Source organism: Falco rusticolus, chromosome 4 (assembly GCF_015220075.1).
Source record: "Falco rusticolus isolate bFalRus1 chromosome 4, bFalRus1.pri, whole genome shotgun sequence".
NCBI classification, from domain to species: Eukaryota; Metazoa; Chordata; class Aves; order Falconiformes; family Falconidae; genus Falco; species Falco rusticolus.
In genome coordinates, this window is record NC_051190.1 from 112,039,654 (window position 1) to 112,111,742 (window position 72,089).

At 41.1% G+C, this 72,089-nt stretch overlaps 1 protein-coding gene across 3 annotated transcripts; it reads right to left on the reverse strand.

Moving 5' to 3' along the window:
• Window positions 1–8,989: 8,989 nt before the first annotated feature.
• SP4 (Sp4 transcription factor) lies at window positions 8,990–35,896 on the reverse strand. Of its 3 annotated transcripts, none has more exons than XM_037382521.1 (6): window positions 35,384–35,896; window positions 34,610–34,710; window positions 32,558–34,115; window positions 13,667–13,895; window positions 13,251–13,450; window positions 8,990–12,151 (listed from the first exon to the last, which is right to left on the reverse strand). In XM_037382521.1, exons 1-6 carry the CDS (start codon window positions 35,388–35,390, stop codon window positions 11,904–11,906), a joined length of 2,343 nt encoding a protein of 780 aa, XP_037238418.1. In that variant the 5' UTR covers window positions 35,391–35,896; the 3' UTR covers window positions 8,990–11,903. The 3 variants fall into 3 exon arrangements, with proteins under 3 accessions (XP_037238418.1, XP_037238419.1, XP_037238420.1); XM_037382522.1 differs by lacking the exon at window positions 35,384–35,896 and adding an exon at window positions 34,813–34,950; XM_037382523.1 differs by lacking the exons at window positions 34,610–34,710; window positions 35,384–35,896 and adding an exon at window positions 34,748–34,769.
• Between the last annotated feature and the right edge of the window lie 36,193 nt (window positions 35,897–72,089).

A 72,089-nucleotide genomic window follows, 5' to 3' on the forward strand; every position in this document is an offset into this window, starting at 1 on the left:
GGCTTCTGCCACTGCTCACCGGGGCGGGCACAGCAACCCCCCCCCAGCTCCCCGGAAAAAGCCCACCGCGAGCGCGGCGCGGTGCCCCGCGGGCCAGCAGGAGGCCCCCGCGGAACGGCGGCACCGGGGGCTCCGCGGCCGGGGAGGGGGGGGCTCCGCCACCCGCGCCAACCGGCCCCGCTCACCTGCCGCGCCCGGGGCCGCCTCGCGTAGCCGCGGCGAGGGGCACCGCCGTCGCTCCGCTGCCTCCGCCGCGGCGATGTATTGCCCCCCGGCGCACACACCCCCGCCGCCCCGGCCCCCCCGCCCGTACTTGCCGCCCGCCGCGTCCCGCCTCGCTGGGGATGGCGGCTCCCGGCCCCCGCCCGCTCCTGCCGCCCCTGCGCCGCCGAGCCCGGGGGCCGCGCTGCTCCGGCCCGGCTGAGCTGAGCGGGGGCGGCCCGGCTCGCACACCGCCTGCGGCAGCCGCGGGGGCGGGCGGCGGAGCCCCGGCGGGAGAGGGCGGAGGGCACCGGCCGGAGACGAAGGAATTCGTGATCGTTACAGCGCCGGGTCCTTACGGAGCAGCGCTTCTGCATCACCGCCCCGCCGCCGGGGAAGTGTGAAACACGGGACTCTGCCGCAGCATCCCCGCCCGCAAACGTTTGCAAAACTGCCGTACATGCACAGTTCGCCGCCTGCCCGTACCCGGTACCCGGAGCTGCCAGGGCCAGGCGGAAGCTGTTACAGAGAAACCCCACCGCGGGTGCGGGGCTCCCCGCCGGGACCAGCGCCGCCCCCTCCCGCCCGTGCGGGACCGCCGGGGGACGGGGCTCTGGGGGGAGGGGAGGGGGCGCTGCGGCTGCCGCGGTTTTGCTCGGGCAGCTCTTGGGTAAAACTTCGGGTCGTGAGAAGAGGAACATCCCGCGGCGCGGCAGTGCGAGGGCAGCCGCTCCCTGGAGCTGCCGCCGCGGCGCGGTGTTTCCTACCGGGAGTTACCGCCGCGCCTCGGCGGGCGTTCTGCAGCGGGAACGGGCACCAGCGTTTGCCTCCCCAGCCCGCCGCCGCCAGAACTGCCCATTGGTATGTGATCAAGCACTAACAAAATACAGATATTTGCGGAATGTGTTTTCAACCCAGTGAAAGCAAAAAAGCTGTAGGTATTTGAGGAAAACCATCCACTCTGTCAGCTGCGAAGGAAGCCGGTTCCATCTGGGGTGTGACAGGTTTCTGTCTGAGGTTTCTTCAGTTTGGCACTTGCCAGGCTGCTCTCGCCAGCCCGGGGTGCCGGGGTGTTCAACCCGCTTGCTGGTCTGCCAGGCTGCAGAGCACCTCTGTAGACGGCTACTCATCTCAGAACAAATTGGTTTTTCCCCCACCTGACTAATGCAACAACATCCTCATAAAGTACGTGCGTGCTCCTGGCACAGGCCACTGTGATCGTGAAGCTTTTTTCGAGAAAAACGGGTTGTGTCTAGGAAAAACAAAAGGGTTAACAAAATGGGTTAACAAAATGGTGACTGAGTTGAGCTCTGCTAGCAGTGTGCCCTAGGAACCAGTACCTGTAGGTGGGCAGAGCAGTGACTGCGCTGGCTCTGCTCTGCCCCGTGGGAAGCTCCCCCGAAAGCTGAGCACAGAGTGCAGCAGAGCCAGCGCAGTGATCCACCGTGGGCCAGGCTCCTGCCCAGCAGACCTTTGGGGCTGGCTTGCCTTCTCACTTCGTGCAAGAAACTGCAGTGCTCCTTGATGAATTTTCCTGTCGTTCTTCTGCAGCACAGGGGACATCTCATCTCTTCCCCTAGTTTATTTTCTGTGAGCACCTTTGTCCTTATACCCTTAGAAAGGGGGATCGCTTCCCCCTCTGCAGGGGCCAGCCAGAGCTCAGCACTGTTGCAAGGTCCTGGCGTTTGGCTCTTGCCAGTGACGTTTGCTGTTCATGCCTCATTTGGTTGACATTTAGCACATAACCGACTTGTAGAGCACTTGCCACCTCTCTCAAGAAAACAGCAAGAGAACTCTCTTCTTTCAACTTCTCTTGCTGTTTGGAGCCATCCATCTGTGCAATAGAGCTCCTCACTGCCAGGCTAGGTCTGCTTCTCTTTTCTGGGATCAGAGAATGGCAGAGAAAATAGCTGTCCTGGTCCAGGTGCCAGGGTTTTTCAAGGCTTCCCCACAGACAAACAAACCTGGCTCTTGGGTTAAATCGAAAGCGGTCTACAGAATTTAATGGGCTCTGGTGAAAAAGTCCTCCCGTCTGCCCTCCCTCCCTCCCTCCCTACCCACCTACCTCTCTACGTCCCTACCTACCCACCTACCCACCCACCTACCTACTTACCTACCTACCTACCTACCTACCAACCTACCTCTCTACGTCCCTACCTACCCACCTACCCACCTACCCACCCACCTACCTACTTACCTACCTACCTACCTACCTACCAACCTACCTCTCTACGTCCCTACCTACCCACCTACCCACCTACCCACCCACCTACCTACTTACCTACCTACCTACCTACCTACCAACCTACCTCTCTACGTCCCTACCTACCCACCTACCCACCTACCCACCCACCTACCTACTTACCTACCTACCTACCTACCTACCAACCTACCTCTCTACATCCCTACCTACCCACCTACCCACCTACCCACCTACCCACCTACCCACCTACCCACCCACCTACCTACCTACCTACCTACCTACCTACCTACCTACCTACCAACCTACCTCTCTACGTCCCTACCTACCTACCTGTTGAATGCAAGTAATTTCCCCATGTCCTTGGGGGGAAACCAGGTGCAATATTCTTTAAAGAAAAGAAAATAATTCTACCATTAAAGAAGGGCTAAAAATCCTAAACATTGACCCTAAGTATTTTACTGACTTCTGTGACCTTGGTGACTGATGTGAATTTTCCTCAAGTTTTGCCTTATGTTTTTCTGATAATCCTTTTGTTTCTTTAAATCATCTCAAATATTCAGCAAAGCAGGTCTTTTACCCGTGCAATTCAGCAAGAGTTTGATGGAACACTTCAGTGTAAATTTTGTAGTTAGCTGTTGCAGCTATAGCACAAGGAATAGACACTTTCAACAAGATACGTAGAGTGGATATTTGAATCTCTTAGTTGGCCAGCCAGAAGGACAATTAACAGATGTTTAACAGACAAATTCAATGGTAATTTGAGGTCATGATCTTAAATGTTGAAGGACATACGGTGAGAATTGACTAGATGTACATGAAATAGATATCAAACCCTAAGATCTCAGTGAAGTAGTTGAATAGAAGCTTTGCCTCTCTGAAATGAAAAGGGTTCCAAAGTCACTTTCTGACCCTTATTATAGACTCCTGTTTGTAGAATCTTTGTGGAAAGCTTTGGCTAGCTGGTTCACCTGAGGGATTACACGGGGCATTTTGTGAAGTCATTTAAATGAAGGGATTCATACAGATCACCGTGATACATGAAGTTTCATTTCCTCAATATGACAAAAATGTAATCCTCCAAAATTCCTTCTCTGAACCTGTGACACATTTGAAATCTGTTACCATTTTTCCCAATAAATTTCACTTTCGATTTTCTTCAGCATATTATTGCTGTCCAACTGGCAGGGGGCGGTTGCAATAAATATTTGTCTCAGCCAACTTTTTTCACTGCTTGTGTTCCTGTGTGTTTGCTAGACATCTTCTCAAGACCAAGGATAATGATTTTATTTTTCTGCAGGCCATGTGCAGAACTTGAAAGAATGGAAGAGATCAGATATAGACAGGATTAAATTTAGCATTTTTGCATGTAATGCTTCTTTATATATTGGCTTGTTACATACTCCATTGCTTTTCAGCTCTCAACTCTTCACGTGCATGCTACTGGGTGATCAGTCAGCTACCTCCAATTAATTAGATAACAATCTAATACAGGCTAGAGCTCTTAAAAGACTAAGAAATTTTATTGCAACTGTGGTTGGTAACAGACTGCTGTGCTAAAACAAATATAAGATAGAAGCTATTGAACAGTCATAACTAAAGGAAGAAGGTGCAATCACTGGCTCAATAGCAATAATAAATAGCAATCAGAGTGGTTTCAAAGTGATCCCCAAAGGCAAACTAGTTTTGAAACCTTAACGTGTAAAAAGAGAGGGCTACCCAAAGCTTTCAATATTAGTTTCAAAAGAGGCTTCGGGCATTTAGTTCAACAGAATTGAAATTTATAAACGTTCGTGTGGAAGTGTGGATTGTGTTTAATGTGAAAGCCATATTGACCATAATACATTTGAATTACCTAATTTGAACTTTTTCAGTAAATTGTTGTTGGAAGACAGTGAAATCAGTTTTGCCCATATGTAAGAGCAGGAGCTTAAATGTATTGCCATTTCACGTCTGAAGGTCTTAGCATTTAATCCAGAGTATTTTTATTCCATCAGGGTTATGGACTTGATTTCTGCATAGTTTCAAGCTGCTATAAAAGAGGAGGGGGGAAAAGCTGAGGGAAATTGAATTTTTTTCTATGTCAGTAGAAAAATCTTTCTGTTTTATGACAGCCTGTAAAAATTGATTGCTTGTCTTAATGTAAACAGATGGTAACAGATCCAGGATGATTGACATTTACTATGTCCATGCACAGCTCCCAGGGGACTCTACTTATAATGTATTTCCACTGTGCCTGCAAATCCAGCAGTTTAGAAAAATAAACACTAACAAGGATTTCCACTTTTAAACAACTTTTAGCAGTGAGTCTACTGAGTACTCAGTTACTGATGCTGCTCATCAAAATAGCAAGAAGCTGCCTGCATCATGTGCACGACCAGTCAAAAGCATTAAAAAAAAGTGTATTTGCAAAGGGACAATCCTATGTATTCTCCACCTCCTTCTAGCTCAAAATGGGAACTACTACTTTTCCTACTCCTCTGTTATCATTCTAGATCCCATTCAGGTTTGTTCCTGTTCTTTATTCTCCTGTTTTCTAATTTACTCTTTTATATCACCCTCTTTTCTGCTAATTAGATATTTTTTCATCCCTCTCATCCCACTCTCAAGTAACTCTTGCCTCCTTCAGTTATTTTGACCATTTTGCACTTCACCAGCAGCAGTAAGCTTTAACAGCAGCTGTCGATAGAAAGCTAAGACTGTAGGGGGAAAAGGTACACCAACCAGAATCCTGGCGAAGTTCTAGCTACCTTTTTTTCCTTTAAATAAACACTTCTTCCACATCTAGTTATGGAAGTTTCCTGTTAGGAACTGACAAAAGAAGGTGATGAAAACTTGGCATGCCTAAGTAAAAAATGTAACAAGATAAAAGTAAAATATGTGCCTAGAAAATGTTAATTCTCTCGGTTTGGCTTTCACTTTCTTGGCTTTGTTCCACCTACCTGTGTAATTCTATGTATTCCTTAGATTTTTAGAACTGTAAGCAGAGGATATGTATTTGTAAGACTGAAGTGGAACTGACTAAAAGGAGTTAGGAAGAAGGTAGTGTTTTATGTATGTGCTGATGGACAAACTCAAAAATCTTTCAAGTAACTCCTGAAAGGTGCGTATGCATCACTTGGCAGACACACGCCTCACCTACCCACAGGACTTTTAAGTCATCAAGTTGAGCTGTGAAAGTAAATCAATACCTCATTAATTTCATCACATTTTTTTAAGTTCTAAACGTGTCCAAGTCTATGGAGAGCATGCTTCTCTTAACGCTTGTTTTTAGTTGTTTTAAAAATCATCCAAAACTTTGACAAACATGTCAACACGAAAAGGTCAGCCAGCTTTGAGATGGGGCTTTTCCTGGAATTTGTCCCAAACTTTCCTTTAAAATACATGCAAGTGACACAGTGCTATGCATTGAACTTCAAACAGCTTAAAAATTAACACTTAACAGAATTTCAGACCAGAAATACAAACATTTTTTGAGAAACGTCCTCTGCCCTGCAAATTTATATTCCATTTTACACTCTACCCTGGCCTATGCTTCCATAATATGTGGGGATGGAACAGAGACCTCGCTCAAATACTTTCCAAAAGTGTTTTCCAAAATAAATATTTGAGACAAAGTACTTCTTTTGTCCAGTCTATGTGTTTCTGCAATAGTTTCAGCAAGAAATTAAAATAAAAAGCTATAGCGTCTGAGAATGCAGTAAGAGAGGTACTAATGGAAACCTAGGCTAGGATACAGCACTGGAGACAGATGCCAGAAAGTGAAAAATTCTAGAAATGCTGTAAAATGTATTGCTGGTAAAGGAACCTCTGAATACTCACGGTCTCCAATACACTTCATTTTAGAACAGAAAGGGTTTCTTCCTAGGGGAAAGTCTAAAGGTTGACATAATTTTTATTGTCTTAACAAAAAGTTGTGCTAAAAACATCACCGTAAGAAGTTTTTAAATGGTTCAAGGCTAGGCATTTTCCATACATGAAAGTATAAATGATAGGCAAAGCTTGGAATCTACACATTATAGATATACATATTATAGATATGTATTTGTCTTACATAGCACACTGCTGCTCAGGTAAGTCAAAGAAATGCCTACGTTCCTTAATCTGGCAATTTAGGAGCAGGCAGGTTTTGATCCTTGCTAAAAAGAACACCCAACAAGCCAAAAAAAAACCAAACCCTAGACAGAAAAAAATACCTCAGCAATACTAGTGGCACGATTTGAAGAAACGTTTCACTTGAACAATTCCCAAATATCAGAGCCTGTTAAAAATCCTTTGCAAGCTATACATCTTCTATCCCAAACACTTCTGGAGAAGAGACGGACAATTCCATGGCAAAACGAGGGACCTTACAACATTTCTGTTAATGGTAAACAGCTTGCATTATGGAGTGGCCGCAGGGAACCAAATCCCCCGGCTCACGGTGGGTTACCAAGTTGAAGAAAGCGCCTTTAGCGACAGTCGTATCGGTTAGTTACATCTCCAGTCTTGCTGCCGGTAATGATGTCTGGCCACTTCTAGAGTGAAGCACTTCTGCTAGAAGAGGTACCCTGCTGTCCTCTCCCTGCAACAGTTACTCTAGCAAAGGTGGTGTGTGCTGGCCGTTGGCCCCCACAGTATTTCTACGAGCATTTGGAAGTCTCAGGGTATCTGGAAACGATGCAAGTAGCTTTGGGGGAAGGAAAAGGAAAGGGACATGGGTAGCATAAGGAAGTGAAGGTGACAGCAGGAAGTTCAGTATGATTTAAATATGAACATTACATAGAGAAGAAACACCAAGCTATTTGCTATCTAGCTAGACACAAAATTAAGCTAGTGGAATAAATGTAAAATTTCAGAAAATTATAGCAATGGTACTGAATTTAAAGCTGCAGAAGAAATGAGTCAATTCGGTATTACACTTTGCTTCACAGAGTAGAATAATCACATTTAAAGGACTGAAAGGGTAAAATGCAACATGTATATTCATCCTTAACATCCTTAGATTTTGTTACGTTTTCTGATACTGTACAATGATGGCTGTGTTAAGTGGAAGACTACTCTTAACAATAACCTAGAAACTGCTTCAAAACCCCATGTATTTATTAACAATAAAAATGCCAGTGCCACAATACTGAAGGATTGGCCAACAGATGTATTAGTTGGCCAGATACAGTTACTTTGAATTATGACATCATTCAGCTTAAGTTTGTATGACATTAGAATCATTGCATTCAAATAGAGGTTAATGAGACAAAATTAAACAGGTATTTAATCAAACATACAATAAAGATAATTGATTTTAGGTCTCCATTAGGAAAGAAGAAAGATTATTCTGTCTTGCAGTACAAGGCTAGAAGCCAACTTTTAAAATTCAATCTTCTTTTGGAAGATGGAACAAGCAAGTGGTCTTCTTCAGTGTAGATGTGGCACTTGAGGACATGGTTTAATGGTGGACCTGGCAGTGCTAGGTGAACAGCTGGACTCAAGGATCTTAAGGGTCTTCCCAACCTAAACGATACGTGATTCTACATTTATTTCTTCGTTTGTGAAATACTACTGCTTGTTCACTGCAAAAGTATGGCAAGGCTTACCATAGAAATTATTAAGAAAAAAAGTAGTATAGCATTATAATTAGCAATGTAATATACCATCAGTTATTTTAATATAACACAACGCAGGAACCTGTTAACATTTCACTAAGAAAAGCTCAATGTATTTTCTACGAGTTGAAGTCAGTACTTTCAAATTTCTGTTTGTTTTATTCATTCCCTGTCTGCAACACAATCGTGCCACTTCATTTCTCTCACTCTCAAACGGAATTATCTTTCTTTTATTATTATTAATTATTTTTCTGTGTGCGCACGTGTGTGTGTACATACTCCTTACCTTAGAAAAGTTCTTCCTTTGGTACGTTCAGGAATAACCATTAACTTCCATTTGCAAGAGCTGAACAAACCCCACAGAATTCATGCTGAGCTAGAATCTGCTGGTTTAATTCCCTGCTGGGAGTCTGCCAGTTGGGAAACGCTGACCAGCAAGTACAGGTCTTAATTACACAAATCCAGAAGCTGCTGCCAACCTTTCCCCATTGAGAAGCATTTGCTTTCTAGTGTTCTTCTTGATAAACAGATTATCACCCAAACATAATTTATTGCTGCTTTATATTGAAAGTAATTAAATGAAGAAACCTTTTAAACTCAAGGGAATTTTAATAGGTTACTTGCAAAATGTTATTGCAGGCAACAACTTGTACATGATTTTAGTTCCAAACCCACCAAAAAATTATACAAATCAGCATTGTAAAAGTGTCAAATTAATGCCTTACAGGCTTTGCTGGCAGAATTAATTTCTAAATTCTAGATGTGGGGAAATGTTACTCTCATTTTTTCCTTTTCTTTTTTTTTTTTTTTTTTTAGAAAAATTTACAAGTGAATATTACTACAAAACTTTTTTTATAAGGAATTTTTGCAAAACATTTACATTTTTACCATCAACTATTTTTCTGTTTCAAAATCATTATGTAGATTTAATACCCTATGCTGCACATCAATTCTTGCAGGATGACAATTCAGTGACATGCATAAAAAACACCACAAGGCATTAAAATGAAGACTTAAATACAAATATTGTTGCAATAAAACAGTTATAAAATTGAAAAATAGGACCTAAACATCATGCTTACTTAACTTTGACAAATTAACTTTTTCTCCTAGATTACACACTTTTATTACTGCTCTCGTGAAAGAATGTGATAAATAATGACTTAACACCAATTTCTAATGTAATCGGCAACACATACACAAACCTAACCAAAGAAAGTATATTGTAAGAAAAAAACTATTCTAACACTGGAGTTCTACCATGGTAAATACACTTTGCACTGATAATTACAATAAAGCAAAAATTTTAATGGTGGCAAAGGGAATGAACAGTGAAATGCCATTAAACAAGATACTACTGCACATCTGTGCCCTATTACTTACAACAGCTATATCCCACTGAGTCAAATAAAGGACATTGAAATTTACGATCCTTTTAAGACAGAAAAGTGGATTCAGAATGGTATGCAGAACAGACTGTCAAAATGTTTCTAATTCCAGCGGTAAAATGTGCACCTGCTAACACAAGTTAATGTACTTGAGATGCTATGAAGCCAACCAGATTTAGATTTTGATACATCTATAATAGGGATTCATTGCAGATTAAAAATGACTTGTTTCCTATCTGCATACATAAGTATGCATGAAAAAATTATATATGAAATGGCTGTGCAGAATGCTCGTAACTTCAGTTTACAAAAATTGTTAACTTCTAGGAAACATGATATTAATATTAGGAAACTTCTTCTTTAGAAGAATTTATAGCACTGATTGTGAAGCATAATGATAAAATATATATTTGACGTTTCATTTCCTATATAATAAAATTAACAGTTAATACTACCTAATGTTCATCTGTATTAAATGTAACATCTAATTGATTCTGATGTTTTAAATCCAGATACATCAGTTAAGAGTACTTTAAATAAAATATACAAAATAATGTACAAAACCCAACTAAAATTTAAAGACTCTGTTACAAGTCTACAAAAGCTTTAAGAAACTTGAAATTTTTAACCACAGTGTAAAATTGTTTTTCTTTAATCTCAAAGCTTTTTATGTAAACTGAAAGTATAAAATACCTTCAGCTTAGTATTTTGCTACAAAGGGCTGGCCTAAAGTGTACACAGTGTAAACAATGATTGGTATTTCTCTTGCTTCAAAAATACAGAAAACACCACAAGATTGATAAAGTATTCAGATGAGAAGTATATGTTTTGTGAGGGAATGCACAAGGTAGCTGTTATGTCTCTCAAACCAACAGCTACCAAACACATTCTTCCTTTTGTGATTTGCAGGGAAAAAAAAACCAACTTATCCTTTTTGCACTGTACTTCCTTTAGTTACATCAAAAATATTTTGGTATAGAAATCTTTTTAAAAACTGGTCATGAGAATTATTACCAAATGACTGCATGTGTAAAAGGTTACATTTATGTCTATGGGAAGTAATTAAAAATCCTGAGTATGAAATATTTGGCCATCTTTCCTCCTTGTACATACTGGAGTTGTCACATAGAAAATGCAGTTTGTTTTTGTTGTTTTTCATTTCCTCTATATTCCTATCAAACTGGCACATCTGAGAATGTAATCAAGCTTTGAAGTCAAAAATTGTGTGGTAAAAAGATAACTAAATTCCTCTTTCCCCAGTCTGCTTTGTGGTTGGAGGCTCAATGTACAATTTGATAGGTAACAGATATTTATTACCAGCCCACATATTAACTTTGAAGAGAAAATAAAGACAGTAATATTTAGGGGAAAAGAGAGAAAACATTTACTTTAAGTATTTTTTTTTGGTTAAAATGTGATAATTAATTCTTTTCTTTGGCTATTAAGTCAAAGCATAAAGAACCCAGCACATCAACCACAATATAATAAACTAGTATTTACAGAGAGAAGATACTGGAGAATGAGCTACAACACTCAATTGTCTGATTAATTTCCATGAATTCTAGCAAAATTTAAAAACATTTAAATTAAAAAAAACATTTAAATATTTAAAATCGAGGTTTTATCATTCATGTTACCTATGAGTTAGAAATGGACCACAGATGTTTTAAAATATATGAAATGAAATTCCAAAAATTGACACAAAAATTGCCATATTAATTTTTCATCCTACATAAAGATACCATTACTTTTGTAAAATCTTACATTAATATCTTTCTATGCTTTGTCTTTCCTACTGTATACACTATTCTACATAACCTTAGCTCTCCAAACAAAGAGAGGAATTAGAACTCACTGATTGTCATTTATAACACACTACTATAATGTAGTGGTCAAAATTAATCTGAGGTCCACCTCAGAACCACTTTGCAGCATGCATCATCCAGCTGCTATTTGAGTAATTCCAAAACTTGAGAAAAGACGGCCAAAATCAACTGATGTGTTCTACGGACTGAGCAAAAACCTAAAATATTTCCACTATTGTTCAATCTGTATTAGTTTTGCTATGCCTTATGGGAAAAGGATGCTCTCATGAAAATATAACAAATTTATTTTAAAAACAAAGTACCTTCATCAAATGATATTAATCCTAGTCAAGGTCCACCCTGTTTTACATTGATATTATCTTGATTTTATAAACACGTTAACATACAATGCTAAAATAGCAGGGGAAAGTTCATTTAAAATCATTACATGATATACAGACATATAACTAAAAAAGTACAGTATGGAAATAATATTCCCCCATCTGTTTATCTAGTACATCAATTTGCGCTGTTTGTATTTTTGAAATTTTTGTCTTGTTGCACCGGTGTACACTTCCCATGCTGACCCTCCAACCTGGAACACTTACAGAAGTCATGACTGAAAACATGATTTCCTGCTCTGTAATCCACTTTACCAGCCCACTCCCATATCCTGAAAGGTATGTAAACTTAAGTGCAGCACTAGGCGTCCATAGAAATGATCCTTTCAGAATTCTTCCATGTTTGTTGAAACATTAGGGGTTGCTGGGTTTGAATCTTGAGAAATGGCAGCAACAGTGACAATTCTTGGAGAACCAAGAACCTCAGTAACTGAAGAGTCCAGTTCTCCTGAGGTAACAATAGCTAGGGCTGTTCCACCACCCTTCTTGTTCTGATGAGTCTTGACGTGTTTTGAGAGATGGTCACTTCGCATAAACCTTTTAGAACATTCTGGGCATTCAAATCTCTTTTCACCTTTTTTAAAAGAAGAACAAAACCAAAATGTTACTGAAGGAGAGCACTGAACACTGCTTAATCATTTGAATCTGACCCTTTTCTATTCAACATATGAAGTCTCGTTAAAATAATATATTTTCTTCTCTACCTGTCTAATCTCCAGGTGTGATCAGTTTAGTCATAGGCTTTTTGCAATCTACGCTTCACTACTGAAATATTTGCAACAAATATTTGCTATGCTATGATTATCTGGCGAGATGTTTGAATTTCAGGTCACCAGAGAATTTTCATAGACTTCCAAAAACCTGGCAGAGAAGGAGAGGTAAAAGCCCTGAAAGAACGACTTGATAACAAAGTATAGCAAAACTGCTATTTAGATTACAGTGATGAGAAGGGAATTTGGAAACATGAATCCCAAAGTTCCATGAGGATGCATGAAATCTATGTCAAAATAGAAATTCAGCCTACTAATGTATACATTACATTACATGCATACATTACATACAAATGTAATTAGCACTTATGCTTCAAGTGCTCTCTGCTGATGCTGTAAAGTTGGGAGGGGAGGAATGACAGGTAGACACCTTCTGGGGGCTAAAAATATGAAGGCTGATAAAATTTTGGTTTCTAAGAGGTCCATCTTTCCAATATGAACAGTTAAGAGAACTTGCTTTATCAGTTCTCACTTGAAACTTTATGAAACTTCATGAGAACACAAACTCAGATGTACGGACGAGGTCAGTAAGTTTCTTAAGGATTGAGCTAGTCCAAGTGAGGAAATGATGACCCTGGTCCACGGCCAATTCTGCATGCCTGATCTAAATTTGTCAAATTTTGATCAGACACTAGCTACTGCGCATCACCTATCTGTGAAGAAAGTCATCTTTTTCTAGCATAGGTACAGAAGAACAGTTTGAACAGATCTGATTTATTTGATTTCACAGTTTGAATTGATCAAAACTGACATCTACCACTTCCTCTCTCTCAAAATTAATTTATTTAGGTTTAAAAGTAGTTTTCAGAGATCCTAATAAGTGAGAACTTTGACATCAGTGTGTAACCATGGCCACTATGATTCAGACTTGCTGTACTATGCATACAGAGAGGGCTGACCAACCTGTGTGGGTTCTTCGATGTCTTTGTAACTCATCACTCCTTGTAAATCGCTTGCCACAAAAAATCCAGTTGCATACAAATGGTCTTTCACCAGTATGCCAGCGCAGGTGTGCTCGAAGATGAGATGTCTTGCCATAAACTTTTCCACATCCTTCAATATGGCAGATATGTTGCTTCTTTTTTCCTGGCTCATTGCTGCCTCTAAAAAGATCAATTTAAACAGGTTTTTTTGCTAGGTATTAGAAAATATATTTCATGCTAACAGAGGCAATTATAATCCTCTGTCTAAAAAGAAATACACAAACATACTTTTTAATAGAATCATTAAAAATGTAGGCAATATAAGAAAATCTCATGCCCAAATGAGGCAAGTGGTGATAAGGTGCCCAAATACATACTGGTAAAATTTACATTTACCTTCCTTCTCCCTCTCTGCAATTAGGACACGAGCAGGCAACTCTTCTCAGTCTCTTGCCAGGCTGCACTTCCTGGTCAGAAGCCTGCTGAGCTTGCTGCAGCTGCACTTGTGTGATCTGATCAGGACTAACAGCACCAATTGCTGCATTAGCAATGCCACCTACTGCTACAGTAACAGGAGCTATTGTGGCTTGTTGTACTTTCATTCCATCCTGTCCTTGCTGCTGACCTGTAAAATAAGAAAGTGTTTGTACCTTTCATTTGTCATTTCAACAAGTGGAATGCAGAAATAAACTTGACATGTTTTATAGAAGAAAAATCCATCTAAAGTTAGGAAAAGCCACAAAACAAGTTATAAATCCGCCTTTTTCCTGAAGCACTAACAGAGTACTTACCTGCTAGCTTAAGATAGTGCTGTTTAATGTCATTTGTTATTAGAACAGTACAAGACTGCAAATTACTGATACTAAGAAATGTGAACTAGTTTAACGAGCGTTTTATTTTTCTCAAAAGCTGAAATAAATAAACCATTAAACACGAAATAAATGAGAAACCATTAAACGAAAATCTTAAGACAGAAATATTGTTAAATCTATTGCCAATTAATGTCCCTCTAATAACCTTTGAAAACATATCTACATTCAGAAAATAAAAATTACCTAATTTTAGAAGTTGCTTTATGGCACACACAGAATTGCCTCTTCTCCTACAATCTGTCCTGAATCAACATTGAGCCACAAAGGAAAAGGAATGTTGTAGGATTAAACTTGACCAAGCTAGCATACCAGGGCTTTGTTGTTGTTGTTGTTTTGCAGGATTCTCTACCTGGGATGGGCAATCATGGTTATACACACAAACTGTGGGGGGGGAGGAGGTGGGGGAGGGGATAAGAGGCTGGAGAGCAGCTCTGTGCAAAGAGGTCTGGGGCCTGGGTTGATGGCAAGTTCAGTATGAGCCAACAGTGTGCCCTGGCAGCCAAAAGGCCAACCACGTCCTGGGGTGCATCCAGCACGGCATAGCCAGGTGGTCGCGGGAGGTGACTGTCCTACTCTACACTGCACTGGTGCAGCCCCACCTCAAACACTGTGTGCAGTTCTGGTCGCCTCAACAGAAGACGGACATCAAATGATTAGAGTGTGTCCAGAGGAGGGCAACCAAGATTGTGAAAGGCCCCGAGGGCAAGACTTACGAGGAGCAGCTGAGGTCACTTGGTTTGTTCTTCTTGGAGAAGACAAGGCTGAGGAGTGACCTCATCACAGTCTACAACTTCCTCAAGGTGGGCAGTGGAGGGGGAGGTGCTGATGTTCTCTCTCTGGTGACCAGTTGAAAGGACACAAGGAAATGGAATGAAGCTGCATCAGGGGAAGTTCAGGTTGGATATTAAGAAAAGATTTTTCACTGACAGGGGGGTCAGTCACTGGAACAAGCTCCCCAGAGAAGCGGTCATGACACCAAGCCTGTCAAGATCTCAAGAAGTATCTGGTACAACGCGCTTAGTCATCTGATTTAGTTTTAGGTTGTTCTGTGAGGAGCAGGGAGCTGGATGCAGTGATCCTTATGGGTGCCTTCCAACTTGAGATATTCAATCATTTTGTTTTGCAGAAGGGAGTATGTTTTCAAGAATACTGGAAAAGCAGCTTGACTGAATCAAATAGAATTCTAAGATTGACTTGATAAATTAAGAATTCAGTTTCACTACATAAGTACATTGATCTCATTGGCTTTCTTGATCAAAGGAAATCAGGATTACTGTCTTAATATTAAAGCAAAATAAAGACTATGCTATTATAGGTAAGAAGTGTAGTTTCTTAAGCAGTAGGGTCATATTATATTTGGTTTAAAATGTAGTACTATATGGTCTAAGAAAATAACGTGACAAATGAAATCTGACACAGAGATCTGACTTCCAGCCATGCTCTGACAACACTGAAGGCCAGTTCCGCAGTAACAAGAATGGGACAAAACATCATTAGATGCTGCCATTTTCAAAAATTCAGTGCCTTCATACAAATGGGAAATAAGAGGAAATATTACCTACTTATTGAGAAAGCGTAGTGACTGACCAAAATTCCTTAGAATAAACTATAATATTTTAAGATTTGTAAGTCCTCAGTATTGAAGTATTAATTTAAAACTTAGAAATCCTTTGGAGGTAACACAATTCAGAGAGATTCTAATTGATACTCTAACTTACTTCTCGGGCATCTGTAACAGACATCATCAATGGGGATAAGATTGAGAACACTCTCTCTGAAGTCTAAACTGCCTAGACACCAAGTGAGTTCATATACAACACAGCACAGGACCATGGCTACTTCATTCACAATAGCTGAAGAGATATATATGCTTGGACAGGCTATCTTGTGTAACATCATGATAACAGCCATAGATGAAACCTAACACACACCACTTAACACCACCATGTACATGCAGATAGGTTAGGACTAAAGAACATGACATACTGAGAATCTCCCAAAGTGACCTGACTGTCATCTAACAGGCCACTGTTGGCTACGGGAAACAGAATAAGTCTCTCTTGTGCTTAGGGTCAGTATCAGGCTATTTTCACCAGAAGCGCTAACCAAATTTTCTCAGTTATCTCTCTTGGCTTCCATCTGGAACTTGCACCTAATCTGCCTAGATATGAATAAACATGAATTCCTTGTTTTCTTAGGCAGGCCACAAATATTGACAGATGCTGAGTACTTTCGGTTTACTGAAAAGAGCAAGGACAAACCCAGAAGAGACAATGTTTGAATCCCACTTGCTGTGGGCAGATAGATAATAAAATAAAAGAAAACAAAAAAGTTTGGTATTCGCAGCAGAGGAACCATAGAAAAAGAATGACAGGCTTAATCATGAGTGCGAAGTCTCAGTATGTCTAGGACAGAACAAAGTCTTTCTTTTTGCAATAGCAACGTACTGGAAATAAATTTATTTCCTATATACTTATGGGAAAGAAAAGTGCTTATGAGAATCCTTGATGGAGAATATGATAGGGTAAGGAGAGCATTGTGGTATAAACACAAATAGTAACATTTAGTACTTGGGTCTAACAGTGGCAGAAGAGGCCACAAACTTCCAAAGAAATTGTCAGTCCAGGGGCAATTCCTTGTGAGGCAGTTTAAGCTGCTGAAGTGCTGGCCAAGTGCTATGAATAGTTGCAGTCAAAAGACTGATCATTTTTGTTATATCTAATGCTCATCATAACATGATAATGTGAGCACTTGTGTTGAGAACCAGCTGCAGGTTTTGGTTAGCCAAAGGTAAATAAATAACAGGAAGAACTTGGTCAGCTCGTAGTCTTTTGCAGAGCACAAAATCTGTTCATTAAACATACCCAAGATGTAACTCTGAATTCACAGAGCAGCACTATAAATGACGAGTCTACAAGTGGTCACTGCAAAAATTAAAGATGTAACAGATATTACAGCCACACCTACTGCAGAGAACACACCTGAAGAGCATAATTTCCTCTCAGTTTTCCCTTTCTCTCCGAGTTTCTTGAATTGATATTAAAGTTTCAATGCAACTTCCCCCCAGGATGCCAGACCAAGGAAGATGTGAATTGAGGAACTCGAACCCTGAGGTGGATGACTCCTTGTTTTCACTCTGACTAGCACCACAGTGATGAACGTCCAGCACACAAATCTTGCTGGACCTGACTATTCCACATTTATGGGGAAACCTTTTCAGCATTTCTGAGAATCTGATACATTGTGCTGATGCAATAGAAACCAACTTGCAGCCTCTAAGTCATGAGATAACCAACCACTCAAGGGTCTTCTGACACTTCTTCAGAATATCAAGTACCACTGTTGGACACATACTTTATCTGCTCCAAACCTCTCCCTCCCCGCCACGAGGGCCATGCATACCTCTCAGTATAGGATATAGGGCACACACCAGTGAGCTACCACCTTAATCTATTCATTAAACACAATACAGTATGATACATCTGAGTAGAAATTCTTCACAATAACTTTAAAGGTGACAATAAACACACAAAAGAGAAAATGCCAATAGTAAAGTTGCTTGGGCAACTTTAATTGCATAAAACAAATGCATTTAATTGCATTATCGATATGGTTTCAGTAACAGTAATTAAATGACTGCTCTTTAGATAGCATTAACAAAGTTATTACATTTTCTAATGTGAATTTTGATGTCTTTAATCTCAGAGTTGCTATTTTAAACTCCCTTCCCTTGGATTCCACTTCCTAAATTCAGAAATGAAGGTTCCGAAATTCTCAAAATACCACAAAATACCCTTATTTGAAGACCTAGGCCACAATATTAAATAAGCAAATCTCTACTTTTTGAGGAAAGACTAACTGAAAGAAGCACACATATCTGATAAATACTCTCTGCCAGAGATTTACATAGTTATCAGAAAACACTGGCAAGTTCAGTAATGTAATTTCTGGACTTAGTTTTTGTTTGGAACTCCTGGAAGAGCATCCCAGCAAGCTAGCACACTAGTAGCATCCAGGACAACAAGAAATGCATCTATTCTCATTTTAAAGTTGTTAAACATAAAATTCTTTACTCTTGTCCTTTGAGAGTATCATGAATGCATTTTAGACTAGTTAAGAAAATAATTTCTCTTGAAGAAAAATAAGAAATTTTTCACAAAAAAACCCTGACAGAACATGCCCTAGTCTAAAACTTAAAGTGAGCCTTCTATGGTCTTGACTTGTATGGGATTTTAATTTTTTTAAATTATGTAGTAGAATCCACTACGGATCACTAAGGGTTTTAACTTTTACATCATTTATACATATTAAAGGAAGATAAAGGAATTTCATATTTTCTTAAATCAAGTTTACTGAAGAAAAGATACGAGAACAAATAACTGTTGATATGAGTTTGTCAGCAGCCTACAAATTAAATCAGGGCAGCTTAAAAAAGTTTATAAAAATGACAGTTTTTCAATAGGGATGTTCTAGATATAAATCAGCTTTTTATTGAAACAAACCCTGCTTATTCTAAAACAGGTGACTGAGAGGTTATCCATACAGGAAAAGAATGACCCCGACACTTTCTAGATGGAGAAAAAAGACCTATTAAAAATAATCCACATGACTTCTTACTAGGGGCATTAAAACACCATTTAAAGACTTCCAGAAATTCTGCTACAATCATGAGATCACTTGACATCACCTCCAAACCACAAGACCTGATATCACTACACTTCACCATTCAAACCTTTCAGTAACAAGAGCTCTCATGTTTCAACACACATTTCAGAAAGCGTTCTAAACAAATCATTTCAGGAGGGCGCAGTCACACTTCAGTTCATTTATGCTATTCTATATGAGTTGTCAAAGCAGTCACGGCACATTTACACTTGCTTTTAGAAGACACAAAGTTTTTCTCTAGTTTCCATTATTCTTTAATAGTAATTTCCTGAAACTGGGAAACATTCTTGATTAACAAAATCATCACTGAACTTGTGTATGACCGAACTTCATTGTGCATGCTGTTGGGTCATAATGTTAAGTTACAGCAAAATTTAGGTGCACAGAGCAACACTGATACCCAACTACTCCATTTAATTTCATTTTCTCTCAGGTCCAAGTTCTGTCCTTCTTTTGCATAGTACCCATTTATCTGACCACAGGACAACATGCAAAGAACAAGGCAACCTGGTACTTATTTTGCAAATCATGTGTAATAAGACTCTCACTCATTGCAATATTGCATATATGACTATGACTGAACGTAACTGAGACTAACATCACAGAAACTTCCAAAGCTTTTCAAACAGAAGAACCTGCATCATTTCAGTCACTATTTTTTTTCCATTTAAGCAGTTAAGTAAATGCATTACTTATTACCACAAGATACAGGATTATCAAGCTAAGGGATTGCACATCCTTTCTTTTTCAGCATCACTTACTCAGCTTTGCAATTTTGCAGTAAAACTGCATCTTAGCAGTTACAACTTGTATACACATGAGTCTATTAGCACATTCATGCAAGAAAACACGACAATTTTAAGTAATTACTATGAAGCCAAATAACTACACACATATGTATTTCAATCAGTTTTAGGCTTTGTCCTGTTTTCAGCGGGGATGGACTTAATTATCTTCTGAAGGAGCTAGTGCGGTGCTCTGTTTTGGCTTTGATGTGAGACTTTTCAGTTCCTCACGCCTTGTTAGCAAAAAGGCTGGAGGGGCGCAAGGAACTGGGAGGGGACACAGCCAAGGCAGTTGACCCGAACTAGCCAAAGAGGTATTCCATACCATGGGATGTCATGCCCAGGTGTATATACCTGGAGGGATGGCCAGGGTGGGCAGATTGTTGCTCAGGGAGGGGCTGGGCATCTGCTGGCAGGCGGTGAGCAGTTGCATTGTGTGCCCTGTGTTCCTTTCTTCCTTTCCCTCTGGAATTTATTCTTTTCCTTGCCCTTTTCATTGTAACTGTTATTATCATCGTTATTATTGTTCTTTCGTTGTTATTCTATTTCAATTATTAAGTTGTTCTTATCTCAACCCTTGAGTTTTACATTCCTTTCCAGCTCTCCTCCCCATCCCTCTCGGTGAGGGGGGAGTGAGCAAATGGCTTCATGGTACTTAATTACTAGCTAGGGTTAAACTATGACAGGCTTCAAAGCTAATTTGCAAAACAATAACTCCTATAACACCACCTGAATTATTAAAGAAAGCTACTTTCCTATAGAAAGTAGGGCAAACATTTAGGTTATTAGGCTTGGCCACCCATCATAAGCCAAAACAAGTTTCCTTTCAGTACTTATTGCACCTGCATCCCTATTCTCATTCACCTGAAGTAGCAAGCATGAAAAACTACTCTGAGGCAAACAGGGCAGAAAGGGAAGAAAAAGATTTAACTGTAATGATCCACAGAAATCATGGTTATAAACGTGGATCTTTGAAGGATGAGAAATTTAAGACTAAGAAAAGGACACTAACTTTCTGGTACTTAGTTCCCCAGAATAATTTGTTTAGATTTCCTGTTGCTGTTGTGTAACCGGCGTTCAGCAGCCAAAAAGATGACAGCAGTAATGACAGAAGTTCTCTCAGTTGTGTGCACCTTACTGAAAAATCTGAGAAACGCAAGTGCAAATTGCACTTGTACCTAAAGCCAGAGCAGCTAACGTTGAGAGGAAAAAAAAAAATAAAATTGTTCAACTGCAAACTCTAAAAGTGAAACACAAGGTTGCAACTGACATTCATAATTCCATGTATATTACTACAGAACAACTAAGTAATGTTAATGACAGTCCGCAGAGTCCCAGAGCTCTACAAACACCAGAGCTGATGCAGCAACTCCCCCATTCAACAACTTACTAATGCAAGGCAATGGGGGAAAAGAGGTTTCTAATTTATATATGTTTGTATATATATAGATAAGTATATTATGAAGACTACGCAATTCAGTGCTACATATATGGCACGCAGACAATTCTGCTCTCTCTTCTACCCTGAAGCAGTGGTTTATAAGACTTAGGAAGAAACACTATGTGCAGAGGAAAAAATTCCCAGAACTGAAACTGTAGAAGAACTGATGAAAGGGACCCACACAGTCTGTACAGATCAGTTTGGAGTAGAGTGAGGAACTTGGATTCACCCAACTACTACAAGAAATTTGGGTCATCACAGCACATCACTGCGTCCAGATGCTACTACAAGCAGAAAGCTTCCAGTGCGAACTGCAGCATCAACTAGATATCTGTCTTTTCTACCTTGTACAGGGGCTTGGCAGCAAGTTTCTATCTTTTGTCTGTTGCTGACTTGTACAAGATTTGTGAGTACTTATCCTCTCCTCCAAAATTTTCCTATATCAAATATCTTAGTGTGTTCAAGAATCAGTGAACAGCATCATAATTAAGCTTACCTTCTGTGCAAAATACGACTTAAAAGCAGGAGATTTAAGGAAAGTAAAAAGCAAGTTTAAGGGTTTTAAACACCTTAAAAAACCTGAAATTATCTCCTTTTGTGGAAGAATCTTACTGGCAATGCAAAGACAAAACACAATGCCCAAAGCTTCATGACTGTAAAGTTTTACCTAAGTGCTTTAGGATAAAGTGTTGAAATAACTTCAGGTTGAGACAGAAAAGGGCTTTTCCCAGCTGTTGGTATCTTCCATTAAACTGAAAGCTAGTTTTCTTTTTATTACTCTATTAAACACAGAAAAGAGCTACCACAAATACAATACAAAGACCTACACAGAAACAACAATGTAGTCTTGCACAACAAAATAGAGGTTTCAGTCAAAGCAAGGCAATACCTCTGATCGATCTGGATGCTGTGACTTCAGATGGAAAGAAAATATGGTCAATTTATTAGGTATACTAAAGAAGGAGATTGAATCAGAAAAGTGACTTGTTATACTGCTGCTAAGGCAAAAGATCCTTCCAAAACCCCCTGATTTTCATCACCATTGAAAAAAAAAAAAAACCAAAAGAAAACAGTCAAAAAGAAAAGTCTATTTAGGATGAGTGTTCAAGAATACTTCTCTGCAGATGAACACAAGTAGTTCCCTAATACTGAACCTTAGAGCAAGCAAATGACTGAAAACCCAAGTACCAGCTGTGCTGTAGAATGTCAGATGCACTAGACGTACACTAGTAGTGGATCTAAGAAATTGAGGTTTTCAAAGTTACTTTCATGGAACATCTCCTACTACCCCATCGCCTCACCCCAACTCTCAGGTTACCCTACAGCTTACAGGCACAACAGGACATGGCCCAGTTCTTTTTCCAACTCTTCCCCTTAACTCTGAGAGAGATAGGGCTAGAAAGAAACTTGTTGACTATTAGTCTCCACAGTCTGACTACAGGAGCTCAATACCTGACTAACTGTAACAAAATTAAAAACAAAGGAAAAAAAAACAGTCCCAAAGAAATGCCTGTGTTACACACTTCTGCCATATGGAGACAAACCCACTGGTCTCAGGAATTGGGTTTTTTTAGCATCTTACTTCATTTTCTGTATATTAACATGGAAATAGTAATAGCCTAACGTTGAAAGGACAGAAGGAGGCTGACATGAAAAAATGCAAGCTAAGTTTCCAATCCTTTATTTGGTTTTTTGGCAGTAGGGGTGGGGTTTTGTGTTTTGTTGGTTTTTGGTTTTTTGTTTGTTTGTTTTTTTACTATGTAAGTTTAGCTAGCTTACGTATTTGACACTTGAGCAGAAGGTTTATGAATGCTCTTGAAGTAAACATTTTGGCTATATGAAACTATCTTCATATTGATCAAGATAACAGTAAATACACCTCTGCACAGGAGGGATTAGTTAACAGGTACATACATGGAAAATCCTTTCAACAGAAAGATAGCCAACTTTAAAACCAGGTAAAGTTGTACACCAGTTGAAAATCTACTCAGAATAAAAAAAAAAAACACCAAACACTGGCAACATTATTAAAAATTATCAGAAAAACAAGATTCGTAAAGCATCCTTAAAGACCTTTTACAATAAGAGTAAACATGAGACACAAACCTTGGTTTTATAACCAACTATGGGCAAATAGGCTAACCAACAAAAGATTAATTTGTTTATTAAAGATGCAAAAACTGTAACTTTGTTACAGCCTTCGCTGTGCAAGGACCAAAGCAGCTACATATTACAGAAACACAAAAGAAGGGTGATGCAAAGATCTAAGATGCAAAGATCTCCAGGATCCCTTCGAAGTTTGCCATCTTCTTCCGTAACATTGTTATCCCTATAAAAACATAAGCTTAATCAATCTTGTTGATTCAGAATGAACGGAAGAGCTCAAGGTTTTCATCAGTTACCTCCTGCTGACCAACGAAAAAAAGACAATAAATACCCGCGTTTTCTTAAACTGCAGCATCTTGCTTAAGGGAAAAGCAGACACATCATCACTTGAAACTACTCCATATTTAAGGAAAGTCAAGACTTGCACCTAACATGTAGGTTAAAACAAGGCAGGTTTTTTTGGCAGAAGGATATTAACTGATCATTTTCTCTTCAAAACACAATGATACTAAGTATGCACGCTGGGATAACATGGTTTACCAATGACCAGCCAATCAAGGTGCATGACTGGTATCCACTATCAGTAGTATTAAACATCACTGGAAACTCCATTCTTAAGAATGGATGCATACAGAAATCCATGTAACCATACAACTATACCCCAAATTAACCTAGGATGTGCTGAGACACTACAATTCTCAAGAGACTACAGATATCCAGAGCTATTGTTTTGGTGAAAGTGTTATGACAAGAGCAAAATACTAAATTACATTTCATTACTCAGTCCTTACTACTTCCAAAGCCACTATGCTACAGCATATAAATAAAACAACTCTTATTAACTAAATTATCCATTAAAATCACAGACCATTGAAAAGTGTAGTTATTTTTCAGTAACTACAGTTGATACTTTAAATTAACATTCCCCTTAGAACATGACATTCCATTCCATATATAGTTATATTTTTCAAAAATCATAATTGCCATTAAACATTTTTAATATACTAACACAGTAATAATTGATCCATCTTACCTACCGGTACCAAAATCATTTGAAGCTTAGTACTCCATAATTTAAGGTACACTGAGGAAGCTATTGAAATCAGATTTAGATTATGGTTCTTGCAGAGTCCTCACTCTGGGTGGTAATGGAAGAACAAAAAGGTTGGCTTAGTGTGGATCTAACCACCCTTAAAATAAAAATATTTCACATCTTCATCAGCCTGTTAGTATCACTTGGTTAGTTTCCTTGACACATTCTGAACAAGAAAATTCAGCCAATTCATTTCCTGCTCTATATGCTCTGATTTCTGATAATAGGCAACCAGAGAGGGGAGAGCAAAACCAGATATTCTCTGAGAGTGCACCTGTATCGATGAAACATTTTTATAAGACCACATACTCTAATAGGGAAATAGTTTTATTAACACTCTTTGAAGACTAAAGAAATTGCATTTAATTCTTGAAGTTAATAGCATAGAAACAGCTCATTAGAAACCTATTTCACCTGGCAATCACGAGCAAAGTTGGTACTCAAAATGTTTCCCCCTTCCTACTTTATCTACAGGCAATGATGAAGTCATGCCTTGCTAGCGAGTCATTGTTACCAGGTTGTTCTCCATAGGCAAATTAGCTGAACAGGTAGATTGCACATGCCTTATGCACCAATTTCAGGAATAGTATATTGATATTTTATTGTTAAGCTACCATCACAAAGGCCAACGTTTGTTTTTACCAGCATAGTTTGTTGTTGAACTGTTTCTGCCACTATTTTGGCATTTCAGTTTAAGAAAATCCCACAACCAAAGCAATTTTGTCATTAGAAGACTAAATGCTTCTCCCATAATTACTCTGAAGCATTTGAGAAGGATGCCAATCTTACAGTATTTAGAACACTGTGGTTCTACAACAATTCTCAGCTCAAGGCAACCTGAGAACAGTTGTAAGTGACCTTTCATGACTTTGGAAAAAGCATGCTCAGTTTCTATACTCCTCCCAACTACACCATCAGAATGCCAAGCAACACACTATGAAGTGAAAAACTAAGACAGACTCTGCATTTTTTTTTTCTGGTTGGTTTTTTGGTTGGTTTTTTTTTTGTTTGTTTGGGGTTTTTTTTTGTGGAAAATAGCTCATTTCTTTGTACTTATCTTTTTACTGCAGATTCCATAGCTTGCAGCTTCCTTCTTTCAAGATGTTTGCTGCAGCTTGCTTGCCAATGAACATCCAGGGAAACACTGGATGTTATTCAAAAAAGAAAGATCATGCAACCACCACTCTTCAGCTCCTTTGACTTCCACCCTTGGTATTTATATTTGCCAGTTTGCTTGCATATACCATGGCTATTTTAAACCCTTTTCAGCTTGTTACCACTTACAGACATCCCTCCTTACTTTGCTACACAACTTACCGAGTTCTGCTCATACATAAAGCACATTAACGCAAGCAGTGAGACCCACAGGTTACATGTCATGAAAATGCATTTTCTACAGTTCAACAACGTAAAGTGTAATATTCTAGGACTTCAGACTAAACACTTTCCCCTCCCTTGATAACAAGCATATGTGATAGAGATAATAGAAGACTGAGTGGTATAAAGGTGAATCAAACTTTTAATTTTTCACAATACAGGAGTTTGAGAACATTAAATAAAAATGTATCTTACATAACAATTAAGACTATTTATTGCAGACTTGTATTGAACATGTAAAAAAATTACTCAGACTCAAAAAAGACAAATTCACAGAAGATAAATTAATTGAGGATCATTAAATATATTTTTTAAAAAAAATCCCACTTCTGGCTCAGGAAGATCTGAGGTGCAGATCACTGAATAGTGGGAGAGTATCTGAGCAGATTATTCTTGCATGCATCACCTGCAGTCAGCATCAGACAGGGTCAGAAACACCTTTGATTCTTACATTCATAGAAGCACAGAATGGTTTGGGTCAGACAGGACCTTTAAATATCATGTCGTTCCAACTCCTCTGCCACAGGCAGGGCCATCTTCCACTAGACCAGGTTGCTCAAAGCCCTACCTCACCTGGCCTTGAACACTTCCAGGGATGGAGCATTCACAACTTCTCTCAACAACCTGTTCCAGCATCTCACCACCCTCACAATAAAGTATGTCTTCCTTATGTCCAATCTACACCTACCCTTTTCAGTTTAAAACCACTGCCCTTTGTCCTATGACAACAGGCAAGCCTTGGTAAAAAGTCTGCGTCTGCCTTATCAGCTCCCTTTGTATATCAAAGGGCTGCAATGGGTCTCCCCAGAGCCTTCTCTTCACCAGTCTGAACAAACCAAATTCCCTCAGCCTTTCTTCATAGAAGATGTGTTCCAGATCCTCTGATCATTTTCATGGCCTTCCTCTGGACCTGCTCAAACAGGTCCATGTCTGTCTTCTACTGAAGACCCAAGAACTGGACACAGTACCACAGATGAGGTCTCACAAGAGTGGAAGAGGAGAGAATCACATCCCTTGACCTGCTAGCCTTGCTTCTTTTTATGTGGACCAGGATAGAATCGGCTTTCTGGGCTGCAAGCAGACATTGCTGGCTTACATCCAGCTCTTCATGTACCAATATCCCCAAGTCTTTCTCTACAGGGCTGCTCTCAATCCATCTATCACCCAGCCTGTACTGATATTGGGGATTGGCCCAGCTGAGGTGCAGGGCCTTGTACTTGGCTTTGCTGAACTGCATGAAGTTCACATTGGCCCACTTCTCAAGCTTGTCAAGGTCACTCCATATGGCATCCCTTCCCTTAAGCACATACATTGCACCACTCACCTTGGTGTCATCCACAGACTTGCTGAAGGTGCACTCAGTCCCACTATGTCATTAATAAAAACACTGAACAATGGTCCCTGAGGAACATCACCGATTCTCCATTTGGAAACTGAGCCATTGATGGCAACTCTTTGTGGCCAATCCAGCCAATTCCTTACCCATCAAGCAGTTAATCCATACAACCCGTATCTCTCAAAGGCTATCTTGTGGGGCCGTGTCAAAGGCCTTGTGTAAGTCATGCTAGATGATAATCAACTGCTCTTCCCTTACCTACCAACACCATCACAGAAGGCAGCCAGATTGGTCAGCACAATTTGCCTTTTGTAAAGCCATGCTCGCTGTCTCTAAACATCTTTGTCACCCACATGCCTCAAACATAGCTTCCAGGAGGATCTGTTTCATGATCTTACCAGGCAGAGAGGTGAGGCTGCCTGGTTGGTAGCTCCCAGGCTCCTCCTTTTTACTCTTTCTAAAAAGGGGTGTAATATTTCCTCTTTTCCTATTCCTGAGTTACATGCATCAAATCTTATGTATAATGTTATTTCTGTTTGAAGAATTTGGTAGAATGTTTCAAACTCCTCTGCAAAGTTTGAACCAGAATGACAGTAATATCTAAACAACGTCCTCAGCCTTTGAACAGTAAGTCATAAAACTAGCGACTGTCACACAAGAAGAGTTACGAAAGAAAGAAAGGGAAGAGAAAGCCTTGAAGAATGGCTGAAGCTGGATGGAGACAAATAAGAAAAGGCACAAGAAAATGGGAGGCCTGAGGTACAACTACCTCAAAGTGCATAACTACAAAGAACAGTGCAAGGAAAGTAGCTACTCAAAGAGAAAAGTGCCTTAGTGACTCACATTAAAAACATCATGAACCTTACCCTTCTGTTTCATATGCTGTAGTAAAGTGCCCCAATAGGAACACTTGATATTGAACTTAATTGTCATTAGTAACTGGTTTAGAGTACACAGCACACCCTGGTTATTTTGGTGGATGAACCCCAAATGCCCCATAATTCAGACCATGCCACTCCTCATCTTAAACAAAATGGCTTGGAGTTGAGTTGCAAAATGATGGAATCTGGTGACTTTTGGCTAAAGCAACTAACAAAGCTTGGACTAACCACACAAGTAATATTTTCCACTATTTTTAAAACAAAAGTGTCTCATACACTTTGGTATGGAACAAGCACCTTCATCATCATGTATCAAAATCTCTTCAAGATAAATAATTAAGCTAGACACAAGTCTGATCTATTACTTTCCCCCCCCCCCCAAGAAACAGGAAGTTATTCTGAAAAGACATCATCTCCACAACTACCATTAGATTCCCACTGTCAGCAAAAACAATTAACAAGTTCAGAAAAAGCTTGTGACCTCTTCTGAAGGCTCCAGTGAAAGAAACCCTACATGCAGAATGCAAAATTCTACAGAGAAGCCATTAATACTCAGCATTTTCTTACAGTTTAACTGGTCTGTTTTATCTCACCCCATATTCTTCAGCATCCACAAATGTCCACATTTTGTGCTATTCCTAAAACAAACTCCAGTGTGCCGAGTTACAAAAAACAACTTAGCCCACCAAAAGGAAATGGTTTTATGAAGTACATATTTTTCTTAGAAGCATCTAGTACTAAAATAAGTTCCTCCCACATAGTCACTTACATTGTCAATTAACACATCCAGATAAATAGTGCCTGAAAATAAGCTTCAAGGCGGCAAAGGATATGTTCTTTTAAGAAGGGGATGCGGGACAGGAATCCTTTGAACTCGCATCTACAGCTATCACAGCAGAAGCCTCAAAAAAAGGCAAAGGAACTAGTACCTGCTTGTCCCGAAGCTCACAGGGGCTAAATTCAAGAAGTCACCACCTATCAACATTAAAGGCCATGTCATTCCACCCAGAATCGTGTATAAACCAACAACAATTCACACAGCACTGAAGAACGGCAGTTTCCTTTGTACAGAACTAGGCTGCTTAAAGGCCGTGACAGGTACTGATCTCATAGCAAGGCAGGTATTTGTAGATCCCTGCATGCTGAAATAAACACAGTTGCTTTTATGAAGTCCATTGATTGTTTGATTAGTACTTAATTAAATAATTGTTTAAAGAATCTGTTTTTAAGGCTCAGATACTTAGGTTCTATTTCTCATCCAGCTTTCTTCTATACATCTAATTACTCCTTTGACTAACACTCTGCACATCTCAACAAAACTTCACAGAATAACGTAGACTGGAAGGGTTCTCTGGAGGTCATCTGGTCCAGCCACCCTGCTCAAGCAGGCCTACCTACAGCAAGTTGTCCAGAACCATGTCCAGACAGCTTTTGAATATCTCCAAAGATGGACAGTCCACAACCTCTCCGAGCAATCTGTCAGTGCTTAGTCACTCTACCAGGAAAAAAATTATTTTCCTCTACATCATAAATAAGAGTTCTCCCTCAAGCCAGAAAGTGAAAGGACGGGAGAACTTCTCTTGGTTTGCCCTGCTTTTTGCCCACACACAACATACAACCCAAACTACCACACTTACAAGAACAACGGTTGAATTTTTACTGAAAAAGACAAGAACAACAAAATCTAAACGCACTTACTCATCTTGCTTGGTTTACAGTAGAGCCTACACACCTTGGGACCAGAGACTTTGAGTAACAACATTTACAAAAAGCAGACCAAAATATAGTATTTACTTGCAGATTTTAATATTTTTTCTTCCCAATGTGAAAACTGTCTCTTTTGAAATTTGTAATTCATTCAAAAAAAAAACCAAAAAAACCCTCTCAAACTAGTTCTATAGCTTATTTCCAGAACAATTTTAAGCTAAGAATTTTTGTTATTTGCAGTTATTTCAAATTTTATTGCTTTACTAATTAATTTAGTAATATGAAAAGCTAAGAAAAAGATACCTGAAATTACCCCATTGTAGAAATAACTAGGAAAACCAATGTTCATGGAACAGAACTACAACACAAATAAAAGAACAGTTATTTCAGACAACTACTTACTGTGATTTCTGTGGGGTTCCCCTCCCTGAAACTCAGCTGCCTTGATCATCTGGGTTTGCTTTAAAGACAAAGGAACTTCAGGGTTTTTTTCCCCTAACAAAGTCAGAGCACCTGAATCAATGCAAGGGGATGAGTCCTTCCCTCAGTCTCTTCCCTGACACTTTCTGCACATCCTCCATATGGCTCATTTCTAACAGCTACTTCCACTCCTCATTTCTAGCTAATGATCCACTTCTGGATAATTCAATTAATGTACAAAAGAGTTCACACTGACAAGCTCAGGTACTGCAGAAAAAGAATGGAAATATCAGTCTGCAGACATTGAGGTAATCAAGTGGTTTATTTTTTCAAAAGGTTTCCTGTAACAATAATAGCAAAAAACATTTCAAATAAAAAACAGCAAATCTGAGGAAGTTAGTAGCCCTGATCAAGACAGCTTATTTCTTATAAGTGGCAAGCAAACTTTAGATTTTGCCATGTTTGTAATCTTCTATTTAATAACCATTCTTTCCTTGAATACTTAATATAGCATGAAGAACTGCACATCAAGCTCCTCGTTCTCCTTTCCATGCTACCATGTCTCCCATTCCCAGAGTGTAGCATCAGGAAGTTTCATAGGAAAGAAGTAGAGATAAACAAGAGAAGGAAATAACAACTAATCTCTCACGTTCTGAAAGATTGTTCTTTCTCCATAACCTCAAGCCTTGGGGAACAGAAATAGTACCTTTTATATGAAGAAATGGTCACTTTATATGAGGATTAACTGCTGCTAGCATCAAATTAAAAGTGCTATGGAAACAGCCATGGGAGGGGGCAAAAGGTGGAGGGGAATTCAATGGTCACAAAACTTATTAGTTAACATACGAATCCTGTATGACTAAGGCTTGGCTTCACTAGGACCATACTTGTGACTCATTCCCCTTCTTTCATCCTCAGTTACAAATATCAATCCCTTCATTTTCCAAAAGACATCACCTGCAAGCAGAGGTGCAGTCAAGATACCTGAGCAAAATTATATTCAGAATCTCTTGTTCTAATATCTACTAGTGCGTACTGAAGAGTTGTACACCATTAGTAAGAAGGAAAAAAACCAATAGAACTGCATGCAGAAAAGTTTCTTCCTGCACCCACAAATCCAGGCTGTTCTCAAAGCATGCTTCCTATGAAGTCCCTTATTGAAGTAGGGACTTCTGTCTACAATAGTCAACCACCACCTTCTCATAAAGAAAAAAATTTGTCCAAGGCAAATTGGACTGCAAGATGTAGCAGCTGGTCAGCTCCGGCTAACAGAAACTTTTGAACCATTACAGCTAAACACAAGGTCAAGATTTTAATTCTTATTACCCAGATTAAGATTTCTGTAACGCTCCTTAAGTACGCCAGGTTTAGTGCAACCCAGCTCTTAGTATTTCAACCTGCCATCAAGTGCCAAAGCGTACCACAGCAGAGGGAATTCTCCTAATGGCATATTTCTTATTACCAAACTATGCTTAGCATCCTCAGTAATGTTTCAATTAAAGGGAACAATCCTTTGCCCAGTTAAACATTTTTCATTTAGCACAGGATTATCAAAAAACCCACAACCAATTAAGAGTCAATATGATACTAACACTTGTTTATGGAGACTGGACAGTAGGTAAACACGAGGGTTTTTTCTTACAGTTTTATCCTAAAACACTGTGTCTATAGTCAGGTTGCTGTTAAGACAAGAGTCTATTGTAACTACTACAAGAGAAGACTTTTACTTGTATGAAATAAAACCAAGCTCATGTAAGCAGTTATCAGACTGACAGAGAGAACCCCTAAATCAAGTTTAACCTGAAAGGTTAAAAGTCTGCAAATTTTACATATAGTTGCCCTTGCAGGTCGTTGCAGAGATCTTGCTCAGAATTTGCTTTAGAACTAAGCTCTGTTATCTGTCCTAGACCTTTTAATAGCTCCTTTCCCAACTATTAGACCAGCATAACCAAACAGGCATTTCATAATACATATCAAAAGTTCATCAACAAGTACTGGGGTACAGTTACCAGTATTGTATTTTTTTTAAAAAAAAAAAAGTCACAGAAGCTATGCTGTGCATAAGCATACCTTATTCCACTCCATCTCTTTGCAGAGCTCAAACTTTTAAGGAAACAACTTTAGAAGCTAGTCCAGAATGCAACAAATAGTTCCACACAAACACATGCCATGCCAAGATATCCCAGTTCACATACTGTCACTCTTCTCACCCTATATCCCCCAAGCAAAGAATGGGATTACGGCTTGGTTGGAAAATGCTTTTTGTTATTTTTTTAAACCTATCAAAGCTCTAACAGTAAAGTTTCATGTTCACTCCCACAGCTTACAAATCTTTACTAAGATGGAGAACAGGATCGTTTAAGGATAGTTATCCAATACAAAGTTCCATTTAAATTGTCCCAACTCAATGTTTAGGAGAAGCGTCAGCTATTTTAAAACCTGAATTTTAGAGATAAGTATAAGGTATTTCCTCACAGTTAAGGGTTTGATGTTCGTTACGGAAAATCCTGAAGATAGTATTAATTTCAAACTGTCCAGTATTCTTGCAATAGTAAAAACACCCAACAAAACAAAATGAATCTGAAACTTTGTCAGACCACTCACCCGCAACACTGGTAATGGTAACAGGAACTCCTTGAACTTGCACACCCGCAGCACCCAGGTTGGCAACACTTACTGTTTGAAGATTAGGTACTGAAGCAAGCTGGGCAGCGTTCAGAGTGATGGGGGTACCAGCAACAGCCACTGGTGCAATCTGGGCAATGGTTGTGCCACCACTTGAAGACACAGGGGTAATGGTTAGCTGTTGGGGTAACCCAGCATTTTGAACTTGAAGATTTGAAAGGCTTTGCAGATTCTGAACCTGTACAGTTTGCCAGCTGATTTGCCCTGATGGTGTTAAAGTTGGAGCCCTGATGAGCACCTGAGTTGGACTTACTGCCTGCAGCTGAACGTTCTGCAAAGGCTGCTGCTGGATGGTCTGTATAGTCTGCCCTGACTGGAGCTGAAATGACTGTGGAGGAATGGCCTGAATAATCTGCTGTTGAGGCTGCTGGATCTGGATCTGCTGCAGAATAGGCTGACCTACGATTTGGACCTGCTGAAGCGAACCTGACTGATCCTGGACGTTCTGTAGTCCATTGGATTGCAGCTGACTGGAGCTCTGGGCTTCAGATTCTGTAGCAGGTGTCTGAGATTCTTCAGTGGTCTGCTCTGAACTGCTGCCTGCTGTGCTTGTGTATTGGCCTGTTTCTGCAGAGCTTACTAGCGTGTCACTGCTAGTTAGAGATGTCGAGGCAGTTGTTGTAGAGGTGGAAGATGAGGAGGGAGACTCTGGCATTGTACTGACAGAGGCAGAAGTGACGGGTGTAGAAGCCAGCTGATTTCCGTTGGAAACTCCGCTCTCTGTAGACTGGCCAACTTGACCTGAGCCTCCTCCAGCTGCCACATTATTTATCACAGGCAATGCTAGCGTTACCCCACCAATGTTTATAGGTAACGTCGTTACAACTTGCGCCTGAGTACCAGGAATAGTTTGCAGTTGTAGTGGTATGGAAACACCAGGCCTAATTTGGACTGGAACTGTCTGATTTGCTAGGTTTTGAGCAATAACGTTCCCCGAAGCTGTCCTGTTTGCAGTTGTGAGGATAGCTTGATTATTCCCTGCAGGAATAAGCTGAATTTGACCCTGTATGTCTTGCAGACCAGTAGCATTAGATGGATTGATTTGAAGTTGTTGACCTTCTGTTGTCTGAATCTGTGGAATCACTTGGTATTGGACACTACCGCTTGGATTTTGTACTTGAATGACCTGGAATTGTCCAGGGGTTGTTGCAGAAGAATTGCCCGATTTGGTTTTTGAAGGAGATGCACTTCCATTGTTACTGCTGGAGGGACTTGCTGCACTTGAGGCAACAGAAGATCCTTGTTGAGCAACATTATTTTCTTTTGAAGCAGAAGGAGCAGCAGCAACAAGCTGCCAAGCATTTCCAGCAAGCTGAGTTGTTACCAATTCTAACTGCTGTGGCTGATTCTGAAGCTGCACCAAACCTTGATTTGGATCTATAATAATCTGCTGCTGTCCAGTTCCTTGATTCTCGCCAGGAGTTCCTATTTTGCTGCAAGTGGCTGCTAACAAAGCGAGAGGTGAAGGCTGAGAATCCTATCCGTAAAGAGAGAAAACAGAACAGATTCAGAAGAGCATGAGTACGAACCATCAGAAGTAAGCATTAAGGTTTACACAGGAAGCAGAAAAAAAAAAGTGCTTCTGCACAGAGACCAATAAGACAGCTCTGATTAAGGAAGTGTGTATTTCTGTAAATAATTTTTAAACGTAAAGCCCTCAATCATCAACGAGTATGTGACAGCCATGACCTCAACTGCATCCTCAATCTAGTCTTCCCCACCCCCTAAAATAAAGAAAAATACTAAAAATCTTTCTATTACAGAAGAAGCAGCTGATCACTAAAAAATACAATAAAAAAATTAAAAAACAAACGAAAAACCAAACGTGTCCAGGCAGTAAAATTATTGCACTAAACCATGTTTCATCCAACTCAAAGAAAGATGCCCTGAGCAGGAAATGCTGTTAGCTGAACATTTCATTTTAAATGCTAATAGTTTGGGCACTTCCCTATTCGGGTGTGTGTGCTTTACCTGTGAGCCTCCAGTTTTCCCTTTTTTATTATTATTGTTGTTATTCTCTGCCTCAGGAGATTTCTCTCCCTCTGTGGGCATAGTTTCCTCCTTCTTTTGATCTGCAAAAATATCAAGTGTAACAGGTTAATTATTCACCTTCATTTATACAGTAACAAAACCTCCGAGCATATCCTTTTTGGTTCCCAGCTTGTCGCCTTTACCTCTCCATAAAAACAACAGGGCAAATCGCTATTACAAAAGAACGAGTCCTAAGAAACGTGGTTTGAAACCCAACCCATGGGGGCTGGAGAGTTAACACCCAGAAAGGGGAGGTTTGGTTTCCTCTCCCAGAGACAGCAGGAAAAAACCACCCACAACCCTCCTCCTCCTCCTGCCCCCTAAAGCATCGACGGCCACTGAGTGGCCGTCGATGCTTTAGGGGGCAGGAGGAGGGTTGTGCATGGGAGGGAAAGAGGGAGGAAAAGAGGAATGAAGGAGGGAGGGATGTGCACAGGAGGGAGGGTTAGCGAAGAAAGGGGGAATGGAGGAGGGAGGTACGGAGGAGGCAAGTCGGAGGGGCAGGCAGGGGAGGCAGAGAAGAAAGGGGGCATGAGAGGAAGCAGCACGGATGGGCGGAGGGGCAGCAAGCGAAGAGCGGGGTAAGAAGGGGGAGAAGCGGGGATGAAAAGGGGGAACCCGGGAGGGCGGGATAGAGGGGGGATGAAGGGTGGAGGGAGGAGCGGAGGGAGGGAGGGGTGTGCACAGGAGGGAGAGAGGGAGGGGGTTACATACCGCTCATCCCGCATTAATGCCCCGCTGAGGCGCCGCTCTAGGGGGGAGGAGAAGGAGGAGGAGGAGGCGGAGGGTGGGGTGGGGGTAGCGGGGAGAAGGCCGGTCGCAGCCGGAGCTGGGAGGAGCGGGACGGCCTATTTTTCCACGAATGGCCGCCGCTGGGTTGTGGCGTAGCTGCCTCTCTCTCCGCCCGCCGCCGCCGCCGGCCTCAGCCCGCCGCCTTGAGTGACAGCTGAGGGCCGGGCGGGCGGTGCGGGGGAGGGCGGGCGAGCGGCGGCGGGGGCGGGGCCCGTCGGGGCCCGGCTGACGCCCACTGAGCAGGAAACCGAGCCCCGCCGCCAGCCCCTCGGCCGCCCCTCTCCGCCTCAGCCCGGCTCCCCACGCCGGAGGCAGAGGAGGCGGGGCGGAGGCGGGACGCGGCTCCCCGGGAGCCCGGCCCCGACAGGCAGCGGGGCAGGCCGAGCGCCCTCGTCTTCCTCCTCCTCCTCGTCTTCTGGTCGCCCGCGCCGGGCGCGAGGGGGCGTGGCCGCCGGGGCGCGCGCGCTTCGGGGTGGGGGCGGGGGCGGCCGTTGCCCTCGGTGCGGGCGGGCGGCCCCGGCTCCCGCGCTCGTGCCGCTCTTGACAGCGCGAGGGGCGGGCGGGCGGAGGGCGGGGCTCGGCAGCCGCGGGGCGGGGCCCGACCGAGCCGTAGCCTCGGGGACGCCCGAGGGCCGCCGCGGCTCGAGCGCTGATTGACAGCGCGCGCGCCGCCCGCCAGCAAACCCGGCGAGGGGCGGGCGGGGCCGTGCGCGGCGCTGGCCAACCCGGTGGCACCTGCCGGCCTCGCGCGCTCGTAACTGACAGCGCGCGGGAAGCCGCGCCGCAGCTTCCCCTGGGGCGCGGCCCCCCCCGCTCCGCGCGCTGCCGCGCCGGCGGCCCCCCGCCCGGGAAGGGGGACGCGGGACCCGCCGTGGTGTGTGTATCGACGCCAGAGCCCCTCGCCTGCTTGCTCCTTCCTAACAGCCTCCCGAGCCCGCCCTCCGCCTGCGCACCCGGCTCGGCGGGGGGAGGGCGGCCCTGGAGCCCCTTCCACACCTGCCGGGGATATTGCCCGCAGCCGGGGGCGAGGGGGCGGGAACCGGCCTCCTCCCTCCCCATTGGCTCGGCCGCGGTGCCGGGCGCGCGGGGCACGCCGGGATATGTAGTTCAGGGCTGGAGCCGCGGCGGTGGCGGCGCATGCGCAAAGAGGAGGGGGCGTTCGGGGGGGCGCCCTCCCCGGCAGGTGCCGTTCGGCGCAGTCTGCTGCCGGCGTGGGCCTGTAGGCCGGGCGGGGGGGCTTGGCTCGGCTCGGCTCGGCTCGGCCCGGGCTGGCTCGGCGCTGTGCGTAGCCTCGCGGCAGATTTACACAGTGGGAGCCAGCCTGCCCGCCCGCGGCCTGTGGTGGGTCAGGCTGGTCGTCCTTGCATTAGAACCAGATAAATTATGGGTGGTGCTGTTGGCTTCCTCCAGTGCCTGTACTGGCTCCCCGCGGAGCAGGCCCCGGTGTGCGTGCAAGTGGGCCAGCGGGGTTGCCTCCCGAACCTGGCTGGTTTGGAAGGACAGCTAGCTATGCCACAACCGGTGGTGGCTGTGCTGTGGTGCAAGAAGCAGTGGATCTGTAAAAAAAGGCAGCATGGCAAAGCCTGCTAACCCCATTCAAACTTGGAAGAAATTTGACTGTAGTGGTGTACATATGCAGCTCTGCGAGTTTAAATTTTCTGTACTACATGCCCAAATTGTTTGTCAAGTAATACAGAGCACTCGCTAACCACAAGTCAGTGATGAAAGTGCCAAAGAGTTTCTTTTACCAGCTGTAAAACAGTTTTATCCTTCAGAGGAAAGAAGATGCTCCTAATCTCTGTCCCAGGCCACCAGCACACCTTCTGGAAGATGGGAAATGTAGGAATGTCAACCTTGTCCATCGCAGTGATCGGAGGCCCCTGTGATTGCTTCCCATGAGGGGATTCTGCGAGGAGTCCCTGTGAGGTGTCCCTGTGAGGGGATCCTGCCAAGGGTCCCTGTGAGGAGATCCTGTGAGCAAGGCCCACCCAGCAGCCGCCTGCAGCAGGGCCTGGCCCAGTCCCTCAGCCGCAGCAACGATGTGTGAGGGAAAGGAATGTGAGGAAGGGCCCTGCGAGCATGGAGGGCAGGGAAGGAGGGAGCTGCAGGCGGGGGATTGCCCTGCAGCCCCCGGAGAGGAGGCCTGTTCATCCTGAGGGACTGCAGCCCACGGGGGTACTCACGCTGGGGCAGAGGAGAAGCGCAGGCGGGAAGGAGTGGCAGAGAGGAGCAGCCAAGAGCTGAGCAGAGCCCCCATCCCCACCCAGAGGGGGCAGAGGAGGTGGGTGATGCAAGAAAATACAGTGAAAAACCTAAAACTACAGACAGGAGTTGCATAGATAACAGGAACCATCAACAGGCAGGCAGGAGCCTCACTGTCTTCAAGAGAAGGTCTGGAGCTCGGCCGCTGAGCACTTCAGAAGGGACAGTCAGTACAGATGCAGATGAGCTCCACAAGAATGTCAATCAGTAGCCTTCTGACAAGGATGTGCTAATTGCTAAAAGAAAAACTACTGAAGTGATAAGACTCAACGACACTAGGATAAAAAAATTGTGGTAGTGGGAGATCACGACCTCCTACTCAAATGCCCCCCCCCCCAAGAGAGTGAATCCCCTGCTCGGGAGCATGCCCAGTAAATTTAAAATTAATGTACCTTTAAACTGAAGCGAGAAAGCAACTAACTGGTAATTAGTAGATGTAGACTTTCAGCAGACCTAACCAGCTTCACTGTATAAATATGTATTGTGAGTACAACTAGGTATACAAGTTAGAAGGATCGATCCCCCTTACACCTGGCACCGCAATAAACATACCTGCTTTATAACTTACCCTGAGTTATAGAGTTTAATTCTACACGTCAGCAGAGTAAGAAAATGATCAGAAATAAACATGGCACAGGCTGTTACTACGTGTTGTATGAGGCAAAACGCACAGGTCCTGAGTAGTAAATGACCTTACAAATGCCGAATAAATTGCGTTCAGATAAGCAAGTGGTAAAAGCTCCCAGTTTACAGCTCAGCCGGATCTCGGTGCCGCCTTCTAGGCAGTGCCGGGGCACAGAAACACAGCTGCCCTGGGAGGGAGCTGGCCCAGCAGGGCAGCGCCCGTGTGGCCAGGGCACCATTCCCCATGTCTGAGCAGGGCCCCGGTGGTGACCAGGCCTGCTGATGGTGGTCATCAGATGACCAGAAGATGGGGCCACCTCCACCACAGGGCAGGGTCTGGGGCCGGGGCTGAGCTCTGGTGGAGCTCCAGCCCCATGGGCAGTGGGTGGGGGTCCTGGGAAAGGGTGGTCTGAGCACCGCAGCCTGCCCGTGCGCTCAGGGCTCTTGAGAAGCAGAGTACAGAGCATCTTCTGAATGAAGCGTTGCATGAAGCATGGACAAATGTATTAGCAAGGCCACTGGGTTGTTTTTAGTGAGAGACAGTGAGTTTCAAGTCCTATGGAAGCTTTTAAACTTTCACTGGATTCTCTTGGAAAATCTGGCTCTAGGGTGCAAAGAGCAAAAGCTCTGTCTCAACTCGGTGAGTGATTAAAGCAACAGATAAAAGATGGTGGTGGTGTAGGTGGTTTTAGTAGGGGCATCATGATTTTTATGTATTTTTACTATCCACAGTTACTCCTATACCACCTACTCCTTCCCAAATTCCAAATGTCACTCTCACTCAAATTCTTTCTGCCGACTTAGGCTTTCGGAGTCTGCCTTTTTCAGCATTGTTCCCACGTGATCCAGTACCTACCCTCTGCACCCTGATACTGGTTCTCTGTGGGCTGTCATAGAAGTCAGCAGAAGTTACCTGTTGAGTTACATGGAAGCAGGATTATGTCTGAGGATGTATATGTGTTGACACAGGAGTCCCCAATGCTATTGGAATATCAGATGAAAGAAAAATATCAGAAATCAGGAAAAAATAAAAAGTTTTGATCACCACTTCCTTTCAGGCTGAGAACTTCAAAAGTGTGTTGACACTCAGAAAGAGAGCACAACATGAAAATGTGTGGGTGAGCAAAGACCCACTGAAATGTGAGGTTCCTGGCAAGATGTAGCTCAGGTGTAGTATCATTTGAGGGCGGCTGGTTTGCACAGTAGCCCAAACTAAGAAAATCCACGTAGTGCTGAGTCTCTACTCAGGCACGGCCTCTCTCACAGTGTATTTATATTTTATTTAATTACAAAGAGTTTAGCTCCATTTTAATATTTGAATTATCTTTTCTCTGTATCTATATATGTAGCTTTTTCTCTCTCTTGTTTATCAGCTTTTACATTTTGTTTCTGTTTTTCTAATCCTTTGATGACATTCCTTAGTACCTTGATTTCATTCATTTTCTTTATTTTCTCCAACTTTTGCTTCTTGTGAAGTTATATCCATATCCCTGGATTTGCTTTTCCCATTATTTTTTGCTACATTCTTTCCTGGTTCTAACACCCATTCTTATCTCCACCTCAGAAATATTCTTTCGTCCAAATTCTCCACCTGTGTTTTGCCTTTTTTTTCTTTTTTTTAAGCTTCTAAACTATCTTGTATCTTCTTTTATGTCACTTGTGGCTTGCTTTCTAAGCTGTCCTTAGCACTCATTAATTTTTCACCTAACACTCTGACTGATATTTTTGAACCTATTTGGGCATTATTCTACAGGGCACAGTGAGGCTCATAATGCTGAACAGAGCAACACCTTAATATCTTTACAAAGAAAAAAAAAATAAAAAAGAGGGGGGCGTGAAGGGGGAGGGAGAGACAGCTGGCTGCATGCTCCAGTTTCATTGGTTACCCTCTGTACTGTCTGCCAGCGCTTACATAGGTTGCATTTGGACAGAGAGAGGCAAGAGGCCAGCAGCTGTAAACAGCAGAGACAGTAATGAGGCAGTGGCTTCACAAAACTGTAAATCCAGTTGTAAGGTAGCTAGTGTTAGATTAAAAACGCTGCAGCCTTTAGATATAAGATGCTGAACTAGTATGAGACCACTCTGACTGAAGGTAGGGATGGTAGTGAGAATATTTAAATAAACAAATGAGGGAATAATTTTTATCTGGCAGGAGTATGCAAGATCAGGTATCAGATAACCGCATTTCTGAATGAACCTTATTTGCCAGCCCACAGGCTCTTTTGTCAATTCTTTCATGCCCCCTTTCTGCTCTTGATGCTGCTTTGTCATGAAACCCATGTTTCCAAGAAATCTCTTTTCCTGTATATATGCAGTTTTAGTGCCTATTTTTCCTCTTTTATTTGGGCCCTTGCTGGAGTCTGGTGTTTTGTGGTAAACTGTCTTGGCTCCAACAACAGCAGCTTTGAAGAATTTCATGATGGCATAGTGTTACTGATCAGACAGAGCCTGGACCAAAGCCACAGTGGAAATCACGTACTTGGCAAGCACACTCCTTAGGCATTGTTCCACATGATCCCAGGTGGACGAAGTCAGAGATATTTGACCTGCTTGGATTCTGTGGAAAGCGTCTATTGACAATACCATGGGAACTCAAGGCATTAATTCTTCTGTAGCATCCTTTCTTTGCAAATACATCAACCTGGGGGACCTCAAACAGTGCAGGACTGGGTTAGGAATCCTGCCTCCAGGAAAACCCATGGTAAAAATGAACATTCCAGATTTGCCTGCCATGGCCCTAACTTGTCCAGGCCTGAAACACAAAGCTCCCCTTCCCTTCTACCACATCTATACGCATTGCACCTGCTTCATACTCACCTGATATTCTCCTAGGATATCAGGTCATAACTATGTGGTAGTAACTATGAGAAACCAGGAATGTCTTAGACACTGAATCAAACATTTATTTATTCTGAACAGAATGCATGCAATAATATGAGTCTAGACAGGGCCCATGCTCTCCCCACCCTGCTACCATATCAACTCTGACCATTGGATGACAGCACATCAGACATTGTAAAACTGAGCTTTTGGCTTATGATAGAAAACTGGAGTTCACCTGACATTACTCAAGACATCAGACTTTATTCCTTGTCAAGTAACAGGTTACAGCTGTTATCCATGACTTCGGCACTTCCAAGAACACAGCATGGACATCAACTTCAGGGCATTAATTAATGAGCTTCCCCTGGCTTAGTCAAACGTATGCTCTTTCACTTCTCAGAATCATGTCAGCCAACGTAAGGGTGACGTGCATACCTTAAGGAGGTGATCATTCTCTTCTGTATACTTTTATATACCTGATCTATCACAAATTTGAAAACTAAAATGAAGTGTGGGAATGTATTTGGAAGAAAAGGGACACCTGGCCTTATCAAAAGTCGCTCTTGCTTTAGCAGCTTGATGTGATTAAAAGTTTTATCTGCTCAGCAAGGCCACATGGTTGTGTGAGAAAGACACCTGGAAGAGGAAAACACAATCTTTGGCAGTTAAGCAGGCAGAAAAACAGGAGCTGATCTGGGAACTGATTACCGCAAGAATGTCAACAATTTTAGTGATGACACTAACTGCTTGTATGCTTTTAATCAATTAGTATCTATACAGATACAGATACAGCAGCATGTGAACAGTGTATGTAACCAATAGAATTAAGATGTGACGTGTGTATGAATATTAAAATTGTATATAAGTTTGCAGAAACTTAAGTAAAGTGGCTTCAACTAGGATCATATTGATATGTCATTGAGTCCGTGATTTTGCTCCTGCAGTGAAGTCTTGCCCAAAGTCCGTTTGAACTCAAGAAGCTACTTGACTCTGTCATTGTTGTGAAGTGGTTTTGGCTTCTCTTCTTTTGTCCCTCACTTTTGGCAGATCTAAGTTTCTGCAGACATCTTGCCTTCTCCTTTCTCCCAAACCAGAGAGCCCCCATTGCCAAATATGGGGCATAACCCACCACCATCAGTGATAAATCAAGTAGGGAAGGAAAAATCTTGGGATGCACATCCTCACAACCGGGAGATTAGATACTGTTAAATATGTTTGAAAAATGTAGGAAGGCTGTGGGTAGAATCAAGTTTGACAGAAGATCAATGATTTTTCTTTGAGCTGGACAAGCACACACATCCAGCTACCATTTGACAGCAACTTAAGCAGTAATTGAAAAGGTCTCAGTGGAGATTTCAATGGATGAGATCAGAAGCTTGGATATCGGGGTGCAGGCACAGTCACTAGTGGCTTTTGATGGGTGAGTCTGTTGATCGCAGCGTGCTGGGAACTTGGGGGATCATAGCCTGCTTCTGTCAGCATGGTCAGGAGAGAGCTGTGGGACACCCGATAATGATAAAGATTTAGCACCTTGCTAAATCACCCACACTGGCTTTGTCTTCCATGGTTATCTACAACAGCTTGCAACACAACTACTCCTTTCTTTTGATCTAGAGCATGGAGACCTGAGTACGTGGAAAGTATTTTTTGTCCTTCAGTGACCCTGATGCAGCTGAGAAAGTATCCAAGAAAAATCTACTACCACTTCTTATCAAAATGATTTTCATTTCCTAAATTAACCTTGCTTGCTGTTGATTTTCCAGTCCTAACATGCTGCCAGAGCACTGATATAGTGGACTTATTCTTTGGGTCTCTGCATGGCTAGTTATCCTCCTCTACTTTTTCAACAGCATGTTTATACTAGTCATTATCTCACCAAACAAGGACTGAACTTACATAAATGTACTGTTAATATTGTAATTCCCATTCTACAAATCTCTTTTCACTGCTAAGCTGCTGCACCTGCATTTGCAGAACTCTTCTCATAGAGCCACACATGATGCTCAAAGGGATCCTGCCTTTGTCATCAGTGACAGGATCTGATTACACAGAAAGTCGTGCCTGATGTAACACCAGCTTTGCAGTTTCTTTTTATGTGGCCCATTGTGTGCAGGAAACGGCGCTTCTGGCTCAGGAAGTCTGCATGCATCTGTGCTGCCACTGACAGCACTGCTGCCATGCCCAGATAGTGCTGCTTGCTCAGATCATCTTGCAAAAATGGAGAGGCCCTGACGGTGGCTGTGGTGACAGGTCCATGGCATTTTATATGAGGTTTTTAAAATTGTTAAGCACTTCAAAGACAAAAGCATGATCCCTGTTCCCTATTCCCTGCAGTGAAACCAGGCTGGCAGCTTATGAAGTAACAGAGGATAGGAAAGTGAGACGCAGTTCAAGCTAGGATACTAGTTAACGTGCCTGTTAGACACATAAGCATAAACAGGATATACTGCGCTCTGCGTAATTTGCAGTTTGTGATCTAGATTTTGTACATGCTACCAGTGACCCAGTTCTGCACAAATCTTGTATTAATAAATGTAAAAATGCTGCATGAGAGAAGTGTCGATAACAATGCTGGTTCTTGTTTGAGAAAATCTATGAATATACCTGGAAATTCAAATCTACAAGTACAGCAGGTATATGAGGTATGTGAGGTAGATTTTTTAACTGTGAACTCTAATAGAAAAAAACCCTGACAAAACAAGCACATTCCATAGTCTCAAATGTATTTTCTAATCTTGACTATGCAATATGATACAGTTTTGCTTTAATGAAGTTTCTGAGGTGAGAGAACTGAGAACATGAGCCACAGATGCTGGTTTCGTCTAGATCCAAGTCTCAGTGCATTTTGTGGTAGAAGAATGACCCTTGTAAGAGAAGTGCACAAAGAAGGGTACAAGTCGAAGTAAACTACTACTAGTAGATAATTTCCACCCAGGATTAGTGGCTCAAATGCCACTGAAGGATATAGCTAAGAGTAGCAAATTCTTGTTACCACAAATGAGTGCTTTAAGCAGTAGATAGCTTTGCTGGTGCACAAGAGGTTTAGTCCTAAGTAACAAATGAGATCTGATTTAAGAAGTAATTACAGCTGACTCCCTCTGTCACAGTAGCTGCAAGATAGTGAAGATTAGTGATCTTAACTGCAGAAAGGGTGTCCAAAGGCATAAAACCATGAAACCAAAGGCAAAATATTTAAGAAAATAAAATCCTTAAAATTAATTGGTAAATATTTAAGCACACCACAGTGAAATGGTAAAACAAGAAACGTATTGCATTGGATAATGGATAAAAATAAGCCTACCAGGAATCAACAGCAGCCCCAGTGATGCCAGGAGGAAGCAACACGAACAATGGCAGATGAATTCTGTAGCTGATGTGTGTATCAGAGGGGCTCTGTGGGGAAATGTAAAATTCAAGTGGCCAGAAACAAATCTGAAAGAAGATAAATATTTGGAATCAAAGACCTGCAGGCATCAAGAGGTGCATTAAGCTGTCTTGAGAGAACGGATCAAAGTTAGTAGCTATCCAACCTCTCTGCAGATGTTGCTACTTTTAAGGAGAAGACCACCAGGGCATGAATTTCATTTTGCAGATAAGAAAGGCAAGTCACTGTCAGAAACCAGCATGAAAATATTTAGTTTTAAAACAAAAGAGCTAATTTGAGTTACAAGTTCCTGTTTCTTTGATACTGTAACAACAGTAGCTAGCATGAAAAAAACTGCAGGAGCTCATACTGTTTGCCTCGTGCTCCAAGGAACGGAGAATCTCTGATGAATATTTTTCTAATCTCTACTTAAAAAGCTGAATGATGAAGATTATACATCTTTAGGTGACCTATTTCTGTCCATAGCTACCCTTAGACTTAGAAGTTTTTTGGTTTAGCCTAAACCCTTCCTGTTGCAATTGAAGCCAGTTAGGTTTTGTCCTGCCCTCAGTGTCATGAAGAACAGTCAATAGTATCCCTGCTTATAAGAACCTTCTACATATTGAAAGGTTGTTATGAAATCACCTCCACACCCGCTATCAACCTTTATTTTTAAAAGAGATACTTTCCCCTATTCAATCACTCTCCATCTTTTAAACCTCCTTTTGTTTAAACTTTATTTTGTACTATCCTATTAAACTATACCAAATGAAGACTTCCGAGAGGTGAGCTAAAAAACTCAATTACTAACCCTGTCTTGCATATGACACATCTATTAAAATTTCCCAGGATGAGTTTTTCTGGTTTTGCATGAGCATCATATTGTTGACTCATTATCAATATGTGGTTTACTGTAACACCCAGGTCTCTTTCTGTAGTGCTGTTACTATTCTCCATTTTGTATTTATGCATTTCATTTTTTTTCTTGCCGCAATACAGTGCTTGGTACTTGTGTTTATTGAGTTTCATCTTATTGATTACAGACCCTTCTCCCATTTATCAAAGTAATTTTGAATTCTAATCCTTCAGCTCCCTTCCAGGCCGTTCTGCTTTGGCATCGTGTAAGTGCTCTCTGTACCATCAACCAAGTCATGAATGAAAATATTACATTGTATCGTATCTTGGCTAGACCCCAGCAGAATTCTGTATCATATATATATCCCTTTTCTTTGAAAAGACAATATAAATAAGACTTGAAGTATTTTATGCAAGCAATTGTGCACCTACTGTGTAGCAATTTAGCCCAGAAGAAAATATTTCTGTACACTGTCTATGAGAATGTCACGTGAGATAGTGCCCAGAGATTCCCTAAAGTCGATCGATACACATCACTTCTACTGCCTCTTTCACTGCAGGCCAGATACTCTGTTAAAGAAGGAAAATACAGCAGTTTAACAAACGTTTGTTTGCAATAAATCTTTGCTTGCTGTTTCTTTTTCACTGACCCTTCAAGTGCTTTTAATGTGGCTGTTTACTAATTTATTAGAATATTGTTCTTGATGTTGAAATTATGTTGACTGCTGTTTCCTCCTTTCTTTATGAAAATAATATTGTATTCTCCTCTATTCAGACTCACCCATCTTTCATGAATTCTTGAAGATAGTGATGGCAATGAGGTGTTATGAATGTTTTAATTCTAGAACCACTCCACAGAAAAATACTAAGGTAAATGCTTAGATAATGAGTGAATGTAGAAATGACATATCTGTGCTTAAAATGAGTATTTTACTCTTGGTTTAAGAAGAGATAAATTAGGTAAGCATTGTTAAAGACAAAAATCTACAAGACAGAAAAGAATAAAGCAAAGTAACTTATCAGAAGAAAAATTGCATGACCAGTGTATTAGTATTCTTTGTAGCTGTAACAGATTTTTCCTTCTAAATATTGCCAAAGGTTGTTTAAAGAAGCTATTTAAACAGTTATTAATTTTCTTTACCAAAACTATGCTATCATATAGTGCTGGTTGCCAAATTGCTTACTTGAAATAAGTCAATGGGCAAAAGGAGTGAAAAAGTTGAACAAAATGTTGGGATACAGATAGTGAGAGGTAGAAATACTGAAATATACATTATTTACATGCAACCGGCTCTTGTTATCCCCTTATCCCTCAAGTTTCCCACTCTTGTTCCTCCCCAGCTGAACCTCTCCCTTTTCCTGCATTTTGTTCCTCCACTAAACATCCCATACTAAGTCCTTTACAATTCCATACTGCTTTTCTCCTGCACCTATGATGTACCCCACCCCTGGGCAGCAACCCTCCACAGTGCTGCTCACTTGCAGCACCTCATTGTGATGGGTTTTTCACCTGGACACTGGGGCTAATGCTCTGTTGGGATGGCCCACGGAGGGGCCTGGGCAAGGTGTTCATTCCTTGGTTCAGGTTCCTTCCTGCCACTCTGCTCCTCGGGGCTTGTGGAGGTGGGTCTTCAGTGGGCTGGTGGCCCCTGTGATGGGCCTGAGGGTAGCCTGGCAGGGTATTAGTTGGGTTCCCCCCCTCCTGCTGCTGTCTCACTGAGCATCTTGGTGGGTGTGCAGGTGAGCTTTGTCACAGAAACATGCACAGAATAGCTCTTCTGCCGCAGATGGGACTCCAGATTAAAAAAAAAATAAAACCCCCAGTTGGAACCTTTCAAATGTAACTGATTTTTGTTAGTGCAATTTAAACCTCTCTGGAAAGCACCCATTTGCTGTTGGCCTTGTAAGCAAAGCTATCTCCGTTTGATGTTATGGGTTGTGGAAGGTCCAATGATTACTTGAATCTGTTCCTTCTTCTGTTTTATGGGGAAAAAATGTCAACAAACCAGTGAAGAAAATGTGCCATTTTACATTGGTCATATTTCATTTTGGTATTTTTTCACCTTGGTTTTGCATTGAATTATGATGGGAATGTAAAAAGTGCTTTCTGTTTTATAAAAAGCCTCATGCAGATTGCCAAGATTCACCTCCAAAGTGTTAAAAGTCACATTCTAAATCATTACAAAAGTCTTCTCTTTTCATCAAGTTTTAGTTATTATGTGAGAGAAAAAAGGAAATTGCTTTTGGATACTCCTTGGAATTATGTGATGCTATAAGAAGAAGCTGTTGCTAAGAAATAGGAGAGTTCAAGCTTTTCTGCTTGGCAAAAGAATGTGGCCATGAACAGCTCTCCATCTGACTTAGAAGAGCACCTTAATTTATAGCTGCATGTTTATAAATTTTTATTTTAGAGCACAGGCACGGTTGCCTGGCATCAAAGGCAGCTTTCCTAGGCTGCAAATTTATTGTACTTTGCTGTCTTGGTAGCTGCACATTGCAACAAGCAGCTCACAGAAGTGGACAGAACCAATTTGACACCATGTAACCCATTCACGTTAGTCTTCAGATGAGGAAGAACCAAGGAGTTGTAATGTCAGAGTTGTATCTCCTGCAATGGCAGATAACAACTCTGAACTAGCTAGATGCATCAATAGCCTTCTGCTACTCTCTAAACTGAACAGGAAATCTAATTCATCTGTGCGGTTTCCTGCTGAAACACATATTTGCAATGACAAATGTATGAGCACTGCAAAATTCAGTTACTGGATAGTGAAAGATATCTTTCATATTTTGGCTTGGTTTGTTTTGTTTTGTTTTCCTACAGTGAAACATAAACTTGCCAAACAAGTGACTAAACTCAACATAAAACATAACAATAGAAATTGTTTCTCTCTTTATCTGCTTGAAAAATAATAATTAAAAGATAATTAAGAGAAAGATATATAAGGCTGTGCTGCCTGGCTGAGATGACTAAAAAGCATGCATGAACAGCCAAACTCTTTGGGTGCCATTAAGTCTCCCTCTGGGGGAATGCAGCATTCAATCACTAGGGAGAGGTTAAGGGCAGAAAACAGCTGGGCAGTGGCTGCTGTAATCACAGTGGTGCAGGTGAAAGATTCAGCTCCCAGCAGCTAAACTATTTTGTCAGGTTTACAAGAAATTACATTGTAGGTAGAATTCCCTGGTCCCCAGCCCTATGCTGACATTACTTATTTTTCCTGTTTTGAACAAAGTGTGAGAAAGTGAATGACAGGGATAACCAAAGTCAAACCTGACACCTTCTGTTTCATGTGACCAGCATACACTTTGTGCAAAGTTCTTGCAGAGTATCTTTGTAAAGCTGAGATGGCCACTGACAAACACAACAAAGCAGGAGGCATCTCTAGAAGCAGAAAACTGGCACACTGTAGCTTATGTGAGTTTGATCCCTTCTGCTATCCTGTATTAGAGGACATATTTGGGATTCCTCAGTTACAACTCTTAAAAATTTTTGCCAGAGTTTATAATCTCCCATTGTTAGAAACAGAAAGACTTCAGAAACATTTAACATATATGCCTTCTCTCAGCTGGCTTGTTCTTGACAATACTCCTCTCACAATCAAAAAAGCCATGATCTTCATGCAAATCACAGTGATCTATACCAATCCCCATGGTCGTTGCAGCACTAGTCATTAGTAACCGCAGTGCGACATTAACAATAGCCTAGTTAAAGTCTTCTGGGTTCGGCATTTATTTCTATGTGCTGATTCACAGCCACATACTTACCTGTGCTGGGCTCATATCCAGCTGTGTAGTTTCCCAACTATCTTTAGCCACCTTGAGAAGGTGGTCTTCCAAAAAGAATGATTCTCCTTCTTGCCCTGCTGTACATCACCATTGACTCCCTTGTGGTAGTACCGGCACTTCTGCGGCTGTGCAGTGACTCAGAGAAAGCTCATTTAACCCAGCTGGAAAAAACAATCATAAAAAAAGGCATTTTCTCAGCTAGGTCAGCAAGCTGTTTCAACTGCCTGTGCTGATGAAGCAGCACAGCCCCAACGCAGAGGGAAGGTGAGATGTGGCCAGGCAGAGACTGGAATCGCACATTTCGGCAGCAGTGGAGATCAGCTACAAGAGGTGTGAAACCCCTCCTTCACCATGGGGTTAGCAGCATACCTCTGCACCCATTTTCCTTACTATCATGAGGCCTTTTCTCCTCTTCCTCCTTTATAATAGGCTTAGCCATGCAGTGAGACTGTACTTGTAGCAGAGCTGAGAACAGAGGCATTCTATGTTTGGGCCCTTTGCTGGCAGCGTGACCCACGTGAGAACCTCATGGCTGTTACTTCAGCATCAGGTTTCAAGCCCAGACTCCATATTTATGCACACTGGTTTTTGCTTCAGCTTTCGTATAAGAACAACTTAATTGATGTGCTAGGAGGGGAAACTCAACTAGGAAGTGTGGACAGGAGAAATTGGTCTGACCTTCATATGCTGCATGGGGCAGGGTTAACTTAAGTCATACATAACAAAGAATCAAGCCCAGAATGAGGAATGTGTATCTCACAAGGGCTCTGCATGAGACATGGTGTACCAGCAGCTTCAGGATATGTGGTGGCCTCACAGGGATTTTAAAGCATATAATTTGAATTTCATAGAGTATGTGGATGAGCCTACAAATAAGCAATAAGGATGAAACAAATACCATTACTTCTCAAAACATGTTTGAAAGTTGATCCTCTGTCTACCATGTTGCTGATACAGATGTTTACAGGGAGAGGATAATGCTGCTTTAACTGGTACAGCACAGTAACACTCCCCGGAAAGCTACTATGGCACGTGAGAATAGCTGCTCCAGCACGCTCTGGCCTTGCTCCCAGCCATTTCTCTTATGCCATAAGCTGAGCTGAGTGATCAAGCACTGCTATTCCACTGGTTTTAGAAGTCTCAAAGTATTCTGTAATTTGGAGAAGCTCCTTGCCTGAAAGTTTCATGTTGTTTAAGAATTTCAGGCCTAAAGTCTGTTAGCTGTTTTTGGGGTTTGGTTTGTGGTTTGTTTGTGGGTTTGGTTTTTTTTAATTATCATTGCAGACCTCTTATTATTTGTTTTCAAGAAAAAAACCCCAAACCAAGAGTTCTTGATCATCCCAGTACCTCCCAGCCACACACACAAGTTAAGGACCATCATTGCCACATCCTACTATATGGCTTCTGGGGAGAAGGTGCTTGTGCCATTAGCTGTGCCTGCAGTTTGGGGAGAACCTGTCAGGGTTGCTGTTAGCCCAAGTGTCTGATATTCTAGTTCACCAGAAGAAGACCCAAAATCTGAAGAATGTGCCTGGGATGTGACTCAGAAGCAGATATCAGACACTCCAGAAAATAATCACTGAAAGTACCACTTCAGCATGAACAAGCCTGCCCTGCCTTCTGATCTTTTTAGCTTATATTTGCTATTAGTGAAAGAACACACTAAGATGAGTCAGTAGTGAGTGAAAGTGATCTCAGTGGCCCAGAAATCCTTACTCCCCAGCCCCTTGATCCAAGTTTTCCTCATCCACATGTTTCTGTCCCCTCAAGTACCCATCCTTCCTTGTTCCAGCAGGACTTGTTGATCTGACTGCCTGCTGATTAATACTGGCTCCCAGGAAAAAACACGTTAGCTTCGGAGCTGGCATGCTGTAAGCAGCAGGAGTGAGTGGCTAGCACTGGGGCAGAAAGGAGCAGTGGGAAGGGCACAAAGCAGTGTGTGCATCAGCCGTGGTGGGGTGTTAATTCAGCTTTCTAGAGCTGTGAAACCATCCCTTGAAGCTGAGGCCTGTCTTGCAATCAAAGGCAAGAGTATGATACCTATGAGTAAGGTTCTATAAACTGTGGTTAACAGTGTTGTTGCAGTTACTAATGTAGGCAAAAACTGGAAGGTAATGTTATTCAGGTCTTCCTTCACTGCAGGTGTACCACTGATAATAGAGTAATATGCAGCTGAAACATAATTGGAACACTGAGGAAAGCTTGAGCTATTTATAGTATTTAGTAATTTAATAGGATAAAGTGCACTGATTGTAGTATTCATTTTCCTATTTAATTTAATTATTACTTCTATTTCTTAATTAATAATGCAATAGCTTATTTTTGTATAACACCTTTTTTGCATAATTCCCATTTTGTATCAGAATTTAAGCAAGATTTTTCTGCTGTTCATAAAAAATGTATACCTACATACATACATTCTGAACAACTGCTTGAGACTCTAGACATTGTAACCTATGAGAGCTCTGTGAGATTTGTAAAGGTGATCTTATCTCTAAATCTTTGTTCTAGGATGTGTGAGAGACCTCTAATTTTTTACATTCTTACGTTCACAACACTCTAGTAAAACCAGAGTTTTATTACCCCCTAGTACAGATGGGATATCAAAGCACGGAGATGTTAAAGCCTGTATTCCAAAAAGATGTTAAAGTGCACGGATCCTGCTAGCTGACTTGCCTAAGGCGCTAAGAAAAGCCTCTGTGGAACAGACACTGAACTGAAACCTGCCAACTCCAAGATGATCTTCCTTACTGCTGGACTTCATTGTCTCATTAAGATTGCAACAAAGAGTTCATTTGAGGCTGGGTTTAGAGACTACTTCATTGAGTGTGTAGAAAGATTTTCATGTAATGGGAGTTTTGGGTGTCTGTCACAGGAGGGCAGAAAGGCTGTAAAATAGCTGCTGGTGTCCATGATGCCTTTTATGATTAAGGAGAATGAAAGTTTTAAAGTTTTGAACAATATAATATCTGTGACATCAAAAACAAGCTTAAATTAAGGAATTCTGGGTTATGCTGAAGCCCTGAGGGATTGAAGTCAGGGAGGCAGAGGCATTCCTCTGGAAAAAAAAAGGAGGAGGTACTCCATAGATTGATTTATTAGCACTGCTTTAGAACAAGTTGTTGTTACTCAGAAAGCCAATGTGGTGACAGCCTGTGCACCTATTTGGGATGTAAAACATGGATTAAAAAAACCAACCAAACAAACGAAGAATCCGTTTTAAGGTTAAGTCTAAACTGAAAAAATAGGATGCTGTTATCTTTATATCTATGTGTTATGGGCTGGCTTTGCTATATTAATCATAGAATCATTTTGATTGGAAAAGACCTTTAAGATCCCCAAATACAACCATTACCTCAGGACTGCCAAGTCCATCACTAAACCATGTCCCTAAGCACCACATCTGAGGCCACACCTTGAATACTGGATTCAATTTGGGCCCCTCACTGCAAGAGGGACGTTGAGGTGCTGGAGTGTGTCCAGAGAAGAGCAATGAAGCTGGGGAAGGGTCTGGAGCACAAGTCTTCTGAGGAGCAGCTGAGGGAACTGGGGGTGTTTAGCCTGGAGAAAAGGAGGCTCAGGGGGGACCTTGCTGCTCTCTACAACTGCCTGAGAGGACGCTGTAGGCAGCTGGGGGTAGATCTCTTTTCCCAGACAACAAGCGATAGGGAAAGAGGAAATGGCCTCCAGTTGCACCAGGGGAGGTTTAGATTGGATATTAGGAAAAATTTCCTCACCAAAAGGGTGGTCAAGCATTGGAATAGGCTGCCCAGGGAGGTGGTGGAGTCACCATGATAAAATTCTTGTCAGTGTTTCAGGTCATTTATGAATATTATCATGGCTCTAGATTTTGTGGCTTTATTTTATATGAAGTCAATGTGGTGGACATATTTGGAGGTGGCTTGCATACGTTTTTTATGGCTGTGAAAGGAAATTTAAAAAGGAAGTGCATAAAGCATGGAATAAATATTTTCCAAAGGAATTTTCCCTGTCATGAAAGGAATTCTTGATGGGACTTCTGATTTCCTATGCTTGCTGTAGGAGACCAACCTAAAGGAACAAAAAAGTTGAATTCCTAACAGGTGACATAAAGAAAATGTAGTAGACAGAATATGCTTTATCCTGGCATGCCTTGTTCTGGGAGTTTTAGGTATCACTAGTAACAGAATAGGAATTTGGAGATGTGCATGATCTTCCCCAGGCCTCTAATGTGGTCTGCAGATACACGCATGGATATGTTGATATTGCCCCTTGAGAACGGTGCCAAGGTTGACCTCAGGGTTCACTCTCGATGCTCAGAAATGCTGTCCATTGGTAGCCCACAGAAGTCCTCAGGCTTTGCATGAACCAGCTTCATGCCCAGCAAGGTAGAAGGAGGGGAAGAACGCCATACTTAGGGCTTGTTGGAAGCCACTTTCAGGCTGGTGTTTAGGTGGTTGCCCTGTGGATCTCAAAATCATGTAATTATTTGTTACTATTTTTATCTAAGCATTAAGATTATTAAAGCTGAACAAAATAGACAACATACACTAGTCTTACTTTACAGAATAAGTTTAAGCTCAATAAATTGTTCATATTTTCGTAATGTAATAATTGGGGTTTTATTTTGTTTTAATTTTATTATAAAATTTTATTAATAAAACTGGTTTTCTGAAATGCTTAGTGTATAGAAAATCAGTATTTAGGTGTTGTTATTTTACCAGTCCTATGGGTAATAGGTTTGGTTTTATTTGGTGCTGTAATAATAAATTATTCTTTTCAGAACATTCAGAGTATACTTGATTTAATAAGTGATAACCAGGTTTAAATCCAGAATTGGAGACAGATACTGTTAGGTAATCTTGAAACAACAAAAAATATTAAATACATGAAACTTGTCAGAAAGCAGGAATATATTAAAAGAAAAATATGTGCTGAACACATGCAGTCATTATTTTGTTCTTATACTTGTGCAGGTTAATACTGTTCCAGTGATTTTACAAATAAAATTCTGTTTTCACTGTATTTCATCTTTTCTTCCTTTCTCTTAGCATTATTCCTGGCAGTAGTCACACAAGTAAACACTGACACATTTGAAAAAAACACAGAGGATTTTTTGGAGGGTGTGTTTCTATAAGCCTCTGGGCTTTTCTAACATCTCCCCTGAGAAGGGGAGGTCTTGCTCCTTCTGTGTTTGGAGGGTCTCCTTGCAAGTCTGTCTTCTACAAGCACTGCTGGCCACCACAAAGTCCTTTCTCCTTCTCTTCTTGCTCTAATGCTTGTCAGTCCCTTCCTTGAGCCAACTGAACTCGCTATTTGAGCAGAATATACTCTTTTTTTCTTTTTTTCTGGGCTTTTGTGCTGGGTGACTGAGCTGAACAGGTCACAAAGAGGTCCCCAGTGCTACATACATTGTGGGAGCAGGTGCTAGAGAGCACAGAGGAAAGGAAAGACGAGGAGTGGTTTCCATTTTCAGTGGTAAAGAGTGGTTTCACCAGCTCACCCTCTTCAATGTAACTTCACCCTCCAAGTAGGTTTAGTGACAAAAGAAAATAAAGGGCTTTATTTTTCTGAGGTCAATTGGAGTGAAGACAGAGAGGTAGGGGAGCTGCTGGTGGGACTGTAGCCTGGGTGACTCCCAGCAGAATGCTGACCATGATTAGACAATCATGAATGTATTGTGTTGATATGACATTTATTATTGTACTGAATTAACTAGTAAGACATTTCAGAAATTATTTTGCTGGAGATACTGTAATGAAGACCTTTTAACAACAAGAATGTCCTTTTTATTAATTTTTTAGTATTTTATTTTTAATGAGGTTCTTGCACATTTCCTAACACAGGTGGTATTTAGTTCTCTGAGATTCTGTCAGTGTACACAGTAACAGCATCAGCTTTTCACAGCAGCCTAGCAAAGTTTTGAGAATTAAGCAAGTCTTCTCCCAGCAGCCTCACTACCTACTGAGGGTACGGTTCAAAGCACAGTGAGCACCTACCGGGCTGTCTCTCTAGTCTCTGGATATTACTGAGGTAATTATGTAGCTGGTGTTCAGAATGACTGGGGAACTGAAATTGCAAGAAAGCAGAGCTGTATTTCAGTTTCTGTAGCTTCTGTTCCACATAGACTGACATGGTTTGTTGCTTCCACCAGGTGTGATAGGAACTGCAGCTGCTCCATCTCCTCCTGAGCTAGCCCCTCATCACCGCTCAGGGTGAAGGCCTGCGTAACTGCAGACAGTGGTAAAGGTCAGGCATATGTTAGCGAAGGCATGAAAACAAGCTAAAGCAGAGCCAAAGGTTTGCTAGAGTTGGGCTGATGCCCCAAGCCTGTCGGTGTTTAAGAGGCATTTGGACAACGCCCTTAATAACAGGCTTTAACTTCTGGTCAGCCCTGAAGAGGTCAGGCAGTTGGGCTAGGTGATTGTTGTAGGTCCCTTCCAACTGAACAAATAACCAGAAAAAAACTAAAACAAAGCATGAGTTCAGGGCGGCTGATCATCTGAGACTCATGGGGCTGGCGGGGCCCTTGCACGGTGTGAGGGGCAGCAGCCCAGGCCAGCCCCGGCCCTGCCCAGCCGGCTCCCCCTCGGCTTCGGGGAAGGTACAAGAAGGGGCTAGGTTTACAAACAGACAGCTCTTCCAGAGCCAAAAAGATCAATTTTGCACTAATGAAGTACTGTTAAAAAATGAGCAGTTTTCTCTTTTAAAGGAAAGTAACATGTAGCAGTTATTTAAAAGGATATTAAATCTATCAGGAAGTGCAAGTTTCAAGAGGCTGTAAGCAATGTCAGTTGTGGCTGTCAGACACCTTAAGTATGTGTGATTAGGCTTGAAGGGGAAGAATAACAAGTGTGGCTGTTTAAATTAAAAGAGCCAATGGCTTTTCTTTTCAGCACTGAAAAGATAGGATCCAGTACTTTGGCATTTAATAAGTCATCTTTCTGTGTGCCTGATTGAAAAGAAGAGTGAATGAAGAGAGAATGACAAGCTCAGAACACAGATCCTTCTGTTAGCTTACTGAGGTGGAAAAAAATAGAACGGTTATGAAGAAGAAGAGGTAAGTTACAAGTATATCAGATTGCAAACAACACGAAAGATGATTTTCTAATGACAGATAGCAAAGCCAACTTACCAATGTTTTCTGGAAATATTATGTTTTCATTTTATGAGGCAGACGCTTCCAGAGAATATTGTAAACACTTTTGGTTATTTCTTCGGTGGCTATAAAACCAACATCTTATCATAGACAGATTGACCTAATCGCATTAAAAAAACACAAGCCTCAGTTCCTTGAGCTGTATTCAGTTTCAGATCGCACTACTTGTATAATGCAAATATGAAGATTTTGACTTAATTTAAAGTAATTCTTAATGTTATAATTTTGTTAGTGCTTTTCTGCTTTACTCAAGCTAGGACATACTCTCCAAAATAGCCTATCTTAGACTAGTCCCAAGTTCTGGTCACAGTCCATGTATTGGGATAAGCTGTGGTTTGCTGCATGAGTAAAAATCTGTTCAGTCGGTAGGAGTGTACAGCTTTCTTGTAGCTTCCTTTTGTAACCTGTCTATATGGTCAGGACAAATGTAAGACAGCAACAGAAGTCAAAGTCATTTGGAGTAATGGTAGGCTTGAGTGGGGAGATGGAGGTGGCAGAAGCTGAAGGATGAGGAGGTGATCAGGAGAGAATGAGGCACAGAAGGACTGTGGTGACATGGCCTTGCAACACTACCATTAATGCAAACTCACCAGAGGACTCTCGGTAACCATATTCTGCCCCTAAACTCCCCCCTAAACTCCCCAGCTTTCTCTGAGCAAGGTGGTCTATCCAGCCTTTCCTTAGCCACAGCTCTGTATTTGTTACCACTGTAAGGGAACGAAACCAAAACATACTGATTTAAGTACCCAGAACCAGGATGGACAGCCCCTTGGGATGGTATGCCCTAACATTTCCATCTGTTTCAGAGTGAAAGCAGGTATCTTCTGCAGGAACTTCCAGGCAGATGAGGAAAAGACATAGAAGACAGGCAAACAATATATTATTCTCCCTTAACTGTGTGGTAGCGTAGAAATATCAGAAACTAATTGGAATTTCCATGGTCACAGGCACCATGTGGCCACAGATGAAAATAACTCCTTTCCAACCAAATTTTGCAATGTTGTCTCAGCTGAAAAAGGAACTAGTAAGCTGATGGCTAAAAAGGGATCACTTGGTCTACATAAATATATCATTTTAGCATGGGTGCATCCTGGAAAACTATATGCCACAAACAGATGATGTATATATGAATGACGACAGATAACAGTACTGCAAGCATTTGTTGCCTCGGCAGAAGCCATCTTGTCATTTTCTATATTTTTCATGTGTGTCAGAAGCATAAACATTGCAAGAGGAATTACTGTTATTAAGCATCTCAATTTGTATGCTGTCTTATGATAGTCCTTGACAGGCACCTCTGCATAAACTTCATTAGGTTTTATCTCAATCTTTGGTATTTTTAGCCCTCTATGCAAAATAAGTTTTCCATTTATTCAGTTAAGAGAAAGATTGGGTTTTTTCGTTTTAAAGGGTGGAACAGTTACCATCAGTGTTTTCATTCAAGTAGAGAAAACTTGGCTAATAAAAAATACAAAGATGATGTTTTCCATCATCCTCAGGTCTGCACCTATCTTTACACAGAACAACTGTATATAAAGCCGGTAGGTTTAGATACTTGGGCCTTTAATTGCTAGTATTCACTATGTGACAAATATTTGGGATAAGAATCTGACCAGCATGTGAAAAGATAAATACACAAAAAGGTTGACTGTATAGGTGTGATTGGTGGATTGAACTTACAATAGGTATTCAAACATACCTTAAAAAGATTTAGTAGCAATGGGATTAATTTCCATAGAAGGTTTGTAAAGGTGTGATAGATCTTTTGTCTTAAAGTTCCTACGTAAGTGTTATCTGTTGTTTGACATCAAATCTGTGAGATACTTAAGAGTTACTATCTTCTAGTAGCATGGATCAAAGATTCTGCATTTGACTGTAAAGTTGGAAAAGGCAGTCACCAAAATTTGTGTGCATATCCTTTCCCTTGCTGAAAAATAATCTCAATTTGCTATTATGCTCTTTTGCTGACAAACAGAATCACATTTGGAAGATAATTTACTTCAAAATAGAAACATCGATCCATTACCTAAAATAGACCACATTTTTAGATTCATTCCTCCTCTCCATTTTAATTTTAGAGTTTATTATTGGTACTAGTGGTTTTAAATAGGTTGGTTTTGTGGCAGAATCCCACATACACGTGACTCCTGACAAAAAATAGTTCCTGGCAAAAAAATCACAAAAACGGAGACCACCCTAAAGCTAGGGTAAAAACATCTTCTGTGTATTGACACTAAATGTGGAGAGTGACTCAGTCTGGAGAGGGAAATTTAGGGAGAAAGGAAGGCAGTTCTGTAAAAAGATGATATTGTATTCTCTAGAAATCATTTTCTAGAACACCTGTGGCAGTGACTCAGTAGAAGAGAATGAGTAGTAACCATCACTTATGGCTTCTGGACTTTCCTCCTAACTTTGGCTCTAGAAATAGATTGTACTTGCTCTAACATGGACCCCATCAGCAGCTATCCCACCTACTGAAGACAAGCACAGCAGATCATCATTTCAGCAGAAATACCAAGAAGGATATGTCATACCCATCTTGGGTAAAATCCCTCAATTGTCTATTAAAAGCTTGTATATTCATTCACTCCGTGGTTCTCCACATTTGAATTACTATTCTAGTGAGGGAGCTACATGTACAGTTATTACTGTATCTGTGGTGAGGAGCTGAATATTTTTTAACCATTTATTTTCTCAAATTTTGGTGATTGGTCTTTTCAGAAACTGCGTTAAGCAAATTAGCCAGTTCTGGATCAGAACTAGCGTAGTGAGATCATGAAGCAGTTCAACTGCACATGCAGAAGGACTGATAATACTGGGATGTTAGTACACAGATACTGAATTCAGCGCTCTGGGTTATAAGAAGCAAATAAAGGCTGTCGGTTCCTTCACTGAATCTCATACTCCTTCCTTTTTCTGCAACCTACCAGTCATTATCAAACTGAAGACAAATGAACAAGCCAGCTTCCTTCAGGCTTTAGCAGGAGAGAATGACAGCTCTTTCTAACAACCATCCCTCATAGTCTTATAGCTCATGTTACTGATTAACAGTCCATAACTATTAGCTTCAGTTTAATCATCTGAATTATTCTGGGTCTTTAGCTTGCATCTTACACTTTAATTTTACTGTAATTGCCTAATTTAATGTTAGTAAACATGTGCCTCCAATATCAATGTAAATATCATCAACTTGCTGAAAAATAGTCAGCTTGATGTCAAGGTGACCTGTGAACCCCCGACTGTGCAGGGCAGCAGAAAAGGGGTAGGAGAATTAATTAAGGCTGGGAAAACCATAGAAAGGCCTTACAATGATGAAGAAGAAGAAGAAGAAGAAATGAAATGGATATGATGGAATGGATATGACAAAAATCTGTCATATTATTGTTTCCAGAAAATTCACAAGGTGGATGGCCTTGGACCAGGACAGGGGTAGACATGTCTGAGCACTGACACTTAGCTGTCTGTGGGGTAAATTCTGTGAAGAAACAGGGAGCTGGTCAATGCTACCATTTTACCTGATCTGTCATTGCTACAGGGCAAGGAGCAGCAGGGGAGAAGATGAGGTTTACTGAAAGTGTATGTTACCACTGCTTTTTGAAAACCAAGTTGCAGCACAGAAGTCATACAGGTCCCTGAAAGATCTACATCTCCACCTGTGGATAGACGGGTGATAAGTACTTAAGCAACTATATAGCTGTCTGGTCTTCAACACTTTTATTGGGTTTCTCTGTATGCACTAGAGAAAACACAGCTATAGACTTGCACAGACTAATCTGACAGCTCTAGAGGGTGGTTATTGTATCCCAGGAAATTCTACACAACTAGGAGGATCCTGATCCATTTCAGGAGGTGCTTAAGCACAGATCAGGAGGAACAGGGCACCAGACTCCGTTTAGCAACCAAGACCACTGTGAAACAGGGCTTTTTGCTTGCCTGTTTGTTTAGAAACTACTTTTCTAAAGGTAATTGTCAGATTTTCTACCTTAAAGTACACGGGATCTGATCCAAACCCACAGCCAGGTTACAGAGTTTGTAAGTGGAATGCAGTGGTCTGTTCCCTTCAGTCTCATCCCAGCATGGTGATGAGTGCCACCAGTTCCCATTAAACCCAATACAACCACAATGGCAGTTGAGACCACTCAGTTGAGAATTGTCCCTCTTAAAGAAATAGTAAGTTGTAACATAATGTTCATGTAGCCTTTAGGCCTTTAGTAAAACTGTGTCCTGGTTTCAGCTGGGGCAGGGTTTATTTTCTTCTTAGTAGCTGGTGCAGTGCTGTGTTTTGGATTTAGTATGAAAATAATACTGATAACACACTGATGGTTTTGGTTGTTGCTGGGTGGTGTTTATACAAAGTCAAGGACTTTTCAGTTCCTTGGGCCCGGCCAGCAAGAGGGCTGGAGGGGCACGGGAAACTGGGAGGGGGCACAGCCAAGACAGTTGGCCCAAACTAAGGGATATTCCATACCATACGATGTAAGGTGGGACATCCAACATTATGGCGTTTGTCTTCCCAAGTAACCATTATGTGTGATGGAGCCCTGCTTTCCTGGGGATGGCCGAACACCTGCCTGCCCATGGGAAGTGGGGAATGAATTCCTTGTTTTGCTTTACCTATTAAACTGTTCTTATCTCAACCCTCGAGTTTTACATTCCTTTCCGATTGCCCTCCCTGTCCCTCTGGGTGAGGGGGAGTGAGTGAGCAGCTATGTGGGGCTGGGTTGCCGGCTGGGGTTGAACCATGACAAACTCAAATATGGCCTTTTGAACTGATGTCTTCTTTCCTGACATAGCTGTAGTCCTAGAGGCACTATTTGACGGTCTAGTAGCAAGAAGTCTTATTCATATGCCTGTGAAAGAAAGGTGTACAGAAAGAGGTTTAGTGCACTTTACTATAAGAGAATTTACTAGCTGTGTACCTTCATGAGTCACATATGTTGAGTATAGTATTTACGATGAGGTTAAGAACTAAGATACATTAACACGTAAATGAAAATTACTTCTCCTGTCTTTTTGCAATTAATCTCTGGCATAAATCTGGAATGAGATACATAGAAATTTCAACACGAAAACCTGAAATATGAGTACTAACCTGAAATCGTGTACTGCTATTGAGTTGTAGATAGAAATATTGTATCTTTAAATGTAATTAATTTCATTCAAATTCTGCATACATAAATGATGAATGTGCTGCAGGACAGTATTAAGAAAAGATGGATTATCACATACTGCAGATCTTAGCATACAATGTTAGTTTTTCTGCAACAACCTTAGATACAGGGCGATTCTAGCTAAGGGATAAAGTTTGGATTTCCCTTTAAAAAGAAGTCATCACACTGTCATCTTTTACTTTTTTAAAAAATACTTGCAAAAAATAAAATCTCTACTTTAAAGCATATCTAATTAATTTCCGTCCTTTTTTTATCTATCTTTTTTTATTCACTTTCTGAATAATGAAAGCGTGGAAGTGATCACTGTGATGACCCTAAATAACAGTCCTCAGATTTCCTCAGATGGCTCCCTTAGACTCAATATTTCTCTGAAACTTATTTTCTTGGCAGGTACTGATACTGCTTAGGAAGAGTTAAGTGAAGCCTTCAGACTTTTTTTGGCAAGTTGCCCATAACCTCATTCAAATGGAAGGATCAAAGAGTGAAATGAGAATGAAATGGTAGGTAGAAGAGGCCTGAGAAAGTATTTTTAGGAAAAAACCATACATGGGGAAAGAGTGGCCTCTGCATCTTTGCTAATTTACAGCCTCATGAATTAAGTCCCAGAGAGAGGATGAATTTGGACTGTACACAGTGTGCAGTTTTTGGGCTGGTCACACTAGAAAATAAATCCACCTTAAAAATCCTAAATCAGCTTTCACTGACTCCCAAAACCTAATCAAACTTTTCAGATATGGCTGTCTTTAAAAATTGGCTCAGAATTGGAAATAAACGCTCTTTTATCTCTAAAAGTCATATCAACTTAATTTGAATTTCCCCTGGATGTATTTTTGTAAGCCTTTTATAAAGGCTTTTATAAAACTTTGTATTTTTTTTTTCTATTTGGCTTGTATCTTGCCATTTTTAACACTATTACATTTGAAACTTGCAGGCTGGCTGAAAACTTGTTCTTGGCTGGCTTTATTTGTCTTTCTCTGTAGACAAAACATTATTTTACATGTTATAGATAGGTCCATACTGAGAAAGTCTGCTGAAGTTTTGTTTTCTAAACTTTAATATAGGAGTAATTTTTAATTGTTTTTTCATATAATTCAAGCTTCATGCCTGGCAAGCTGACAGATGAAAACCACAAGCTCTCCAGTTAATTAGAGGGAGGTACCAGTAATCTCACTTTCCTGATTTGTATCTGCTCTTTCCTGGCAAGTATTGTCCTGTGATGTAGAAGAATGTGTGCAACTATTAGCATATGGTATTGTGAAGAATTGCTACTTGATAAATATTTTTCATCAATATAGTAATTATTCAACATAGAAACACAATAAAATAGGGCTAGAAGAGAGTTCCAGGGCAATCTTATCTGTCTCAGCACCTGAGGAGCCAAACTGTAACTGCACAGCTGTTTGTACGAGCTGTTTCAGGGCCACTGCCTGGGCAAAGACAGTTGACCAGAGAAAGGATTTTACCTAAAAAATGCCAGGGGTGTTTCTTGTTGCTGCTTCTGGAGGAGGAGCTTCTCAAAGAACAGCTGGGAAGTAAATGGATATATAGGCTGGAAGGAAATTGGGCAAGTAGATCTGAAGATAAAAAGGTGACAAAGACATTGGCAGACTACGGTCAGTCTGGGATTATCACTTGGGAACAGGATCATGAGACAGGAGTGGTGGCAGAGTATCAAAACAGTAGAGTGAGAAGGATGGAAATGCATGAGAATGGTGAATTAGCACATACCAGGAATGAAGAAACAGTTAAACATGGCCCTTTTCTTCAGGCTACATTTTCAAATTGACATAACCTCCACAGTGCTCAGGGTGAAAGGGTTTAGAAATTTAAAAATTTAGAACTTTAGAGACTAATATAATGCCACCTACTCATTTAAATGTTGTATTTTAAACATAGAGGGGAAGGAATGATCTAATTCCCACAAATGATGGTGTTGTCAATAATGTTGAAATGCTGATGACAAACAGGTAGTGCTTATCCCCTGATCTACATCAGGAGTCCATAGGATTAAAAATCCGGGATGAAAGTCCCTACAGTAACAGGTGGCAACTATAAGTCAGCATGTAAGGCAACTGACTAATGGGCTGTGTATATATGGAGAGAATGAAAGTGCAGGAATAATGCTTTAATTGCCCTTGGTAGCCAGTACAGTGCACCAGTACAGAACAAGCTTTCCTTCTTGTTGTGACATTTGGTAAAACAAAGCTATTTCCTCTGGAGGCTGTGATCTATATCTTATTCCCATGAAAGGTTGAAACTTCTGCATCAGCCTAGTAGATGGCAGATAATAACTGTACGTAAAGGAAGATGAAGTTCAAGTTGCTATGTCAACATGCTGGTAGCTCTGTGGAAATGTAATGGGCTGTTGACAAAATGTCTTCTGGCTTAGTACCCACCAAGTTCCCCACTGAGGAACTTTTTAATCAGTGACAAGAGGATTAACTAATTGCACCCTTCTGCAAGAGAATATCTAGGAAGAAATTACTGTACTGCATGGTTTCAGAGTAAACAGATATTTGCAGGGAGAGTGCTGGAGAATAATGACACCAAAATGCAGAAGGAAAGCAGAACAGTTTTAGGAATTTTCTAGCAAATGTAGTCTTCATGCCTGCGTTGTACCTAGTTCAAATGTAAAGATAGATATATTTTTTTTTCTGTGAAACTTCTCACCTCTTACAGTCCCAGGAGAAAGTGGCATTTTGAAGGAATTGAGAGGATTCTCCAAAGTCTGTTGCTCTGTCTGTGTCTTAGAGGCTAGAGAGGCAGTATTTGAGGATAACCAGATGCTCAGAATGGGAAGTTCTTCCTGTGGCTTTGTTTGCAAAACACAGATAGATACTGTGCCTGCCCAATTTTATGTGTGTACATGCGAATGCTGAAAGCTGTAAACCTGACCTGTACTGTACTTTGGCAGCAGGTGGTGTTTTTCTCAGATATATGATACCAAAATATTAAAAAAAAAAAAAAAAAAAAAAGTGGGAGGTACTGTAGGCAGCACTGACGACTTGCAAACACTGTTTGCTCAGAAAGAAAGTACAAAGAAATGCCTAGAGAGAAAACTTAACTGCTAAGAAGAAGAATGGCTATATTCTAAACACAGGTCTTAGTATGTCAAAGAAGAGTCAGACTCATTTTGAAGATATATCAGAGTAAAAGCCAAAATGAATTAACAAGAGATTTTGTATTGGGGGGGGAAAAAAAAAAAAGAAGAAAACAAAAAAGAAAAAGGAGTTAAGTACGTTACTTATTAGGAAGCCACTGGTTCCAGAAGCAGAGGAGGTGTAACAAGAGCAGAGTAACTACAAAGATAAATAGAAGTGTGCACCTGTTCGCCAGATACAAAATTTTGCAATACCACCAAGAAAATTAGGTGCATATTTTCCTGTCATATTTCACTGGTCCCAGAACAGGTATTTTCCTGAGACTCTGAACATGTCCCAGACCTAAGCAATATTCAGGAATTAGGAAAAGGGGGAAAAAAAAATTCACCGATTCATTTTGATTTATGAAGGGCTTACTCCTGTGTTTCTCTGTGAGCTAAATGGCTATACCGAGTCCAATGCATCATCATATTGACTTGTACAGTTACATTTATATTTTTGTTTCCTGGGGCAACTGACTCAAAAAGAATGTTTTGGGGGATAACCCTATACAACATACAAGGTAATGCCATCACTTGCCCAGAATTATGTATGATAATATGCACCTAAGATGAGTCAACAGCTTAGAAAAAGAAACATTATTCATGAATATACATATTAAATCAAATGTCTATATGAGGGAATAAACTGAGAGACTTTGTGCTCTCTCTTCCATGTATACTTTCTTTACAATGGAAAAAAAATCTATCTGTGCCTTCTCTTTGAACTCAGTAAATGCCCCCTGGGTCAGTTATCAAAGAAGAAGGGGACTTTCTTACAGTCATCTTACTGAAGGAATTATAGAAGTCTTTGAGGAGTTGACATGCTTTGGGGTACTGTAACGCCCACATCAATAATATTAAATAGCATTTGCTATTAAAGGGAATCCTGTTACGAGTGAATTTCTGGTCTAAAACTCAGATTCCATCTAATCTTTTAGTTGGTTTCATTCCTTTGAGACAGCCTTGAATAGAAGCATTAGGTTTGCTCAAGCTGTATAGCATTTCTTTAATGCCAGAAACTACAAAGAGGTTTTTGCTCAAGACCTTAGAAAAGGATCTGGAATTTCAGGTATTCTTTTGGAACATTTTCAAATCTGTTGTTTTCTCATACTATGAAGTGTTCTTTTTTTTCTCTACAAAAATAAATCTTTTCTGCAGCCGCACTTAGAGTCTGGTTTTACACATTCTCTTTCAAATCACTAATAACCTGTAACTAAATGCCTGTCATGTCCTATCCTTAGTTGACAAGGATGTTTTATGCGTGGATGTGTGCACTCTCACGCATAGAGAATCACAGAGGAGGAATGTTGGGACCGATGTAAAGTGCTTACCTGGTCTGTCCTCCATCCACATACTGATTGATAGATATAATATGTACATTTTCCTGTGCACTATATTTGTGTATGTTATCCATGTGCAAGAACATGTATTTTTTTCAGATTTGCCATTTTTCTGCTCACTTTTTGGTAGCAGACTTTTTGGAAAATTTGTATTTTCCTTGTATATAAATAGCCTTTTGACACCTAATTAATAAACTGGTTATATTCAGCTCAGAGTTTTTTCTCTTCAGGAATCTTATCTGATGGAATATAAGTTTGTCTGGCAGATATGAGATAAAAAGCTAACTAAGTATTGAAGAAATCTGTCAGTTAAAGAAGAGAAAACATCAGCTCTTGAAAGCTCTTGAACATTTCCCCCTTACCTTGTGTTTCTCTTTATAAATACGGTCACTTTTATGAGAATGCCTAAAGCAATTTCAGTGCTATGTGTTGGTGAGGAGTAACACCTCGATAAGGAATAGTGTGTGTTTGTTTTCTGATTGAGTATTGAAAGGAATTGCATTCTTGGCCCTGGATAGTTTATTCTTGTAAGTCATGGAAAAGCAGGAGACACTTCAGCTCTTCCAACTGATCGTCACAATGAAACTGAGATGAAAAGTGATCTGAATTACACTTTTCAATTTAAAATTGATTGTACATTGCCAAGCGTATGCTAACACACACTCAATGTCCTGTTTTTAAGACTATCAAGTCATTCCAATACTGAGGATTTTAGTTAAACTACTATCAGGAAAATTGTTTGGGGAAAGAATCCTAAAAAATGGAATAGATTCCAGAGTCCGTCTTCAGAGACAATTATACTCATTCATATTTAAAACTAAAGTTTTCAGGCTGGTATCTGCAGAGTGTTGCTAACAATCCTCAGAGAGGAGGCTTGTCCAGTGTATCTGCCAGGTAAAAAACAATTACACTTTCTGTAAAACTGCCCATGTGTGCAGTTGGCACAAGAAAGTTATGGGACTATTACTGAGGGATGTAAACAATACAAGCAAGAGTAAGTGGCATGTGAGGTGTCTCTATCCAGTTCTCTGAGGGAGGAAAGGAGGACTCAGAGACCTTTCTCTGCTTCCAGAAGATTTAAAAGTCTTATTTCAGGTTACCACGTCAAAAATACATTAAAAAAAAAAAACCATCTGTCAAAATCTTCCTCGAGAAAAGTGTTTTCCCATTGCAGGCAAAGAGTAACAAGGATGAAGTGCAGCATGTGTAGCAAACTGAGGAACAGAAAACATTCCCTGCAGTCAGTTTCACCGAGAAATTACCAGGGCATATATCTGGCTTGTCTGCAGTTTAACGGCATGGGTGCCCGTGCCCTTTCCCCCTCGGAAAACACTGATGCTCCCGGCCCAGGCTGCGCGGAGCGGGGCAGCGCGGGGAGCGGGGCCGGGCGCTCTCCATGGTGCTGCAGGGCGAGCCGCGGCTCCGGCCGGGACAGCGACAGCGGAGCGTCGGGGGCTTCCAGGCAGGGTCTCCAGCACGGTTTCTGCTTTTCCAATTAGTAAGAAGAATTAGCAATTTAGGATAGCATATGGCTCATTTCTTATTAGTTGTACATCGACTGTCCTGTAAACGTGCTGTCTCCCCGCAAAAAATACTTTAGGAGATACAAATAGCATGTAAGGAAAACTCACCAAAGAGGCTGGAACAAATAAGAACAGATGAAGCAGTTGATCTGCTCTGCAAGTGTGTGAAATGAGAGTTCAAACTACAGTTGGGCAATCTAGCAGAGAAAGCAAGGTCGTCCTCTTGCTGTGATTGAGGAAGTGAGCAGAGATTTGGGCAGTAATGTACTAATTTTCTCCCTTACATTGCACCTTATACTGGACGTTGCAATTGTATTTCTTCTTTACCCAACCAAAACAGATACTTAGAAGAACCCATACCTGGCATATCCCAAGGTGGGTGAGCTCTTTCTCACATAACTGGTGGCTGTGGATATAAAATTGAGTTGTGGAGAAATTGCTGGCTGGTGTGCTGAAAATGAGCTGAAACATGTAAAAAAGATGGACCCATTTAGGAAAATAGCTACCAAAATTATACCTGGAAAGAAAGACGGTGGACAAGATACTCTCTTTCTTAGGCAACTTGGTGGGGTGTCATGTGAGTTCTCCAAATGTAGTCTCTTTTCATTTTTTGGATATAAATTCTGTGTACGGAATATTGTCTCCAGTCTCCTCTTTTGCTGATCTCTGCTGCCATCAACTTTGCTTAAGATGACCTTTGTTCTCATGCCATCAACTTTGCTTAAGATGACCTTTGTTCTCATGGTAAGGAAAATTTAAGAAGAATATTATAGGTTCATGATAGAAGGTAGAAGGTGAGACTGAGATTTGGGAATAATCTTTATTTATATAATTCTGAAATTATCTTATGACCTTTTTTGAGTATGCAAGGTGAGTTCTCCGGCTTCTTTCCAGCTAATGTTTGTGAGACAATGGTAGAAAGGCAAAATGAAATACCTGAAAGCACTTTCTAGCTCTGGATATACAAACCCATGATATTCCAAGGAACTTGGAACTGGGATCCAGTTTTCCCAAAAACATTGTCCTCTCTCCTCTCCCACCAGCGGTTCTTTGAGATTTCCTCCTCAGTATTTGTTCGAGTCTTAGAGAGGGAAGCTGAGAAAATAGAACACGAATTAACCCTTTGTTTGCATGGTGGTTGATGTGTCTCTGACCTTTGTCACAGATTATCCAACATTACTTGCCTGAGTCCACTGACTGACAGTCTTTTCAGTTACACTTGATTCTGAGGGCCCCAAATTCCCCGAGAACTGCACCAGCTTCCCCAAGTAGATGATTCAGATGCCTATGGTTAAGCATTATGAACGAGTCATTTACAATTTCTGTCTGTGTGGAAGTGTTTTATAACTAAAGGAGAATATGAGGCAACATTTTTAAAGCCTAAACTGTCATAAATTATAAATGCTGACATATCCTGTGTTGTATAAAGTTTTTTACATTTATTTAATGTCATTAATTGCTCAGGAAATAAAAATCAAGCAATTAGTATCTCTAAAAAGAATATGTACATATAAAAGGAAAACTTGCCAACACAGCTGGAAAGCTAGAAAGGAGGGTATGAAATAACTTAGCTGTATGCCATCTTTTTATAGCACATTCTGTACCACTGGCCAATCATGGCATTTCACAAGACAAGTAGTAAATAATATCTACCATAGTGTGTCACACATAACAGATTAAAGAGAATTATTCCTGTTTTCATTCCAATTGCACTTTAAAATCATCATTAGCAGCTATGATCCATTACTGGGAAACTACTGTCAAACGGTATAATAAATCAATGGGTTAGAAGCACTCAGTACTCTGCATGCACATCACACTTGTACTTTTCATAAAAGTTCTTTTGTACACTGTATCACTTGTAGATAAATACAGATGTGCCTCTTCATGGAGTTCATTGTCTAGCAGCTAACTCCGTCCTAGTCTTTTATCACAAAAAAGCTTTTGGTCCTTGTTTTCATGGTCTCCTTTCAACATAATATGCAGGTTGCCTCACACATATTGCATTCCATGCCTTGCATTAGGAAGATCGGACCAAATTTCTTTCTGGCAATACAGTACCTGGCAGTGGGACTGCAGAGTGTTTGCCATAGACATGGGGTAATCCCAAACATTTTTCCAAATGCACAGCTTAATGGGACCACTCCAGACCAAACATGAGGAAAACCTGGATGAAGGAGAGTCATCGCTTGATCAGGCAGTGCTGATTCTGCATATTTTTCTATTATTCTTTCAAATGAGACAAAACCCACAGAAACTAATTGTTCTTTTTGCATGTATGTTGTGGTTTAATCCCAGCCAGCAGTTAAGTAGCCTGCAGCCACTCACTCACTCTCCCCTCACACAAGGAGGTGGGGAGGTGAATGGGAAAGGAATGTAAAGCTCAAGGGTTGAGATAAGAACAGTTTAGCAATTGAGAAAAAATAATTAAAAAAAAAAAGAACAGTAATAGTAATAACAATAACAGTTGTAATTGAAAGGATGGAGAAGGGGAGAGGAATGAAATCCAAAGGGAAGGGAGAAAAGAAAACTAGTGATGCACAATATAGTTTCTCACCGCCCACCAACTGATGCCCAGCCAGTCCCCAAGCAACAATTTGCAGCCCTGGCCAACACAACCCCACACACCCCCCACACCCCACCCCATCCCCAGTTTATATACCAAGCATGACATCCCATGGTATGGAATACCTCTTTGGCTGGTTCAGGTCAGCTGTCCTGGCTGTGTCCCCTCCCAGTCTCCCATGCCTCCAGCCCTTCCACTGGCAAGGCTTGGGAAACCAAAACATCCCCGACCACACTGTCCCCACACCAAATCCAAAACACAGCACTGCGCTAGCCACCAGGAAGAAAATGAACTCTATCCCAGCTGAAACCAGGACAATGTAACATGCTGATTAGTCTCTACATACAAAGCATACCCTTACACCAGAGGGCCAGCTTAGGTCTTGCATGGATGTGTGCCCAGATAGTGGAATCAAGCAAGTACTTCTGTGTCATGTGAGCACTCCCTCGAAAGGCCAGCCTTGCACTCTGGGTGTGTAAGGATGTCACTCACCTGGTCATGGGCACTGTGCAATTTTAGTGTAATTCAGCGCTGTTGCACCAAACTGGGAAGGCAACTTCTTCTTTTGCATTCAGTCAGCAGCTGCTCTGCTTCGTAAGCTGTCAATAGGCACTGTGTGCTTGAAAATGGTGTGGGAGGAGTTTACGGTAGAGGACTTTGAGTCACATGTGGATAAGTGAACACCTGTGCTTAAGAAACAGAATAGAGGAGGCGGTCTACAGGGGAAAAGCAAAACACAATGCATACTACCTGTGTGTTAAAGTATAGCCACGTAACGAGTTCCTCTGGTCCTCTGAGACTTCTTGAGCATGAACAAAGTGAGGTTCTAGATGAAGACCACGGACTTCTTTTCAGTTCACAAGAGATTCCATGATGTATAAGTATGTTGGGAAAGATTCAACCCAGTCGACCTGTGTCAACAGGTCACCTCACCTAGCATCATGCACAGCAATTCAAATGCTCAGTTATTGTCATTCCTTGTTTACAAGTTCAAATAGTCCCTCAAATAAATAATTGCTAATAACTGAAAATGGCAAGGAGGGGAAATTATTTACCTTTACTCTCTACTCTCTCTTTTTTTTTTTTTTTCCAGAGTCACTATACTTCCAGTTCTGACGGTTTCTTCTGGTATGTTAGGCAAGGCTTCCATACCATCTGATGGAAAATTCTGTACAGTGCTGCTTTTCAGGGTGACTGCTGTCTTCAGTTCTGGGCACACCATGAAGTTAACGTTCAGAAAATTTTATAAGTAAAAATGAGGACTGTATGTACTGATCAGACTGGGACCCTGTATTTTTACTGTTCTAGAGAACTTGCTTTTATCCTTGTAAACTGCAGAGTAGAAACACTGAGAAATACCTACATTAGGTCATTCTTATAACATTTTACATTCTGCTATGACCATTTATCTCTCCTTTAAAGGTCTGTATAATTGGATTTATGATAGCAGTCAGACTGGTGGAAGAAAGAATATGAAAAAGAAAACCTCTCATTTTTTTGTCCTTATTCTTTAGGACATTCAGCAAAATGTTACTTCCTATGAAATGTGAGCTAAGCATAACTTGTGATGCTGTGCTCTGGGATTAAGAACTTTTTTGTTCTAGATTTTGTTGACCAGGAACTCATTCATGACTTCACAGTTCATATGAATTGCAGCTATTCATGTGAATGTATACATATGTAAAATTTCCTTTAAAATAAAATAAACGTATCTTTTAAAAAACCCCAACAGCATAACTGAGTTCTTTTGCCAAAATAAGCATACCCTTCAGTGCAAAGATGTGACGGTGGTGACACTACAGGTCAGAGTATGTAAAGTAATGGTCATTATTCTGTAATTTTTCCCCAAAGACTATGACCTTCAGTGAAAATAAATAACATTTTGAAAGCAAAGGTAATGCAATTATTCATAGACTGTTTTGGATTAGTTGTCAGAAAAGCAAATATTTCAGTTTCAGCTTGAAAATCAAGCCATTATTTAACTTTCAATGTGCAGTTCCCATAGTAAATTCATTTTTAATGGGATGGTGTACC

Excerpts from the sequence above, each read along its gene's own strand:
- SP4 (XM_037382521.1), bottom strand. Across the intron at positions 34,116-34,609 it reads GGAAAACTGGAGGCTCACAG|GATTCTCAGCCTTCACCTCT; the intron begins GTAAAGCACACA and ends CTTTACGGATAG. Across the intron at positions 13,896-32,557 it reads TACCATTACCAGTGTTGCGG|GTCAGCAGCAAGGACAGGAT; the intron begins GTGAGTGGTCTG and ends CTTATTTTACAG.